The 72,089-nt window shown below is 46.0% G+C and overlaps 2 protein-coding genes across 5 annotated transcripts; one reads left to right on the top strand and one right to left on the bottom strand.

Moving 5' to 3' along the window:
• Positions 1-33,270: 33,270 nt before the first annotated feature.
• On the top strand, positions 33,271-67,928 carry PELI1 (pellino E3 ubiquitin protein ligase 1). Of its 4 annotated transcripts, none has more exons than XM_069954725.1 (7): positions 33,271-33,547; positions 58,894-59,030; positions 60,047-60,176; positions 61,032-61,133; positions 61,297-61,494; positions 61,948-62,136; positions 63,936-67,928. In XM_069954725.1, exons 2-7 carry the CDS (start codon positions 58,960-58,962, stop codon positions 64,500-64,502), a joined length of 1,257 nt encoding a protein of 418 aa, XP_069810826.1. In that variant the 5' UTR covers positions 33,271-33,547; positions 58,894-58,959; the 3' UTR covers positions 64,503-67,928. The 4 variants fall into 4 exon arrangements, with proteins under 4 accessions (XP_069810826.1, XP_069810829.1, XP_069810828.1 ...); XM_069954728.1 differs by lacking the exon at positions 33,271-33,547 and adding an exon at positions 34,642-34,660; XM_069954727.1 differs by lacking the exon at positions 33,271-33,547 and adding an exon at positions 42,895-42,913.
• LOC138774503 (plectin-like) lies at positions 56,793-58,356 on the bottom strand. Its single transcript, XM_069955425.1, has 2 exons — positions 58,313-58,356; positions 56,793-58,194 (listed from the first exon to the last, which is right to left on the bottom strand). Exons 1-2 carry the CDS (start codon positions 58,354-58,356, stop codon positions 56,793-56,795), a joined length of 1,446 nt encoding a protein of 481 aa, XP_069811526.1.
• Positions 67,929-72,089: the final 4,161 nt, after the last annotated feature.

Genomic DNA, 72,089 nt, shown 5'->3' with positions numbered 1-72,089 from the left:
GCAAATGTACGGCAAATGTCACTAAAGGGTTTATCACAATCTTACCTCCCTCCTAACACAGTGGGTTCAAACTAAATCCCAAACACGTCCAAAATGTCTCCGATTAATTTATGGACACTTGGAATCCTAATAATCAGGGCCTGGGGTTGGGTGGTGTAATGGCGCTTACATGCCCTGGAACATGGATTTGTGAAGGTTAAAAAGCTTTGGTTATCTGTGAGAAATGCAGCTCTCCTTCTCTCCAGTAGATGGCAGTGTAAGGGAGAGGCTGGAGCAGGTTCACACTGAGGTTTTGTTTCATATGTAGATAATATCCTCTATAACTTATAAGGAAAATCCCAGGATGAATGACTGGCTGTGTGAAGAAAAAAAAAAAAACCCTGGCAATGTTTTTATGATAACAGTGACCAGAAGGATAGTAGAGGTAATAATAAATTAGTTCACGTAGAAATCAATGTATGCTATAATCAGATATTACATATTAGGTTGAAGTGTTGACTGTAGATTTAAAGGGGTTGTTCACAAAAAAAAAATATTTCTTTTAAACCATCTGGTGTAAGAAAGTGCCAGAGATTTGCAATTTACTTCTATTAAACAATCTCCGGTCTTCCAGTACTTATCAGCTGCTGTATGTTCTACAGTAAGTGGTGTATTCTCTCCAGTCTGACACAGCGCTCTTTGCTGCCACCTCTGTCCATGACAGGAGCTGTCCAGCGCAGCAGAAAACCTCTCCTGCTCTCCAGACTGGAGAGAATACACCACTCCCTGCAGGACATACAGCAGCTGATAAGTACTGGAAGACTGGATATTTTTTTAATAGAAATAAATTACAAATCTCTGGCACCAGTTGATCTGAAAGAAATTTTTTTTGTGAACAGCCCCTTTAAGGCATCAGCCGTCTTCTCCTTGCCAGACAACCCCTTTAAGTATGATGCTAAATACCACAGTGTAGAAGAGTCCATGTTCTATCGTATCCCGGTTACAGTATAGACAATCACTGAGACATATGGAAAGAATTTGGGATGTAATTGGGTTTTCTTTGCATTCTTTCACCCCATATGAATGATCACATACGTCGCATACAGTTTCCTGCTAACCACCTGCTAATGGACGGCAGATGGAGCCTCCTGGGATTCTGGCAGACACCATCTTCTTGGGAATTTCTATAGACTCATTTATTTAGTATGTTCTGGACCACAAAACATTTAGTAAATTATCACCCTCCTCATTTTTCTATGATAACCCCCAGCAATTCCACAAACTACATTATATTGTATAGAAACATGAAAATCATAGCAGATACAGTTTTAGGTGTATTTCAGTGAAACATAACTTTTCATATAAGGTGAGGGCAGTGAGGGCCCCTTGCTTGTGTCTTTTGAATCATAACTTCTGATAAGTTGCCGCCTATGGTGAGACTAACAATTTCTTTCATAATTTTTATTATCTATTCAGTCCCCTTCCCCCAGTTCTTAGCTGCTTCTTTCTGCTGAAGACACAAAAATCTGTGTTTGAGCTTTTCTCTCTGTCTCCTCCTCCTCCCCCCTCCCTTCTGAGACAGCTGATGTACACAAGTCCCTGGCTGACTGTATCTGCAACATTATAGCTTCTTTATAATGCTTGGAGGGTTAATCTGAGGTCAACTCACTGTGATTATTCCACCTGGAATTACATAGTTGCAGATAGGGACTTTCAGTTTTAGATTTTTCAGTTTTCAGCCGCACCTGATTTATTAAACTTAATACTTTAGGTGTAAAGTGTCCTGCATTACACAAACAGCACATTGATTTCAATAAGCACTCTGTAATGATAACTTTCCCCAGTGGTGGCGCTGCAGGAAAATTGAACACTTAAAGGGGTACTCCAGCGGGGGGGGGGCGGCACTTTTTTGCTGGGACCTCCCCGGTTCCAGCGGCGGGTCCCGTATCACGGCGCTCTGGTCCCCGGCCGCTTCCTGGAGTCTGACGCGGGTCCGAGGCGATACGTCTCAGATCCGCTTAGCCAGTCAGTGACAGAGGCGGGATCTGAGCGGACTTGAAACGGATCCCGTCATCTTCACTGACTGGCTGAGCGGACCTGAGATGTCACGTCTCGGGCCCGCGTCAGACACCTGGAAGCGGCCGGGAACCGGGGACCGGAGCACCGTGATACAGGACTCGCCGCTAGAACCGGGGAGGTGAGTGGACGTCTTTTCCCTCAACCACCCCCTCCCCGGTCCCAGCAAAAAAGTGCCCCCCCCCCCCCGCTGGAGCACCTCTTTAAAGGGAACTAATCACACTGAAAATCGTCCTAATGATAAGGAAACGTGCTGGCACATCACCCGGCACGCTTCCCAAATATCCCCTTGTACCCTCCAAGCCCCCCTCTATTAGACCGCCCAGGACAGTGACTAGATACGTGTAGGACTGTGACTACTTGCCCGCAATTTACATACAGCATGGGACTTCATAAAAGTAAGAATACGGTCTAATAGAGGGGGGCACGAAGGGTACAGGGGGATGTTTGGGAAGCATGCTGGGTGATGTGCCAGCACCTTTCCTTTAGGGCAGGCATGTCCAAAGTCCGGCCGGGGGGCCATGTGCGGCCCGCGTTCCGAACTTTTACGGCCCCCCAGGTATCCAGCTTGCTATTATCTGCCTGTGTTATAAAGCATATAACATGTAGCATGTAAAATCGCACATGTTCACTTCATCAAATTTGGCACTCTTCGAAAAAAGTTTGGACATGCCTGCTTTAGGGCGACTTTTGGCGCAATTGGTTCCCTTTAAGCTACGTTCACACATTGCGGGAAATTGTCTGTGACCAGGGATCTGCAGCCATGGACAATTTTAGGGCCATTGAATCCTATAAGTCTATTTAGACGATCCGTGCCGGGAAAATATAGGGCATGTCATATTACACTGACGTTTTTCTTCTTCTTTTTTTTTTTTTTTTTTTTTTTTTTTTAAACCAGCCTTTTACTAGATGTGTGAAGAAATTTGGAATTCCTGAAATGATTTTCTTTAAAGTTTGTAATGATTTTCTGTGCAGGTCCAGGTTTCTCTACCTTCATATACACAGGGAGTTATATATATTTATATACAGAGGACGGCAGGGAAACCTTTGCCTATTTAGCCACATATAGAACGGTCACACAGCCGTGTACATATATATATATACATACATTGGTGCCTTGGATTACAAGCGTAATTTGTTCCAGGACGGCGCTTGTAATCCAAATCCACTCTTAAACCAAAGCAAATTTTCCCATAAGAAATCATAGAAATGCAGACAATTGGTTTCACACCCCAGAAATAATGATTTATTATTCTGAATAACATGTAAAACAGATAAAACAAACATTTAGAAACAGCAGAATCTGTGATATTATAACTTACTGTACAGTAATGGAGAGGATGGGAAACACAAGGGCGGACAGAGACTGCAGGGAGCAGGAAGGAATGAGCAGGGCAGATGTGGGCACATACATGCAGCGCTCTCTGTCCGGGGAGAGAGGGGTTACAACTATGAAGAGATTACCTCCACAGTCCTGTCCCCTGATGTGAGCCCCAGCCTGAAGTGGATCTGCTATGATTTGGAAGGTGAGGGAGACTTCCTGGGTCAGAGTACAGGGCTGTAGACCCCGCCGCCCCTCCCCCATTCGCGCTCCCACCCAGTACAGGGAGCTCTTAAACCAAAGCAATGCTCTTAAACCAAGTCACAATTTTGAAAAACTGTGAGCTCTTAAACCAAAACGCTCTTAAACCAAGTTACTCTTAAACCAAGGTACCACTGTATATATATATATAGTAGATTACCAGGAAAATCCAAAGACAAAGTAATAGGATTCGATTATTCCTATACAATGTACAATGAATGACTGCACCGCTGCATGGGATGCGACATATACGCTCTTGGCTCTGGCGGCCACAACCGTCTCCTGGAGAACTAATAGCAGATAGGATTAGGCCCGGGGTCAGGTTACAGGCCAGAGCCAGAACTTTCTGCCACATGAAAAGCTGCTGGCTTCTTGTACTTGATGGGAACATCTCAGAAATCAATGACAAGCATGTGAGTATACATAGATACAGTTCCCATAGCAGCGTAACAACACAAAGAGCGGCCTCCTAAACATAACCGGGACTAAAAATAGGGCCTACAGTCCCGGGCCATTAGCCGGGCTTTCATTATAGACCAGGAAGCCTTAATATAGGCCCCTATGAGTATTCCCATATACACTGGGAGAATGAGACCTAGGGCCCCTACTACACCAAGCGATTATCGGACGCACTTGGCTGATTACTGGCCGCTCTGGACCATAATCGTTTAGTATAATAGTGAATGGTAAAGGACCACGATCAGTCTACATGCACAATGTCCGCTGATCATTGTCTTTCAACAGGTTGAAAAATCCCGATCACCATAGCGACGGCCTGCTGGTTGTCATCCTGTGTGATAGTAGTGGGGGCAGCAGACTGTCGCTGACTTCAGTGGGTCACCCTATCTAAGAATCGTCCGGGCAGACCCCCGCACCGTCCCCCACCCCCCTCGTGCTCGCTGACAGGCCGGCACTCGCTTCCTCCTCTTCATTGTGCAGTGCAACATATAGCTATGTTCACACTACGGAAGAGACCAGCTGATCCGTGACCCGGCCAGGTCACGGAATGGCCTGTCTCTGCAAAGATCAGCCGGTACTAAAGCAAATCCCCATTGAAAACCTCCCCTGCTCTGGACAGTTCCTGACATGGACAGAGGTGGCAGCAGAGAGCACTGTGTCAGACTGGAGAGAATACACCACTTCCTGCAGGACATACAGCAACTGATAAGTACTGGGAGACTGGAGATTTTTTTAAATAGAAGTTAATTACAAATCTCTGGCACTTTCTGGCACCAGTTTATTCAACAGGAAAAAAAAATGTGAACTACTCCTTTAATGGCTATAATACAGTGATCTCTATGTGCACCCAGGCCTTAGGGATGATGTGGAGAATACATCCTCCAGGATCTGGTGTTTACCCTCCGGTCTGTCTACACGGTATAGGTAAGGTACACAGCCGGATCCTGGTTTACTAGCCATAGCTTGTGTGCACAAATTATCTGAAAGAAAACCTGACCACCTATGGGTACAGTATGAATCTACTAGTATAAATTATAAAAGAGTACCTGTCACCAAAAAAGGTTTTGACATGTCCCAGGAATTCTGGGAATGGGGACTATTCCCAGACTGTTGGGACTATTATCATTACACTACTTCCTGCAGGACATACAGCAGCTGATAAGTACTGGTAGACTGGAGATTTTTTAAATATAAGTAACTTACAAATCTATATAACTTTCTGACTCCATTTTCTTTCTCCAGAGTACCCCTTTAAGAGAACTGGGATGATAGTAATAAAAGGCAACTAAAAACAGTAAGAAGAAGGAGGCCCTCATCTCCAGGCTTCCTGCCAGTATACAGCGAACTCATCATATTTATGCTGAGAAGTAGATAAAATGCTAGACGCTTCATCATTAGTCATCGATATAACTATTTCACCTAACAATTTCCATGGAGATCCTCCATAATGGCTAATAGGAGCGGGTTAGAAAGCTAATTGTGGGTTGCTATATTATTGTGAGTAACTGGGCAGAAAATAGTCTCTATGGAATTGTGATGTATGTGGATACTAGAGAGATAGATAGATAGATAGATAGATAGATAGATAGATAGATAGATAGATAGATAGATAGGAGATAGATAGGAGATAGATAGATAGATAGATAGATAGATAGATAGATAGGAGATAGATAGATAGATAGATAGATAGATAGATAGATAGATAGATAGATAGATAGGAGATAGATAGATAGATAGATAGATAGATAAATAGATAGATAGATAATAGATAGATAGGAGATAGATAGATAGATAGATAGATAGATAGGAAATAGATAGGAGAGAGAGAGATAGATAGATAGATAGATAGATAGATAGATAGATAGATAGAAGATAGATAGATAGATAGATAGGAGATAGATAGATAGATAGATAGATAGATAGGAGATAGATAGATAGATAGATAGATAGATAATAGATAGATAGATAGGAGATAGATAGATAGATAGGAAATAGATAGGAGAGAGATAGATAGATAGATAGATAGATAGATAGATAGATAGGAGATAGATAGATAGATAGATAGATAGATAGATAGGAGATAGATAGATAGATAGATAATAGATAGATAGATAGATAGATAGATAGATAATAGATAGATAGATAGATAGATAGATAGATAGATAGGAGATAGATAGATAGATAGATAGATAGATAGATAGGAGATAGATAGATAGATAGATAGATAGATAGATAGATAATAGATAGATAGATAGATAGATAGATAGATAGGAGATAGATAGATAGATAGATAATAGATAGATAGATAGATAGATAGATAGATAGATAGATAGATAATAGATAGATAGATAGATAGATAGATAGATAGATAGATAGATAGGAGATAGATAGATAGATAGATAGATAGGAGATAGATAGGAGATAGATAGATAGGAGATAGATAGATAGATAGATAGATAGATAGATAGATAGATAGATAGATAGATAGGAGAGAGAGAGATAGATAGATAGATAGATAGATAGATAGATAGATAGATAGGAGATAGATAGGAGATAGATAGATAGGAGATAGATAGATAGATAGATAGATAGATAGATAGATAGATAGATAGGAGATAGATAGATAGATAGATAGATAGATAGATAGATAGGAGATAGATAGATAGATAGATAGATAGATAGATAATAGATAGATAGATAGGAGATAGATAGATAGGAAATAGATAGGAGAGAGCTAGATAGATAGATAGATAGATAGATAGATAGATAGATAGATAGATAGATAGATAGGAGATAGCTAGATAGATAGATAGATAGATAGGAGATAGATAGATAGATAGATAGATAGATAGATAGATAGATAGATAGGAGATAGATAGATAGATAGATAGATAGATAGATAGATAGATAGGAGATAGATAGATAGATAGATAGATAGGAGATAGATAGATAGATAGATAGATAGATAGATAGATAGATAATAGATAGATAGATAGATAGATAGATAGGAGATAGATAGATAGATAGATAGATAGATAGATAATAGATAGATAGATAGATAGATAGATAGATAGATAATAGATAGATAGATAGATAGATAGATAGATAGATAGATAGGAGATAGATAGATAGATAGATAGATAGATAGATAGATAGATAGGAGATAGATAGGAGATAGATAGATAGGAGATAGATAGATAGATAGATAGATAGATAGATAGATAGATAGATAGGAGATAGATAGATAGATAGATAGGAGATAGATAGATGATAGATAGATAGATAGATAGATAGATAGATAATACATAGATAGATAGATAGATAGATAGATAGATAGATAGATAGATAGGAGATAGATAGATAGATAGATAGATAGATAGATAGATAGATAGATAGGAGTATGCGACGTTTCGACAGTCTCTCACTGTCTTTTTCACAAATATGGAAAAATAAAACTGTTATAAGCGTCACAATAGGCCCATTTTATTAATAATTAATTGGAAAAAAAAAAGGATTTCATTAACAAAAAATATATATAACATTAGAGAATCAGTGTAACCTGCATATGGATGTGTTCGGACTGGCCTATAGAATAATAGTATCATGTCGCTGTTACCATATAGTGTATTACGTAGACACAGGAACCCCCCAAACGTTACCATATTGCATTCTTTTTTACGATTTCACCTATTTATATCTTCATAAATAATATATTTGGGATTCCGTCATACATGTTATGGTAGAAAGAAAGACGCCATTACACAGTACAACTATTCCTGTAAAAACTGAAAGTGCTGGAGCTCTTAGAAGGGGAGGAGGGAAAAACGAATACACTAAGATCACAATTTGCACGGTCCACTGGGTCATCTTGTGCCTGGTCCTGAAAGGGTTAAAGGGCCAGTTACACCTTGTTCCCCTGTGGACAGTGACCTGCCGGGCTGTTTGGGGTCCCTTGGGCTGTTGTCACGGTGGTCCGGAGTGGAGTAGTGACCCACCCAGACTATTGGCACTGTCACCCACAGAAAGGGGAGATGTCCCAAGGAGTGTGTGTATACTGTGTTGGTGCTTGACAAGGAATTACAGAGTCTCTTTATCATAAATAAAATCTGTTTACTCTGGAGATACTTGTACGCAGCAGGTCATACAGCTTTGCTTTGACATAAGACTTTAGACTTAAGGAACACACTTGATAGTTTTGGATCCAGATCTGTAGTGAGAGTATAGAAGGTAGTACAGTCGTGCCGACTGGGTTGTGTGCTAAGAGGTACTAGGAAGAAGCAGAGAGGAGGATGTTGTGAGAGTCCCAGCCCAAGTAGTACTGTGCTGTGCCAGGATGTTGGAAGAAGAAATAGAAGAAGACTTGAGAGAGCATATGCGGAGGGTTCCCTGCTGACACCTGTGCTGCAAGATAGAGTTCATAGGCTTCTAGCAACTTTGCTCTATCCGGATCAGTTCCTAACTTTGCTTTTGTGAATACTGTCCTGCACTGTGACTCTCTTTGTCCACTGCGTGGGTTGAGATGATCTTTGACTTGTCCTCTTTAGTGAAAGGTTTAATACTGCATATTGCTGAGTGAAGTTACTTGAAGAGAAACTGTAGGTTGCGTCCTGTCTCTACAAAGTCCAACAACAAAGAACCTCTACACTTCCTCTACCCACGTGACTTCCTATCTACAGCTCCCTGTAAGGTGTGCTGTGAATGGGTGAAGAGTGCATATAGAAGAAGTAAAGAAAGAGATTATAGGAAAGAAGAAAAAAGTACTCTCATTGGCCCACAGATCCAGGTGACATAAAAACAAGCAATAACTCTTTTAATCCTACAGCTGTGCAGCAACTAAGTACATATACTTACAATAGCGACATCTTGTGGCAAAACTTTAACACTACTACATCACCACTTACTTACAAAAAGTACAGGTTTTTGCGAAGGGTGTAACCAATAGCAACACCAGTGGTGGGACACCACATATAGATGGATAGATAGGAAATATAACAAATCAAGAGAACGCACAAAAACGGCCGACATTTTTAGTCCCCTTTATCTTGTTAAACCTTTATTATAGTATTTGGACGTCTTGAGGAATCTTGCAGCTTATCCCATAAACGTTTCCCGCACATTATAGCTCCCTATGCATTATAAGTCCCGGGGTAAATTACACGATTAGGAGTGAAGTCTAATCCTGACCGATCCAATCCCTTTCACAACCTTATGTTAGCAGTGAGCGTCCGTGCAGATGATGTAAGTAAGAGGCGGTGGGACGGACGTTGTTGGCTCTGGTGCTCTTGGCTGTTACTAAGTTACCCGCTGAGTCTCGGCTCCGGCTTATACAGCTCCTTCTGTGTATTAGCAGCAACTGCCAGATCTGACCCGCGAGCTGTAACCGCGCCATTATTATACAAAAAGATAAAGTAACAAAATGGCCCTAAAGTATCCGGTAATTGGCGTTGTGTACGGAGCCGTCACTGCTGGACGCACTGGGAGCGCTGCCGTCTATGGAAGACATTGTGCCGAGGTTTATGACCACAAGGTCGTATTGTAATGGGGGAATCTTATAGATCAGGTTCTTATGTGAGGAATAAAATACTGCTCCAATCAAAAATGCAATAAATGTCACAATGGTGGGGGAGGGTCTGGCAGCTGGGACCACCGTCAGTGCTGAAAAGACAAAAATAAGATTGATATTAACTTATCAGCTGCTGTATGTCCTGCAGGAAGTAATGTATTCTCTCCGGCCCTTCTCTAGCAGAAGTAGATGGTCCAGTGTGTACCCCGGAATACTATTGCTGCTATGTAGCCCAGGCCTACCATATATATATATATATATATATATATATATATATATATATCATGTAACATGTATCATTTTGCTTTGTTTTATCTTTATTATACCTGCACTCTCCCCATAGGCACAGCAAGGTCCCATATTATCTATATTACACAATATCTTGGTATGCGTGTATCTGGAGTTTGCCCTATAATTTCCCAGCCTGTGTTATACAGCGAGCCATCTCTCCCCCCTCCGCCAGGCCCAGATATTCTCCTGATCTGGGAGACGGCTCCTTCTCTCCCATTCTCTTCTATGATATCCATTTGGCGCTCTTCCATCTCGAGCTTTCTTACACTGTAGCCGAGACGCCATCATTTGGCAGCCGACACATCTAATAACTATCATTTGCATTATGCATTTAGCTGCTGAGAAGGAAACGTATCCTTTCTATGCTGCCCATGGGTGACTGTCTGGTCCTCCTCTACGCCCTGGAAATATACAAGGATTCGCACATTTTCCAGCTTCTTTTATAGTAACATCGATCCTGATATTCTCTGGAAATGGGGATCGATGTCATGTTGGCGACAACAAGAAGAACACATTAAAGATCAGCAAGTGACTTCAAAGAATTGTGAGTATCAGGATACAATACAACATGGCCCCGCTTCTCTTCATCATCTATGTCGCCAGTCTATGCGACCATATGCGCCCGTGTAGCCAAAACCAACCAATTTGACCAAACACAGTTTAAAAATCACCACATTACATCCATTTCCCAAATGTATACTTGTTTCCAGTACTTATCAACTGCCGCATGTCCTGCAGAAAGTGGTGTTTTTTTCCCAGTTTCTCTGCTGCCACCTCTGTCCATGTCAGGAACTGTCCCATAGAAAACCTCTCCTCCTCTGGACAGTTCCTGACATGGACAGAGGTGGCAGCAGAGAGCACTGTGTCAGACTGGACAAAATACACCACTTCCTGTGTGGTGTACCCCCAGTGTGATGTTATATCGGAGGATTGGCCAGTCACTTGTTGTAGTGTTACACCACTCCGGTGTACCCAGCTGTACCCTTGTCCCCTGTGGTCAGTGCCCTGCCGGGTTGCTACTGAGTCCCTTGGGATAGTGTAGTCACAGGTGGCCAGTGGTGTAGTGACCCTCCCGGATGATGGACCCGCCACCCACAGAAAGGGGAGAATGTCCCAAGGTTGCGGTGTGTGTGCTGTGTCAGTGGTGGCAAATAATCACAGAGTCTTTGGAAATTAGTTGAGACAGTTTACTATCTGTAAATGTGCAGCAGGTAATACAGATTCAACAGTAGGAGGTTCCTTTAGATAAAGTCTCTGAAACACACTTGACAAAGTTCCCAATAAAAACTTGACAATATAACGTCCAAATCTGTAGGATAAGTGCAGAAGCAGAGAGGAGGATGCCGTGAGAGTCTCAACCCATGTAGTACTGTGCTCTGGAGGATGAGGTAGAATACGAAGAAGAAGAAGAAGAAGAAGAAGAAGAACACCTGTGCCCGTGTATTGACCTTTACTTTAGTCTTCAAACCACCTTATGCCCACTAGACTCGGTTGAATCTTCCTAATGGGTGACACAGGCCCCAGACCTTGTTACCTGGGATAACTCCTGGCTAACTCCCACATTGTGAGACAGAGTTTATAGGCTACTGCAACTTTGCTCTATCCGGATCAGTTCCTAGCTCTTTGGCTCTGTTGTGGATACTGGCCTGCTCTGTGACTTCTCCTTGTCCACAGCGTGGGTTGAGGTTGTCTCTGGCTTGTCCTCTCCTAAAAGGCTTTAACAGTGCATTGTGCTTTGGAGTGTTACTCGTAAGAAAGTTGTGAGAGACTTGCTGTCTTGTGTCCTTTCCATGCGGAGTACTGACTAAGACTGACTTTGGGGGCAGAGGGCCAGGGCCGAGATTGGATCACTGTAGAGAGTTATCTGGCTCGTCTCCTTCCTCCACAATGTCCAGAACGGAAAACGACCTTGCTCCTCCTCCACTTATGTGACTTACTTCCTCTCTAGCGGGTAAGATGAGCTGTGAGTGGTTGAAAGAGTGCCACAGAAGAAGAAAGGAGGAAGAAGATAGGAAAACCGAAAACCAAACTCCTACTGGTCTACAAATTCTGGTGACACATAGAAAACAATAACCCTTTGCAATCCTTCAGCTGTGCAGCTTCCATATACACATAGATAATATAGCGACATCTAGTGGCGAACTTTGGTACTATTTTCATCACCATAATAACACAATAAGTACAGACTTTTGCGAAGGGTGTATACAACTGCAACAGCCGTGGTAGGACACCACACATGCAGGACATACAGCAGCTGATAAGTATGGGTAGGCTGGAGGTTTTTAAATAGTAAATTACAAATTATTATAATTTTCTGAACCAGTTGATTTGAAAAAATATATATACAGTATACATATATTTTCTCCGGAGCACCCCTTTAATCCATGGAGAATATTGTGTATATCTGTATCTGTAGATATTATGTAATCTTGGCCAGGGACTTATGCAGTTATTTTGTTACATAGAAAAAATAGTAAAAAAAATAAAATTGTCCCTGGAAAACCCCTTTAATAATATCAACCTGACAGAAGTCTAATAAATATTTGGGTTTGCTTTAAGTTCTATGGAAAGAACCTCCTTCCCACCTGATCGGATCAGACCGCTGTGTTATCCAAGGATACAGTGTTCTCCAGGAGAGTAAGCGTTCCCTTTCATACATATTCCTGTGTGAGTCCTTTTACCAATTGTCAGTTATAATATACAATGGTTATTATAGTCATATCGTGTGTGAGTCACCGAAATTACCAACTAGTAGCAGCGGCCCCGTGTATATGTATCTGGATTCTATATAGAAGGAGCCCATGCTGTGATACACATCAGGACACCTGAAACTTCATGTACTTTTGTTCTAGGCCGGAACATTTCGCTATGACATTAAGTTCTAAAACACCAGCCAGGAAGAATGGGAAAGTAATAATGAAAGCTTTAATTGTACAAGCTCTGCTTTAGAAGTTCAAAGAGGAACAATGGAGGAACTTAACAATGGAGGAAAGAAATAACTATGAGACACACAGATAAGTAATGCGGTTTGGAAGAAGAATTATTAGTTGTATGTAAGATGACTGATACTGACCAGATACATCGAGATGTAGTTGAGATGGGCTGTCCATATAATGTATGAGAGGACCCCCTGTCGGACCCCTGATGGCAGAGACGTACCGGTGCTCAAGCAGAAAATAGCATTGAGCGTGGGAACCCATCAGCGTTTTGAAAAAAGGAACCAATGGGAACCCAACACCGAGCAGGTACTGCAAAAAATAAAAAATTCAGTACCCGGGATGGTACATTTGCTTTAAATGTGTCTAATACTTCTGTTGTGGAAGAGTCCGGCAGTGGTGAAGGACCCATCTCTATATTCCGGACACATCCATGTTTGTATAAACGGATAAATGGAAATAAACGTTCGTTTCATGACATAAAATGATTGATGGATGATGAAAAAATAGCCAATAAAGATGGAAGGCGACTATAGGCTTAAAGGGGACCTGTCGTCACTTTTCTGTCTGAACCACGAGTCATCAGGGCGGTCCCCAGGAGCGTCTGCACTCTGTATCAGACTTGGTTGATCAATCTCGCCCTATCCCAAACGGAGAGAAATGGATGGAGATCGCACCAGGGTCTTACATGCACATTTCTGCATCTGAACTACAGAGGCAAGGCTCGGCCTGACCATGGGTCTCATGTCCCGAACTGACAGCTATACCTGCTGGGACTTAGTGGTAGCACTTGAAGGTAAAAGAAAGGTCTGAACCCAACTGGAGGTCCACCAAGGTGACTAATAGGTCTCTGGCTAAATGCAAATGCTAAATGCAAATGTATATACTTACCTGTCCTGGCTCCCTGTCCTGCTGCCTTCTGGTTGACAGGAGCCACGGACACCTTTTTCCGTTTTTATACCTAGTGTGAACATGGCCTATAGGTATAAAATTATTTTGGAATCTAAGAACTTATTGGTTTCGGAAAAATTACAAAAAATTTGAAACACACACACAAAAAAAGAGCCATCCAGCCTTGGGCCATTTCCCATGTTCTTCCTCCCTGTTCTTGTAGTCTGTGTTATTTAAACAAATGATATGAAAACATACAAGCTGATTGCTGATTCCTTTGTTCCCGCTTCGAGTCCTCGGAGCACAGTCACTGACTGGCTGCCATCCAAGTCTAGGATATCCTGCACCTCCACCATGTCCTATGCCGCTCCGCTTCCTTTACTGGTTTAACCTTTGCTAAATTGATTTAGAGCAATGCAGGATTACGTGTATACCGAGGCATACAGTCCGCATGTAGAAATCCAGTAAAAATTATAAAAGAAAAGAAAAAAAGGCTTGCCGTGACCTTTTATCCAAATCCTCTGATGTATCTGATCTGCGTATTATAGGTCAGATTGTCACTTTGTATCAGTATCGCAGTAATTTCTATAGTCAGGAATGGGCTTTGTATTCCCTATATATCCTTTATTGTCAAAAGGCCGCACAGGAGAGAAGGCTGCACAGGAGAGAAGGCCGCTAAGGAGAGAAGGCCGCACGGGAGAGAAGGCCGCACGGGAGAGAAGGCCGCACAGGAGAGAAGGTGGCACAGGAGAGAAGGCGGCACAGGAGAGAAGGTGGCACAGGAGAGAAGGCGGCACAGGAGAGAAGGCTGCACAGGAGAGAAGGCCGCTAAGGAGAGAAGGCGGCACAGGAGAGAAGGCCGCACAGGAGAGAAGGCGGCACAGGAGAGAAGGCTGCACAGGAGAGAAGGCCGCTAAGGAGAGAAGGCCGCTAAGGAGAGAAGGCGGCACAGGAGAGAAGGCCGCACGGGAGAGAAGGCCGCACAGGAGAGAAGGTGGCACAGGAGAGAAGGCGGCACAGGAGAGAAGGCCGCTAAGGAGAGAAGGCCGCTAAGGAGAGAAGGCGGCACAGGAGAGAAGGCGGCACAGGAGAGAAGGCTGCACAGGAGAGAAGGCCGCACGGGAGAGAAGGTGGCACAGGAGAGAAGGCGGCACAGAAGAGAAGGCAGCACAGGAGAGAAGGCCGCTAAGGAGAGAAGGCCGCTAAGGAGAGAAGGCGGCACAGGAGAGAAGGCTGCACAGGAGAGAAGGCTGCACAGGAGAGAAGGCCGCTAAGGAGAGAAGGCCGCTAAGGAGAGAAGGCGGCACAGGAGAAAAGGTGGCACAGGAGAGAAGGCCGCTAAGGAGAGAAGGCCGCACAGGAGAGAAGGCTGCACAGGAGAGAAGACCCGCACAGGAGAGAAGGCGGCACAGGAGAGAAGGTGGCACAGGAGAGAAGGCGGCACAGGAGAGAAGGCGGCATAGGAGAGAAGGCCGCACAGGGAGAAGGCCACACAGGAGAGAAGGCCGCACAGAAGAGAAGGCCGCAGGAGAAAAGACGACACAGGAGAGAAGGCTGCTCAGGAGAGAAGGCGGCACAGGAGAGAAGGCTGCACAGGAGAGAAGGCTGCACAGGAGAGAAGGCGGCACAGGAGAGAAGGCGGCACAGGAGAGAAGGCCACACAGGAGGGAAGGCCACACAGGAGAGAAGGCCGCACAGGGAGAAGGCCGCACAGGGAGAAGGCTGCACAAGAGAGAAGGCCGCACAGAAGAGAAGGCCGCAGGAGAAAAGACCACACAGGAGAGAAGGCTGCACAGGAGAGAAGGCGGCACAGGAGAGAAGGCCACACAGTAGAGAAGGACACACGGGTGAGATGGCAGCACGGTAGAGAAGGCTTCACAGTAGAGAAGGCCGCACAGGAGAGAAGGCCTCTAAGGAGAGAAGGCGGCACAGGAGAGAAGGCGGCACAGGAGAGAAGGCCGCACAGAAGAGAAGGACGAAACAGTAGAGAAGGCCACACAGGAGAGAAGGCCGCACAGGGAGAAGGCCACACAGGAGAGAAGGCCGCAGGAGAAAAGACCGCACAGGAGAGAAGGCGGCACAGGAGACAAGGCCACACAGAAGAGAAGGCTGCACAGGAGAGAAGGCTGCACAGGGAGAGAAGGCCGCACGGGAGAGAAGTCCGCACAGTAGAGAAGGCCGCACAGTAGAGAAGGCCGCACGGGAGAGAAGGCTTCACAGAAGAGAAGGCTGCAGGAGAGAAGGCCGCACAGGAGAGAAGGCTGCACAGGAGAGAAGGCTGCACAGGAGAGAAGGCCGCTCAGGAGAGAAGGCCGCACAGGAGAGAAAGCTGCACAGGAGAGAAGGACGCACAGTAGAGAAGGACGCACAGGAGAGAAGGACGCACAGGAGAGAAGGACGCACAGGAGAGAAGGCTGCCAGCCTCTTTGTGCTGAGGAGATCATGGACGCTATACAATGAACGGATCACTCACCATGTAGAGAACAGAGCAGGAAATACTGTGTTGTCTTTACCCCATGCAGCCTCTTTGCATTTCCTGCAACTTTTTTGTGGTTTCCTGGGTAATATATTTTTGTGGATATTTTAAAAAGGAAAGAATTTATTAGGATTGGTGTAAAAGTAAAAATGTGTTATATGTATTTTATTACATCTATTTTATATATTGATAAATCTCATTGTATTTGTATAGTAGGTGTCACCCGAGTTGTGTAGTGAAAGTGATTATTCAGACTTAGGGTCCATTACATGGAGAAATAATTATCACTCCATGTAATAAAGACAACGATCAGCCAATGACAACGATCAGCTGATCAATCAGTTTTCAATAAAATCCTCTAAATCTTACGATCCCTCTTCAGAGTTTTATGAAACAGTTTTTTATCCAAATCTCTATTCTTCGTCTCAACCATTTACAGGGAGGGATTCCTTCCAACAAGCTCTGATGCTGGAGGATCTGATACAACGCCGGGATTTCCTTCTTGTCCCCTTGGCTCCTGAAGACATCGAATACATTAGCAGTTTCCACCTGACCCTTTGACGATGAAGAAGAGTAGATTACAAGTTCTTTTTACCTTGACCGATATGTTTCCATAAGATTCACACAAAGAAGTAACTTTTAGTCTTGAGAGGAGATGATTGTCTTAATTGGTTGTGGAAGAATAATGGTCCTATTACAGTGGCCGATTATCGTGCAAAAAATCGTTATATCATTCAAATTTAAAGGATAATTGTTAGGTGTAATTGCAGGCAACGATCGAAAAATCGTTCGTTTGTCGTTGATCGGTGATTTAGATCTGAACCTAAAGTTATTGTTAATCATTCGCTGTAATTCCACATTCGTTTGCTCAAGTTCCGCATTTGTTCACTAATCGTTCAGTGTAATTGCACATTGTTTATTGTTTTGCTGGGATCAGAAGCAACAAACTATTATAGTAACAATCGCAATAATGATCGGAACTAACGACCATCGTTCTGTGTAATATGTTGAACGATTTCAGGTTATCATTGGTGATCGTTATTATCGTTAATTGTTAAAAATCGCTCAGTGTAATAGGACCCTAAGAGTGCGCACCCTACGGCCAGAGCCAGAAGCAGTAGTACGCAAGCACGGCAGCAAGAGGGAGCATGGGCCGCAAACACATGACGCAGCCATGCCTGCCTATGAGCTGTACCCTGGTGGCAGCAGACTGGCGGCATTACACTTTCGCATCACTACTTCTCCATGTGCGCTGACTCTTCCTGAGGCCATCTTTGACCTTGCAATAGAGCCTTGGAGAAACAATAGTATTGTCCAGTTAGGCTGCATTTTTAGCATTGTTATAATTCGGGTTGTTTTGCTGTCATGTCTCACAGCTAATTTCCCCATTTCTTAGTGATTGATGTTGCTGCTTAAACATCGGACCCTTCAGGACGTACCCAATGGCCAAGTCTGAGACGTCCTGAGTGACTCCTGGGAGAACGCTGTCCGGTTATGTATCACAGATCACTCAGCTCTCAGGAACAATTATGGAACAATGTAAGAAGAGATTGCTACATCCATTATTGTTCAGGCCGTGTGAAGACAAATGTCCAACAAGTCCAACCTGTTATTAGCGATAAATGCGCCGTGCCGATCTAATAGGAAGAAACACAAGGACTCCTAGTGAGACGTCCGACAATTTTATTGAAAGTTCTGATAGAGTTAATGGACTTTACTTCTATAAAGTGATTGGGGGGGGGGGCGTGCCGAATGCTCATGATTCTGGAATGGGGGCTGACGTGTTCAAGATCTGCAGTGCTGAAAGTTGTGCTGGGATTAGGGACCGTAAACACTTGGCGGGCGCGGGAAGCAAGTGCTGTTTCAAAAAAAGGACCGCACCACCAGGATCCCCTCACTAGCGCCAAATGGTTAAGGGGAAAAAAAGTGATGTACCTGATGTACGTTCACTTTAAAGCATGCCTGCCACTCCTAGGGAGATGTCACAAGCTCATATTGGCCGCAGTCTGAGTGTTCAGATCCCGGCATTTTCTTGGAATCTTAGTCATAAGAGGAATCTATAAGATATAAGAATAAGAGGAATCTATAAGATATAAGAATAAGAGGAATCTATAAGATATAAGAATAAGTGGAATCTATAAGATATAAGAATAAGAGGAATCTATAAGATATAAGAATAAGTGGAATCTATAAGATGTAAGAGGAATCTATAAGATATAAGAGGAATCTGTAAGATATAAGAATAAGTGGAATCTATAAGATGTAAGAACAAAGTGGATTCGAGATTCATAGAAGTAAATGAAGATTTCTCTCCAGGAACTCGTCTTGTACCGACCCCATGAATCTCTGCGTTTTCTTGACGTTGTGGAATGGTTTTACCATTAGGTCTATGAGCGTACTCCCATGCTTTTAATTCAGTTCATTTTGTGACATCACGACTCGTTTTGTATCTGGGAATCCTGGTGAAGTCTTTATGTTTTCTTGGCTTCTAGTATGTGATAATGCGTCTCTAGGGCTACAAGACTCAAGTTTTCAGTTTTAATTTTAGAGAGCGGCGGATTTCCTCTTCGATAGCAGTGAAGGCTCTCCACCACAATCCGCCTCCTAAAGATAGCACGGTGGCATTTGGTTCCCATAGAAAATTTCATACACAAATTGATGGTGAGTGATATCTGATATCTGTCATTCTGTAACTGAATCTAAGACGATGAGTGATATGGGATATGGACGCTTGTGTAACTTAACCCCCTCAGCTCTGAGTTACAGCGAGCTTTGATGTTCTCTATGATGACACAGAAAGCAAAGCCTGAGAAAACAAAGTGTAAAGTGGCCGTCCATGACCTCAGCTGGCCGCTCATTGTAAGCCCCCACGGGATGGATTAAAGCATATCAGTTGTGTTTTAAGTGACTAATTCCAGTATAAACTATATAACCATGTATAATAGCCTGGAGGGGGGTATACGGTATTATGATATTGTAAGCATGTGCTGAGAGTATGTGTAATGCAGTGTATACCACCTCATGTAACACCTTCCTCTGCTGCATTTACTAGGCCCCAATACCACTGTCCGAATGATAGCTCATCACTACAGCTATATCTATGGTACAGCCAACAAAAGTATAGGGCTAATGGGGACCATAGGTGTCTGCAACCCTCAAGATACTGTATCATTGTATGCGAAAGAGAAGTTAAAGTGTCTCTGTCCCTAGAGACATGCCGAAAGTTTTGATTGGTTGGGGTCTGGGTGTTAAGACCCCCACTGATTGTAATAGAAGGACTACTTCTGTTTCCTCTTATCGGCTTATGTTTTCCTATCTCTGCCTCGCTGCAGGGTCTTCATAGATCGTGATTAGAGATGAGTGAACCTGGAGCATGCTCGAGTCGATCCGAACCCGAACTTTCGGCATTTGATTAGCGGTGGCTGCTGAAGTTGGATAAAACCTTAGAGCTTTATCCAAGTTCTCAGCAGCCCCAGCTAATCAAATACCGAACGTTCAGGTTCGGATCGACTCGAACCCGAACCCGGTTCGCTCATCTCTAATCATGATGCACTAATGATTAGAAGGGTTTGAAACATCCAGATCCCAACCATCTAAATCTTTGACATGTCTCTAGGACAACACAAAAATTAGCGCCATTTTAAGCGGAATATGCGTAAAACAAAGTCCACTTGAAATTCCCCCGCCTATTCCTCTGTGTGAACATACCCTTAGTATTAGCCCAGGAGAGGCCAATGTACAGTGTAGTATATGTCCATCCCACATCTGAGGCCACCTTAGCGTGGTGGGATGGTACACACTATTTGATCTAATGGTATGCCAAGAGCCTCATTGTTGTCCATCTTTTCTATAACAATTCTAAATATCTATATTGGCCATTGCAGCTACATAGTGCTGTTGCATTTCTCTGTTTTTATGGCTCTGGGTTATGGCAATTTTTTTTTTTAAGTCAAAGTACAGTCATCTGTGTTTACATCTGGTCTAAGATCTACTTTTCACGAGAACTCCAGAATAATCACTTCCAAGTGTAAAAGGAGAAGAATATAGTAGTCTTCCCATTACTGCAGGATCTGGGCCCAGGACTGGTGCTCAGCCAAAGTGTCAGCCACAGCTCTGAGCCGGACTCGGGCAATAATGGCCAATGTAAGAGAAGAGGGAACACAAGGATACGGTACATTACACGAACACTTCCCGAGCTTTAGCATCTGAGCGCGATGACGATACTGCGCTGTTATTTCTGATTAGCGATCAGTACAGGACTAATCCCGGTGTTAGTAAATGGTTATTTATGTAACACCGGAGCAACAGTAACTCACCATATCATGTAATCACCTAGGAAATGAGTCACGTCAAATCTGTACCGTACATACTGTCTGCACTAGCTTGACTTATTATAATCTGTGTAACCAGAAGGATCACATGGAGGACAATGATAGGTTTATAGACAGGAATCCTATAGCTCAAGATGAAAAGAAAACTAAGAATGTTTTCCTAGGACATCAGTAACTACCTTGTTTATTTGTATGTCTTTTCTATCATAGAACAAGTAATGGCTCTGGAACTCCACCAATATTTGGTCATTCCATTTGGGTTATGATGACATTGATGGTTCTTATGAGATTAAATGTGTACACCGCTACAGCCATAGAATAAAAAACACCTGCCTTTTTGTGTAGGTCTATTGAGATATTAGAGAAGACCTCTGATGATGTCCTGTGGTATCTGCACCAGGATGTGAGATGCGGCCTCCATGGAGCCGACCTGGTTTATATCTATGGAGGCCACAGATGGTCAACAGGACTGGGATCTGGGATCTTGGAGGTTAAGTCAACACCTTGATCTCTGGGACTGAGCAAAGTGACCATGAGGAGCTCCCATCCACTAAAGATTAAACATAAAAATGGAGATTAAGCTGTAATACTAAACTATAAAGCATTGTTCATCCCCTGAATTCTTGAAGAGTTCTTAAGATCAACTAAAAAAAAACTAAACAGTAGAGAAACAGAAAATCCTTGTTACCAAGTTACTTTTATATAAATCCCCAAAAATAATTATCTGTTAATTATCAATCTAATAAGCTTTGATACTGAATTAGTAACACCCCCCCCTAAAAAATGTCAAAGGTCTCATGCACACGTTCCGTGAACACTCCCAGCGTAATGTATCATGTATGATGCCAGGAGCTCCGAAATGGCCAAAACGGCTGGGACAGTAAAATTTAAACTGTGTCGGAGTTCCTGGCATCATAATGATATATGATGCCAGGAGTTCCATATATATAAGCATGTACATGAAGCCTAAATAACAACATAAAGATTTAAAGGAATTCAAGCCTCTTTTGTAAACAGACATCAGCCCAGAGATAAACTTTTCACCAAAACTGTGGCTTCTCTGCACTACGGTGATTTACTGTTATAACCAGGGAACGCCTGGGCCAACCACAAACTTAAAGTGTTCTGTTACAACCATAATTACGCCATAGGAGCAATGAACCTAGGGGCTTTCAGAATCAACCGGTGGCGCAAAGGAACTTCACCCGGAGGCGGAGCAGGAGGAATAGTGTGGAGGGAAAAGTAAGTTCCAGCGCTAAAATATTGCCGTTTTATTGATGCAATATTAAAAATACATACAAACAAGGGGAAGACTCACCCATACACTAGACGCAATTACAGAAATTTTCCAAGAAAGCCGGGAAAACGCTGTGTTACATGGCAGCTATTCAAACCAACATCAAATGAAGTTGCAAATGGACGATCGAGGTCCAGGGGAGGAAGAGTCGGTGTCTCAGGGAAGCACAGTGTATATCTATTGCCTTAGGATATAAAGAATTACACCTTTAGGCTATGTTCACACAACGTATGTTTAGCATAAATCACGGTTGTTGCTGCAATTTGTAACAACGGCCGTCATTTATGCTAAACATACGTTGTATTGGAATGAATGGAATCCCGACCAGTCAGTTTTCTGCGGCTGCTATTTACTGAATAGCGGCTGCACAGAACATGTCAGTTCACAGAGTGGAGCGTGCGGCTCCGGTCGCAGGCTTCATTGTGTGCAATGGTGAATTGGGATACGAGTGCACTCAGGTGCACCCACATCCGAATTCACCAGAAATGAAGATCATCCAGCCCGTACTGCAGTAATGGCCAGGATGATCTCCAGTAACACCGGCCGTTCTGTGACCCGGCCAGGTCACAGAACAGCCGGTGTTATACGCCATGTGAACATGGTCTTAGACCTTATGCACACGTTCAGTGTTTTTCTGGCTCGTATATTTGTTCTGCTATCAACCTTCGCAATCTGCCAAAAAATACTGATTGTGCGTCCTTACCCGTAGCGCATCCGTAATCCGTATTTTTTTGCAGATCTGTTAAATCTGTACTGTAGTAGTTTAAATAAAATTGTGCAGGTTAAAAAACAGATGTAACCAGTTTGCCTATTGCAGAGACAGATGCCAAAAGGTTACAATTTGCAAAAAATAGCGGATCCTATTGATTTCTATTGGTGAATCCGTAAAAAAAAAACAAAAAAACGGATCTGCACTAGGACGTCTCCTTTTTTTTTGCGGATCAGTATGTGGACTCTTGCAGACACTATTACGGAACGTGTGAATGAGGCCTAAGGCTATGTTCCCACACAGTATTTTTAGTCAGTATTTTGCTCAGTATTTTTCAACCAAAAAGGGAGAGGATTGAAAACACAGAAAGGCTATGCTCACACACTGTTGAAATTTAAAACGGACGTTATTTGTCACGACGTCCATCCACTAAATTTCAACAGTGTGTGAACATAGCCTTTCTGTGTTTTCAATCCACTCCTGGTTTCGGTTGTAAAATTTTAAGCAAAATACAGTGTGTGAACATAGCCTGAATTGGAACTCCAAGCCATATAAACATAGGGCAGTTTACAGAGTGTTCCGGAGAAGCCCCCGGGCCTGCAGGCTCCATATGTTATCACTTGTCCTGGAATGTACGGAATACTGTAATACTGAAAACGATGTTACCTGCATAGATATCACCGCTGATCACCTGAGTGAGATCAGTCCTTACTCACATCCAGAAAGGTGAGCTACACGGAATAGCTGAGCTGTGATGCCGCACAGTCTACAACCATTATATAATCCCACTATTAACACCAGGTCCCGGCCTGCCCATTGTGAATCACACGTTTTACCGATGACTTCATCTGATTGAGAACAGGTCGGATAAGTCGGAGTCTTGGGTCTTGCTGTATTTTGCAGCATCTGGAAATACCTGACAATCCCGGCAGTGACTGAAGGAACTTCACCAGCACGCGCTGCGCTTTTCCTCGACACAAGATTCAGCGCTCTGACAAATGGCAAAAAATTCTGATTCATAAAAATGGAGCAAAAGCAGCAAAAGCCCAAAAACTGGGAACAGATACACGTCCGTCTCTAGGGTAGAAGATAGTCCCTGGCTCTCTGATAGGAATAGCTAGTGAGACCCACATATAAGAAAAGCGTCTTATGAGGGTGGTGGACGAAATAGAAGAGTATACAGAATGATGGAGAAAATGTACAATGGAATAAGTATATACAGTATAGTACCCAAATAATGAGGACCGGGCCAAACATAATGTGTTATCATATACTGAGTTCATGCTCCCATCTCATTCCTAGTCCCCAGCATGGCTCTCATCTCATTCCTAGTCCCCAGCATGGCTCCAATCTCATTCTATCTCCCCAGCATGGCTCCCATCTCATTCCTAGTCCCCAGCATGGCTCCCATCTCATTCCTAGTCCTTAGCATGGCTCCCATCTCATTCCTAGTCCCCAGCATGACTCCCATCTCATTCCTTGTCCCCCAGCATGGCTCCCATCTCATCCCTAGTCCCCAGCATGGCTCCCATCTTATTCCTAGTCCCCAGCATGGCTCCCATCTCATTCCTGCTCCCCAGCATGGCTCCCATCTCATTCCTAGTCCCCAGCATGGCTCCCATCTCATTCCTAGTCCCCAGCATGGCTTCCATCTCATTACTTGTCCCCAGCATGGCTCCCATCTCATTCCTTATCCCCAGCATGGCTCCCATCTCATTCCTTGTCCCCAGCATTGCTCCCATCTCATTCCTTGTCCCCAGCATTGCTCCCATCTCATTCCTTGTCCCCAGCATGGCTCCCATCTTATTCCTAGTCCCCAGCATGGCTCCCCATCTCATTCCTGCTCCCCAGCATGGCTCCCATCTCATTCTATCTCCCCAGCATGGCTCCCATCTCATTCCTGCTCCCCAGCATGGCTCCCATCTCATTCCTTGTCTCCAGCATGGCTCCCATCTCATTCCTGCTCCCCAGCATGGCTCCCATCTCATTCCTAGTCCCCAGCATGGCTCCCATCTCATTCCTAGTCCCCAGCATGGCTCCCATCTCATTCCTAGTCCCCAGCATGGATCCCATCTTATTCCTAGTCCCCAGCATGGCTCCCATCTTATTCCTAGTCCCCAGCATGGCTCCCCATCTCATTCCTAGTTCCCAGCATGGCTCCCATCTTATTCCTAGTCCCCAGCATGGCTCCCATCTCATTCCTAGTCCCCAGCATGGCCCCCATCTCATTCCTGCTCCCCATCATGGCTCCAATCTCATTCTATCTCCCCAGCATGGCTCCCATCTCATTCTATCTCCCCAGCATGGCTCCCAGTCTCATTCCTAGTTCCCAGCATGGCTCCCATCTCATCCCTAGTCCCCAGCATGGCTCCCATCTCATTCCTAGTCCCCAGCATGGCTCCCATCTCATTCCTTGTCCCCAGCATGGCTCCCATCTCATTCCTTGTCCCCAGCATGGCTCCCATCTCATTTCTTATCCCCAGCATGGCTCCCATCTCATTCCTAGTCTCCAGCATGGCTCCCATCTCATTCCTAGTCCCCAGCATGGCTCCCATCTCATTCCTTGTCCCCAGCATGGCTCCCATCTCATTCCTGCTCCCCAGCATGGCTCCCATCTCATTCCTTGTCCCCAGCATGGCTCCCATCTCATTCCTTGTCCCCAGCATGGCTCCCATCTCATTCCTTGTCCCCAGCATGGCTCCCATCTTATTCCTAGTCCCCAGCATGGCTCCCCATCTCATTCCTGCTCCCCAGCATGGCTCCCATCTCATTCCTAGTCCCCAGCATGGCTCCCATCTCATTCCTGCTCCCCAGCATGGCTCCCATCTCATTCTATCTCCCCAGCATGGCTCCCATCTCATTCCTGCTCCCCAGCATGGCTCCCATCTCATTCCTTGTCTCCAGCATGGCTCCCATCTCATTCCTAGTCCCCAGCATGGCTCCCATCTTATTCCTAGTCCCCAGCATGGCTCCCATCTTATTCCTAGTCCCCAGCATGGCTCCCATCTTATTCCTAGTCCCCAGCATGGCTCCCATCTTATTCCTAGTCCCCAGCATGGCTCCCATCTTATTCCTAGTCCCCAGCATGGCTCCCATCTCATTCCTAGTTCCCAGCATGGCTCCCATCTCATCCCTAGTCCCCAGCATGGCTCCCATCTCATTCCTAGTCCCCAGCATGGCTCCCATCTCATTCCTTATCCCCAGCATGGCTCCCATCTCTTTCCTTGTCCCCAGCATGGCTCCCATCTCATTCCTTGTCCCCAGCATGGCTCCCATCTCATTCCTTATCCCCAGCATGGCTCCCATCTCTTTCCTTGTCCCCAGCATGGCTCCCATCTCATTCCTAGTGCCCAGCATGGCTGCCATCTCACTCCTAGTCCCCAGCATGGCTCTCATCTCATTCCTAGTCCCCAGCATGGCTCCCATCTCATTCCTTGTCCCCAGCATGGCTCCCATCTCATTCCTGCTCCCCAGCATGGCTCCCATCTCATTCCTTGTCCCCAGCATGGCTCCCATCTCATTCCTTATCCCCAGCATGGCTCCCATCTCATTCCTTGTCCCCAGCATAGCTCCCATCTTATTCCTAGTCCCCAGCATAGCTCCCATCTTATTCCTGCTCCCCAGCATGTCTTCTCCCTGTGTCACAGAATTCCATAATACGGTACATGGTAATGGATTTTCATAAATGGGACAACTCCTTTAAATCAGTAACTACTGGGGTTCAGTTCATACCAGAATAAGACCAGGGGGTTATAACCATTTGGTTGTTTTATTTTAAAGGGCATGGGTGGAATACCCCTTTAATTGTGGCTATTAGCGCTGTAATCTGTACAATGCCCCCATGTGACTCAGGCTTTATGATATAGAAGCGTACAGATCTCCTCTTCTAGATTACAGGAGTCAGCAGGAAAATGTGAAGAGAAGCAAAGTGGGAGAAGTGACTGAAGAACAAATGTGAAAAGAGATGATTCACAAGGGATGGGGGATGTTACTATATCGGATCAGGGGGCGATTGTGTCTCTCGGTGACATCAGATCACTGGATGACATCTGTGGCTGCCGAAATACTGTACTTTGTTCCTGGAAATGAGATAATTCTCCCCCAATGGGATTACAGGGATTCTGTCTATAGGCGGCAGCCATGGATGTGGGGACCATTCTCTCATATACTGGAATTCTGACCAAGCAGAGTGAGGAATACATATTATAACTTTCTTTTGGGGTCAGTTGTGTGTTGAGCGGCATCAGTTGCACAGTGCAGAATTATTCTATTAACCCTGTCCATGTCAGACACAGAAGAAGTGACCGGACACACATAATACAATGCTTTTAGACCCTTAACGGGGATGTTTACCCAAAAAATGTTTTCTTTCAAATCAACTGGTCCAAGAAAGTGCCAAGGATTTGTAGTTTACGTCTATAAAAAAAATCTCAAGTCTTCCAGTACTTAACAGCTGCTGTATGTCCTGCAGAAGTGGTGTATTCTCTCTAGCCTGACACAGTGCTCTCTGCTGCCACCTCTGTCCATGTCAGGAACTGTCCAGAGCAGCAGCAAATCCCCATAGAAAACCTCTCCTGTTCTCCAGACTGGAAAGAATACAGCACTTCCTGTGGGACATACAGCAGTTGATAAGTACAGGAAGAGTTGAGATTTTTTAATAGAAGTAAATTTCAAATCTCTGACACTTTCTGGCACCAGTTGATTTGAAAAAAAAAAAAGTTTGATTTTTGTTTTTTTTTCTGAACTACCCCTTTAAGACCTTCTAATTTTCTCACACTTGGTTAATCTGCACTCAATACCCCATAGTGAGAGACCTGAAGAAAATGTATTTATTGCATGGACGTTGTTATTCACACCATTTGCTACGATTAGTTTTCTTTTGGTCATTTCTGACATGTTTCTCATCTTGATTGAAGTCACCTGCAGTAAATCAATGGGGCATGGTGAGGCCGTGTTCACACATGTCACTGTTTCATTGCCGTACTGCAGCGTTTTTACAGAAATTATTGCAGTACCACAATGAAATTGCAATGTGTGAACACAGCCTAAGGAAAGACACAGCCCTGGTATAATGTCTTACAGCTGACAAGAGACTCAGAGCCAGGATAGTGTGGAGGAGGAAAGAGCTGCCTGTAAAGATCAGAGACAGGATAGTGTGGAGGAGGAAAGAGCTGCCTGTAGAGCTCAGAGACAGGACTGTGTGGAGGAGGAAAGAGCTGCCTGTAGAGCTCAGAGACAGAACTGTGTGGGGGAGGAAAGAGCTGCCTGTAGAGCTCAGAGACAGGACTGTGTGGAGGAGGAAAGAGCTGCCTGTAGAGCTCAGAGACAGAACTGTGTGGAGGAGGAAAGGGCTGCCTGTAGAGCTCAGAGACAGAACTGTGTGGAGGAGGAAAGAGCTGCCTGTAGAGCTCAGAGACAGAACTGTGTGGAGGAGGAAAGAGCTGCCTGTAGAGCTCAGAGACAGGACTGTGTGGTGGAGGAAAGAGCTGCCTGTAGAGCTCAGAGACAGGACTGTGTGGAGGAGGAAAGAGCTGCCTGTAGAGCTCAGAGACAGAACTGTGTGGAGGAGGAAAGAGCTGCCTGTAGAGCTCAGAGACAGGACTGTGTGGTGGAGGAAAGAGCTGCCTGTAGAGCTCAGAGACAGGACTGTGTGGAGGAGGAAAGAGCTGCCTGTAGGGCTCAGAGACAGGACTGTGTGGAGGAGGAAAGAGCTGCCTGTAGAGCTCAGAGACAGAACTGTGTGGAGGAGGAAAGAGCTGCCTGTAGAGCTCAGAGACAGGAGTGTATGGAGGAAAGAGCTACCTGTAGAGATCAGAGACAGAACTGTGTGGAGGAGGAAAGAGCTGCCTGTAGAGCTCAGAGACAGAACTGTGTGGAGGAGGAAAGAGCTGCCTGTAGGGCTCAGAGACAGGACTGTGTGGAGGAGGAAAGAGCTGCCTGTAGAGATCAGAGACAGAACTGTGTGGAGGAGGAAGGAGCTGCCTGTAGAGCTCAGAGACAGGACTGTGTGGAGGAGGAAAGAGCTGCCTGTAGAGCTCAGAGACAGAACTGTGTGGAGGAGGAAAGAGACGCCTGTAGAGCTCAGAGACAGAACTGTGTGGAGGAGGAAAGAGCTGCCTGTAGAGCTCAGAGACAGGACTGTGTGGAGGAGGAAAGAGCTGCCTGTAGAGCTCAGAGACAGGACTGTGTGGAGGAGGAAAGAGCTGCCTGTAGAGCTCAGAGACAGGACTGTGTGGAGGAGGAAAGAGCTGCCTGTAGAGCTCAGAGACAGGACTGTGTGGAGGAGGAAAGATCTGCCTGTAGAGCTCAGAGACAGGACTGTGTGGAGGAGGAAAGAGTTGTCTAAAGAGCTATGTGTGTGTGTATGTATATATATACAGTATATATATATATATATATATATATATATATAGATATATATATATATATATATATATATATATATATATATATATATATATATACAGGGCCGCTTCTGCCATGAGTATTCTGCCTCAGGCGGCAAATTCTACGGTCCTGCGGGGGGCGGCATAATGTTCATAACAAAAATGACAGCAGCCCTGCAGCTGCTCACCTGTCCCGCAGAGACCCCAGAATCGGCCCTGTATATATATATATATATATATATATATATATATATACATGTTCTGGTAAAAAGTCGTTTTTATCACCTGTGGATTGGTATATGTGGGCGGGGCCTCGCGGCCTAAATGCAACATCGCTCCGCTCTATGCAGTGATGACGGCACGGATGGGGCGGTGGTAAGTGGTTCTAGGGGCGGAGCCATGTGGCACATAGGCCGCGAGGCCCCGCCCACATATACCAATCCACAGGTGATAAAAACGACTTTTTACCAGAACAAGCACCATGAAGTATAATATAAAATAAGTAATAAAAGCTGCAACATTTACCCTTTAATCTTATGGAGAGCAGTCAAAATGCAAATAGGGGCGACAGTGTCACTTTAAGGCCCAGGACAGCTATAATGTTAGTTGTATGGGCCTCAGTTATGACCTGTGTTTGTCCATTGGTCGTTAAGATGCTTATGTGCTCAGAGATTTGTCTGCCCACTGAGCCTGGATGGACTCAGAACTGGCCCTGTACTCGGACCCCTCTCTTGCCTGATCATTTGCTGCTTCCTAAGGGCCCTATTCCACCGCACGATTATCGTTCAGATTATCGTTAAATCGTTCAAATCTAAACGATAATCGTTCGTTTGAATAGTAGTTAACGACTAACGACTGAAAGAGAAATCGTTGATTGTTTAATAAGACCTGGACCTAGTTTTATCGTTGCTCGTTCACAAATCGTTCACATTGAATAAGAAGTCATTCGGTCGTTCGCAGTAGTGACGAACGCAATAGCGACGGCAAGACGAACGCAAGAACGATCATAAGAACGATTATCTTTATATGTAAATGGGCGAACAATTTCAGGTCTTTCGTAATAGCGGTCGTTTGGATCGTTTATCGTTAACGATTATGCAAACGATAATTGTCCGGTGGAATAGGGCCCTGAGAGTGTCCTCGTCTTGCTGGGCTGTCACCTACAGTGGGACCATTCCTAGGGGAAGCGGCCTTCAGGAGACTGGACCTGGATACAATAAGTATAGCTGTTATATAGCAGGAGACTGGACCTGGATACAGTAAGTATAGCTGTTATATAGCAGCCTTCAGGAGACTGGACCTGGATACAGTAAGTATAGCTGTTATATAGCTGCCTTCAGGAGACTGGACCTGGATACAGTAAGTATAGCTGTTATATAGCAGGAGACTGGACCTGGATACAGTAAGTATAGCTGTTATATAGCTGCCTTCAGGAGACTGGACCTGGATACAGTTAGTATAGCTGTTATATAGCTGCCTTCAGGAGACTGGACCTGGATACAGTAAGTATAGCTGTTATATAGCTGCCTTCAGGAGACTGGACCTGGATACAGTAAGTATAGCTGTTATATAGCTGTCTTCAGGAGACTGGACCTGGATACAGTAAGTACAGCTGTTATATAGCTGCCTTCAGGAGACTGGACCTGGATACAGTAAGTATAGCTGGTATATAGCGGCCTTCAGGAGACTGGACCTGTATACAGTAAGTATAGCTGGTATATAGCAGCCTTCAGGAGACTGGACCTGGATACAATAAGTATAGCTGTTATATAGCAGGAGACTGGACCTGGATACAGTAAGTATAGCTGTTATATAGCTGCCTTCAGGAGACTGGACCTGGATACAGTAAGTATAGCTGTTATATAGCTGCCTTCAGGAGACTGGACCTGGATACAGTAAGTATAGCTGTTATATAGCTGCCTTCAGGAGACTGGACCTGGATACAGTAAGTATAGCTGTTATATAGCAGCCTTCAGGAGACTGGACCTGGATACAGTAAGTATAGCTGTTATATAGCTGCCATCAGGAGACTGGACCTGGATACAGTAAGTATAGCTGTTATATAGCTGCCTTCAGGAGACTGGACCTGGATACAGTAAGTATAGCTGTTATATAGCAGCCTTCAGGAGACTGGACCTGGATTTCTGGTAAGTATAGCTATATTTTACAGCTTGATACCAAAAACAACAAAAACTAATGACTGTATATTGAAAACTTGCTCTTTTTTACATATACTGTTGATTTAGACTTTGACAGTTATAATGACAGGGACTCTAACAGTATGAGACTTAGGAAAGTATAATCTATACATGCCCGGGATCTGAGATTTTACCTTCTCTATTGTGACTTGTGCGGTTAGTTGGTTTGTTTTAGGAAGGAATGAAAACTCTGCACATCTTCATTACATCCACATTAGTCACAGAGTTTTTTAAATAAATAGAAATGGCTGGAAAAGCACAATGTAGAGGAGATTTCCTGCATTCTGGTAAAGGAAATGACACAGGAAGCCATAATAAATGTCTGTATGTACAGCGGAGTGAGCCAGAGCGGCAGCATTCCGGCCAAGTGTCACCTACAGCCAAGTGGGAATGTTCACATTATAGAGAATAGTTTCACTATATATATATATTATATATATATATATATATATATATATATATATATATATATATATATAATAAAATTTAAGGTGGACTCTTATTCTGTAGTGGCTATAATTAAGGTGGATTTATATTCTATTGTTAAGCTATTATCTTTAATCTTGTTGATGAACACAAAAGTCTTGGAGATGCTGGGATCCAACCTGTGGGACCTTGTATGCTGGTATAAATCTCTAGCATAGTGTTGCCCCTACTATCTGCCTTAAACGTCATTCACAGTATAAAAGTTCTGAGCAAAGCAGAATTGGATTTGGGGATTATAGAAAAGTTAACCCCTTTTTGACCTTTTAATGACAATATTCCATAGAATTACTATCTACGCTTACGCTAATCATTGAATTGCCAACATATATGTGGAGCGTGCTGCTCTCCCGTATACAGAGAGACAGGTGCTACAGCTGCAGAGAAGCCGCCACCCTGGGTGAAATACGGGAAGAGCCCAACAATATCACTGATTCATATACTGGAATCCTTTACGTATAGAGAACATACTGCTCATAAATCTCACCATGTACTATGTTAGCTATAAAAAACTCTGTGATGTAAAAGGAGTGAAAATGTTTTTATATAGCTGGGGGTGGTGCAAAAATAAGAAGAACAGATACTTACCTACCCCAATCCACCTGTAGCTGCCATTCTGCCATTACCTACCCCAATCCACCTGTAGCTGCCATTCTGACAGCTCCTGATCATCTCTTTTTCCGGGTTCCAGTGATGCATTGTCCCTGCAAGAACTGATCACTCAACCAGTCAGTGACTGAAGCAAGACAAGTGACTGTGAGCCATCGGAACAGAAAGTCTAAGTATTCTACTGCGCAACTGCACAACTGGGAAGTCTCGGGAGTCTGATAAACCCAGATAACAAGGCCTGGGGCTTGTATTAGCCACCTAGGACGGGTAGCCCACAACTAAGGGGCATAGGGCAGTCAGACTAGAAGTCATTTGTGAGTACAAGTATTCTCCATTATCTTCTATACACCTCTACTGTTCACTTTTACCTTGGACAAGGCCCCTCTGGCAATTCCTTTCCTCTCTCTCTCTCTCTCTCTCTCTCTCTGCTGCAAAGCACCTTCCTCCTTGAAGCACCTGGTCGTTACCTCGACTGCTACTATTAGTGATATCACTACATTATATATATCCTGGGGTGATCACACAGATGGGGGGGGGGGGTACTATTAGTGATATATATTATATATCCTGGGGTGATTACACAGATTGGGCCGGTGCTATTAGTGATATATATTATATATATCCTGGCGTGATTACACAGATTGGGCCGGTGCTATTAGTGATATATATTATATATATCCTGGCGTGATTACACAGATTGGGCCGGTGCTATTAGTGATATATGCTGCCCAGTCTTAAGACTTCATGTTATAGAAGGAGCTGAGCAGATTAATATATAGTTTAGTGGGAAAAGATAGAACATAACTTGTCATTTATTCATGTACATTTCTACTCATTCTTGGTTAGTCAAGTGGGTGGTCCTACTCAGCGACATGCTAAAATATAATTTGTGCTCTACTGTCCCTTTAAGTTAATCCCTGTGAACTACGTTTCCCATGATGCCTCCCTCCGTACGTGCGTGGTGACGTCTCCTGTAATGCGTCTCCCCTCTGTGTTTATGGCCGTGCGTGCTGACGTCACCGGGTAGCGATCCCTTCGCCTCCAGCAGTATCTCCGCCGTTGTCGCCTCCGCTGGTTCGTTCCTCGCAGCCGCCGGGAGTGGTGGTCGCTGTGCTCCGCCGGGCCGCCCCGTCCAGACCCGGGATCCGTGGAGGGTGACGCCCCGCTCTGTCTGTCAGCCGTCATTGTTATCAGCTCCATAGACACCGTCATCGTGACAGCAGCGCCGGCCCGTGACTGCTCATCCGGTGAGAGGAGCGCCCCCCGCAGCCCCAGCTCGCTGTAAGTAACCGGGAGGGGGGGCTGTGTGCCCGGGGGGAGACTGCGGGGCCCCGGGCTCCTGGCGGCCGCTCTCCGCTCCATTGTCCGCCCCGGGCTTTGTTCTCTGTGACTCCAGGAGGGGCAACACCGGCCCCGGTATATGTTACCTGTACGGGAGGGGCAGCACCGGCCCCGGTATATGTTACCTGTACGGGAGGGGCAACACCGGCCCCGGTATATGTTACCTGTACGGGAGGGGCGACACCGGCCCCGGTATATGTTACCTGTACGGGAGGGGCAGCACCGGCCCCGGTATATGTTACCTGTACGGGAGGGGCAGCAATACCGTCACCTGCACCACCGGTGTAATATCCTGCCCGTCCGGTATAATAGCCCGCCCGCCCGCCCGTCCGGTATAATAGCCCGCCCGCCCGCCCGTCCGGTATAATAACCCGCCCGCCCGTCCGGTATAATAACCCGCCAGCCCGCCCGTCCGGTATAATAACCCGCCAGCCCGCCCGTCCGGTATAATAACCCGCCAGCCCGCCCGTCCGGTATAATAACCCGCCAGCCCGCCCGTCCGGTATAATAACCCGCCAGCCCGCCCGTCCGGTATAATAACCCGCCAGCCCGCCCGTCCGGTATAATAACCCGCCAGCCCGCCCGTCCGGTATAATAACCCGCCAGCCCGCCCGTCCGGTATAATAACCCGCCAGCCCGCCCGTCCGGTATAATAACCCGCCAGCCCGCCCGTCCGGTATAATAACCCGCCAGCCCGCCCGTCCGGTATAATAACCCGCCAGCCCGCCCGTCCGGTATAATAACCCGCCAGCCCGCCCGTCCGGTATAATAACCCGCCAGCCCGCCCGTCCGGTATAATAGCCCGCCAGCCCGCCCGTCCGGTATAATAGCCCGCCAGCCCGCCCGTCCGGTATAATAGCCCGCCAGCCCGCCCGTCCGGTATAATAACCCGCCAGCCCGCCCGTCCGGTATAATAGCCCGCCAGCCCGCCCGTCCGGTATAATAGCCCGCCAGCCCGCCCGTCCGGTATAATAGCCCGCCAGCCCGCCCGTCCGGTATAATAGCCAGCCAGCCCGCCCGTCCGGTATAATAGCCAGCCAGCCCGCCCGTCCGGTATAATAGCCCGCCAGCCCGCCCATCTGTCCGTCCGGTATAATAGCCCGCCCGCCCGGTATAATAGCCTGCCTAATATTTTCACCTACCAACCTGCCTTCCTAGTATAATCACCTGCCTAGCTGGTATAATATCCTGCTTGGCATAGTCACCCATCCGCCTGGCATAGTCACCCATCCGCCTGGCATAGTCACCCATCCGCCTGGCATAGTCACCCATCCGCCTGGCATAGTCACCCATCCGCCTGGCATAGTCACCCATCCGCCTGGCATAGTCACCCATCCGCCTGGCATAGTCACCCATCCGCCTGGCATAGTCACCCATCCGCCTGGCATAGTCACCCATCCGCCTGGCATAGTCACCCATCCGCCTGGCATAGTCACCCATCCGCCTGGCATAGTCACCCATCTGCCTGGCATAGTCCATCCTATTTCCAGGCTGTTGGTGCCCAAGTGGTGGAGAATGTGGTACTGACCATCCGCTTTCCTTTGTTCCCGCTGGTTTAGGGCTGGAGGAGGAGGAGGAGGCCGCCGTACTGTGATCTCTGATGGCGGAGCATTGTGCTGCATCTTTATTTGTGTGATTCCCACTGTGCGGCACTACAGCTCCCAGCATGGCCGGACAGGTGTGAGCGCTGGAGGAAGGACGCCCCTGTGATGGCTGCTGATGTGCACCATACATGTGGCTGTCCAGCAGCTCAGTGTCCAGCTCTCAGTGCATGCTGGAAGTTGTAGTTTTACTTGTTTATGGTTCTTATATAGCAGTGATCCCCAATGTGTGGCACTACAACTCCCATCATGCCCTTACAGCCTGCTTGTTATGGTTCTTATATAGCAGTGATCCCCAATTGTGCGGCTCTTCAGCCATTACAGAACAGGCATGCAGAACTACAACTCTCATCATGCCTGGACACTCGGATATATGGCATTGGCTGCCCAAGTACAATGGGAGTTGTAGTAGTAGTATTCCAGCAGCTGGGTTGTGATACTTTGGGGATCACTGCTATATGGCATAGATTGGGGTCTGACGGTGAGGGGCTGGTCATTGCTGGTCAGGGCATGCTGGGAGTTGTAGTCTTATAACAATTGGGGGGGGGGGGGTCCACAGGTTGGGGATCTCTGCTGTATAGGCAGGGTTTGGGCTCTAACAGTGGGGGGCAGTATTGTTAGCTGACTGTGGCCACATGCAGGGTGAGTGCCGCCGTTCCTTTTCCCCCCAGGCTGTAGGTTTGGTCTTTAGTTAGCGGTGAGATGTGCTGTGTGTAACCTGCTGACACTGGCACACAAGGGGTTACACCGAGCCTTGCTGATTATTCCGAGTGTCCCACGCTGCCCCCTCCGGGTGGGGGGCTCTCATCTCACGTCTTACATCTGTCTTCCCTGGCAGGACCACAAGTCTTTGTCACGAAGGCGGCTGCCTTGGGATTCGGCTTTTTGGAGATTCTTCCCGGACCCCCTTCCCCCTCTTCGTTTTACCACCCGGCGCTTCCTCTCCCGCATACTTTGTGTTTATTATCATCGTTTGGTTTCTTTTTGTTTAGTGTTTGTTATTTAGTTCTATTTCCTGTTCTTCTTGTTTCCTTATTTTGATCTGTGAAGAATCTGACATGTGGTGCAATAGTCTGCAGAGTGCTTGTAACGTACTGACGTCTATGGGAGAGATCTATCTATCTATCTATCTATCTCCTATCTATCTATCTCCTATCTATCTATCTATCTATCTATCTATCTATCTCCTATCTATCTCCTATCTATCTATCTATCTCCTATCTCCTATCTATCTATCCTGTTGATCTTGTATACACAGTATCTCTCCATTCTCTCTGTCTCTTATACATCTGTATCTGTAGACATGTGAGGTCCCGGCATCTGTGCTCTGTGTGCCGCCATATGGTGCTTCATGCAGCGCTGACCTATAGAGAGATTGCTTCAATGGGGGAAGTAAATGACCCCCGCTATATGGCATCAGAGACAGACTAGGGGGCCTATTCCACAGAACCATAATCGGCCTGATTCGGCCAGTTATCGCTCCGTGGAATAGAGAGAACGGTCAGCCGATCGTGTCATCGGCTGATCGTTCATTTAGGTTCAGACCTAAAATCGTTGGTCGCCACCAGCGCATCACTATGGTGGAAAAGCTGTGCGCGGCAGCGACCGACGATTTCAGCAGCATCATACATTACCTGTCCGGTCTTCTCCTTCTTCCTCCAGGTCCCGCGCCGCCACAACAGCTTCGGAGCGGCTTGTCTGAGCTGACAGACCGTTAAGCCAATCGTTGGCCAGAACTGCCGCGGCCAGTGATTGGCTGAGCGGTCTGTCAGTTCAGACAGGCCGCTCCGAAGCTGCTGCGGCGCAGGACCTGGAGGAAGAAGAAGACCTGCAGCCCGGACAGGTAATGTATGAAACAAGGGCTGCAAGGACATCAGTAACTATGTCCCTGCAGCCCTCACTTAACGATCATCAGGGCTGTGGAATAGGCCCAGTAAACGAGGGCGGATCTAGCAGATTGGTCCTCGTTTATATTGTTGATCGGGCCGTGCTCGGACGTGGAATAGGACCCTGTAGACGCCATATCCATCAGAGCTTGTATAGACCTGTAACGCTGGGTTTACAAGTAGTGATAATTGGCCCGATCGTACGATTAACGATTTCAAGTTAACAATTTTCTTTTATAACGATCAGCGTTTAGATGGAACCATATATCGTACGGAAAAATAGTTTAACGTCTATCTCGCACATAGGTTAAATCGGTGACCGACTGTTCACACTGAACGATCTGCGAATTTTTTGCGAATGACCAATGACTATTTGTGAACATGTTCAAAAATCAAAATAAACGATTTCTCTCTCATCGCTTAATCGTTCGCTTCGTTTACATGTACGATTATCCTTCGAATTCGATCGTTATCGTGCAAATTCGCACAAAAATCGTTCCGTGTAAACGCAGCATAATACTCTCGCAGTCATGAGGCCCTATACTCTTACATGGCCTAAAAGTATAACTTAAAAAAACGTACTCGGCGTCCTATAGGCGGCGTCAGGGCTGGAGGCATGACTAAGAATGGCGCGCCCCAGTGGTTTGTGTCCGACCGCCATCTGTGTGCCCAGATCCTGTATATGTTACCAAGCTTCTATATAATATCTCATAGATGGCCGTCACCCCATAGCACCCGTCACCCTGTGGCAGATCCCCTGCGTGTATTGCGGCCGTCGCGCTCCATCTGTATTCTATTTGCTGTACTAGTTTCTCAGTCTCCGCCATTGTTCCTCCCGTGTTTGCTCCTCATTGTGTTCTAGGTTTATTTGCTTTCTGATATATTGTTAGTAACTTTGTGTCACATGATTAGTTACTCCCGACGTCTTGTATCTGAGTCCCTGGTGTCTCATGTCTCTGGCTGTAATATAGATTTCCCTCACCCCCTGGCCGTGACTCCGATGGTCCTCGGGCAGCCGTCCCTCCTATTTATCACACTGTACCTGGCTGATGGATCTGAAGGTCCCACATTATGGTTACACCAGCTATTGGCTCACTAAGGCCGGGTTTACACTGCATTTTTGCATTTTTTTTTCATCAGTTTTATGCAAAAAAAAAAAAAATAAGGATGAAAAAACTGATGCATTTGTTTACATCCTTTTTTCCATTGACATCCGTCATAAAAACGATCAAAACGCATCATTTTTTTTTTAAGCGTGCGCACAAATGTGGCCAGCCATATTTTTGTGTACATGAAAAAAAACTGATGTGATTTGATCGGTTTCTTCTTTAAAATTGTAGTCAGTGGAAAAACTGATCAAAACGGATGCACACCATTGAATTCCATTATTATAAAAAAAAAAAGGATCAAAATAAGTCGGACACAAAAATGAGGTTGACCACGTTTTTGTGTACGCTGGAAGAAACGGATCCGTTTTGATCCATCTTCTTTATCATGGGATTCAATGTAAAAACGGATCAAAATGGATGCACACACATGCATCCTTTTTTTTCCATCCATTTTTCATCTTTTTTTGCAAAAAAACTGATGAAAAAAATGGATTGTAAAAACGCAGTGTGAACTCGGCCTTGCGTTAAAGTGTTCTGGCTCAGTATAAAGGAATGGTGTATCCCTGATAACCTGAAGAGTGTCATTAGTGCAGGTGCCGGCTATTGATTGTTACAGCGTTTGCACATTTGGTGCCATCCCACCTGGTTGCACATAAAACAAAAGAAGTGCAAGTGATGTGTCAGAAGGCGCTGGAGGGCGATAGCTACGCCAGGAGCCCACAGGTTCAGCCCCATCCTCCAGGGTTCTGTGGATATGATGCTTCTCTGGTCCCTGGATTGCAGACACATGTGACCCCATAACAGCCTGGATTGGTGTCCCCCCCCCCCCCCCCATGGGGTAATGAGGGGTTGTGGCTCCGTTTTTATGGTCCCGGACTTTCCTGGACACATTTTATCACAATGTGAATTGTCCCGTAACCTCTATAACGTCTTCTCTATCTGGATGATGGGGAGTCTGCAGCAGCTTCATCAGGGGACGGGTTTCTTATTACTCTCCTAAATATCCATAGGAGAAAACTGGAGCAGAGCGGGGAAAGCTCGCCGACCCCATCACATTGGCGCAGGTTAGGTGATAGATTTGGCGCCTCCTGCCAGATACGTCCAACGTTTCTCTTCTCTTTGTGCCAATTCTTGACATGAATACATGGAGCGGGCTGGTAATGGTTATAAGACATTTTACAATTCCGCTTCTCCAGACGCTTTATGAACCTGCGAGGTGGGAAGAATTGTCGCACGTTCTTCTCGCTTTTATTTGGGAGCCATTTGTGCCAGAATTCTCTCTCGTTCTGCCACCATTAGTTATGGCTTCTTGTCGCAGGACAACGACTCCACATTGTCTGAACCTCATCACATCCCAGGCTCGGTGATCACATGGTTCTCCATGCTTTACACTGCAGCTCTGATTGTGTCTGCATTGACAGCCGGTGTATGAGACGGACGTCTGCAGTGAGATCTCCACCCATGGGAGATGCAGATCACCATAGATCAGCCGACCCCGAGCGTGCGGCATCGGGTTACCGGTGGCTGAGGAAGCTGGATGCATCTCTAGGGAGTTCTGGAGAAGGTGGATACGGCCACAGGCTGTCAGGAGGGAACGTGTGGCCATTGGCTGTATCCATGTGTTCCAGGACTCCCAAAAGATGCATCCAGCTTCTCTGCCACCGCTGATCACATGCTGCACGACCGGGTCTGGACGAATTCAAGTGTGCTGGAAGTTTAATCATCTCATCACAATAACTACTCTAAGCTATATATATGGTCTCACTGCTCTATACACCTATACGTATGGTCTCACTGCTCTATATACACCTATACGTATGGTCTCACTGCTCTATATACACCTATACGTATGGTCTCACTGCTCTATATACACCTATACGTATGGTCTCACTGCTCTATATACACCTATACGTATGGTCTCACTGCTCTGTATACACCTATACATATGGTCTCACTGCTCTATATACACCTACACGTATGGCCACACTGCTCTATATACACCTATACGTACGGTCTCACTGCTCTATATACACCTATACATATGGTCTCACTGCTCTGTATACACCTATACATATGGCCACACTGCTCTATATACACCTACACGTATGGCCACACTGCTCTATATGCACCTATACATATGGCCACACTGCTCTATATGCACCTATACATACGGCCACACTGCTCTATACACCTATACGTATGGCCACACTGCTCTATATGCACCTATACATATGGCCACACTGCTCTATATGCACCTATACATACGGCCACACTGCTCTATACACCTATACGTATAGTCTCACTGCTCTATATACACCTATACATATGGCCACACTGCTCTGTATACACCTATACGTATGGTCACACTGCTCTATATACACCTATACGTATGGTCACACTGCTCTATATGCACCTATACGTATGGTCTCACTGCTCTGTATACACCTACACGTATGGCCACACTGCTCTATATACACCTACACGTATGGCCACACTGCTCTATATACACCTACACGTATGGCCACACTGCTCTATATACACCTATACGTATGGCCACACTGCTCTATATACACCTATACATATGGTTTCACTGCTCTATACACCTACACGTATGGCCACACTGCTCTATATACACCTACACGTATGGCCACACTGCTCTATATGCACCTATACATATGGCCACACTGCTCTATATGCACCTATACATACGGCCACACTGCTCTATACACCTATACGTATGGCCACACTGCTCTATATGCACCTATACATATGGCCACACTGCTCTATATGCACCTATACATACGGCCACACTGCTCTATACACCTATACGTATGGTCTCACTGCTCTATATACACCTATACATATGGCCACACTGCTCTGTATACACCTATACGTATGGTCACACTGCTCTATATACACCTATACGTATGGTCACACTGCTCTATATGCACCTATACGTATGGTCTCACTGCTCTGTATACACCTACACGTATGGCCACACTGCTCTATATACACCTACACGTATGGCCACACTGCTCTATATACACCTATACATATGGCCACACTGCTCTATATACACCTATACATATGGCCACACTGCTCTATATACACCTATACATATGGTCTCACTGCTCTATATACACCTATACATATGGTCTCACTGCTCTATACACCTATACGTATGGCCACACTGCTCTATATACACCTATACATATGGCCACACTGCTCTATATACACCTATACATATGGCCACACTGCTCTATATACACCTATACATGGTCTCACTGCTCTATATACACCTATACATATGGTTTCACTGCTCTATACACCTATACGTATGGCCACACTGCTCTATATACACCTATACGTATGGCCACACTGCTCTATATACACCTATACGTATGGTCACACTGCTCTATATACACCTATACGTATGGTCTCACTGCTCTGTATACACCTATACGTATGGCCACACTGCTCTGTATACACCTACACGTATGGCCACACTGCTCTGTATACACCTACACGTATGGCCACACTGCTCTGTATACACCTACACGTATGGCCACACTGCTCTGTATACACCTACACGTATGGCCACACTGCTCTGTATACACCTACACGTATGGCCACACTGCTCTGTATACACCTACACGTATGGCCACACTGCTCTGTATACACCTACACGTATGGCCACACTGCTCTGTATACACCTACACGTATGGCCACACTGCTCTGTATACACCTACACGTATGGCCACACTGCTCTGTATACACCTACACGTATGGCCACACTGCTCTGTATACACCTACAGCTATGGTAAACATGATGAATTAGAGTAATTTAGAAAGTTGAGTTGAACATGTTTATTGTGATCAAGTTAACACAGGCTACATCTGTATAAATATGCTCATGCCCATCTATATACCTGTAATGTACATATGCTCATGCCCATCTATATACCTGTAATGTACATATGCTCATGCCCATCTATATACCTGTAATGTACATATGCTCATGCCCATCTATATACCTGTACTGTACATATGCTCATGCCCATCTATATACCTGTACTGTACATATGCTCATGCCCATCTATATACCTGTACTGTACATATGCTCATACCCATCTATATACCTGTACTGTACATATGCTCATGCCCATCTATATACCTGTACTGTACATATGCTCATGCCCATCTATATACATGTGGTCACATTGCTGTATATACACCTCCCTCTTTCTCTCTCTCTCGCTCTCTTTTTCTCTCTCTCTCTCTCTCTCGCTCGCTCTCTACCACTTGCCGCTGGACACTTGATCCTTTGTGTCAGGTGGATTTTCTCGCCCGGCCCTTCTTCCTCATATGACCTATACATTATATATACATAGAATTAAAGTTTTAACTCTTTCCTGACCGGAGTGACGGACACTTTACTGTGTGAATTATCGGCCCCACAGAGCAGGTTTTTTATTTTTTCTTAATAAAATATATATTATTCTTTTATAATGTTCAGAAAGTAACCATCCATGTTTGCTACCCATGGACCTAGTGTGGCCGATCACCGCCTCATATATAGCCGCTTGTATATATATTTGGGTAATTGTGTCCTTCCCTCATTATAGCTTGGGCTGTGTCTGGAGTCTGACTCACTACCTGACTATGAGGAGATGATCGTCACATGGGAAGCAAAAACCCTCTAAATGACAGGTACTCCTCCACCATGGTGTACACGGCCAATAAGTCACCCCGCGCCCCATCACACTGCTGCTATACATTGGGAGTATTCCCTGGTGAACCCCACTGTATAGCCGTACATCAGCCATTGGCCCCTATGACAGCGACCTCTGGGGGTTGTCAGCCTGTTGGGGGGGGGGGGGGGAGCTGTGGGTGAAATATGTTCTTATTAGACTTATGTTCCGGCACCCTTTTTTTTTTTTTTTTTTTTTTTATATTTTCATTATTGAGTAGTGTGCATTCATTTATCTACATTCTTACATTGAGTGTGACCAGGTTCCTATCAGGACGTCGCCTATCCATACGCCTTATATAAGGGAGGGGCCCTGCCTGGTAGCCGTACGTAAGCCGGGGTGGAGCCACCAGCTGATCAATGGCTTCTGGACAGGACAGAGCAGCTGTAGGGAAATCCCATTCTACAGAGTCCAGGCCTGAGTCCACTGGGATGGTGACAAGAAGAGCAGTCATAGGGACATACTTATTTTCTTCCCTGCTATAAGATTGGTTGGTACGTGTTATAGCGGGGGGGGGGGGGGGAGATTCATTATAACATACACTTATATAAGCATGGTAGATGTTTGGTACAAATATATAATAGAATGTAATATATTATTATATACTTGTTTATACTTATTTTTTCCCCTGAATAATGGAGCAACTTTACAAGGAAACCCAGAACTTTCTGTTCCATTGATCTCCTAATTTATGAGCTGTTACTTTACTACGCTGCGCTGTTCCCTCTTACGGTCTGACTGTAATGGATGTCGCTTGGCTCGGCTTCTAACATTACGGCCTCATCCAGAGGGTTTCTCTGTCCACATTGCTGACTGCATCCTATAATAACCTCTGGGATTGGTGCGGAGTGATGGGGTGAGGGCCCTGTGTATGTGTATATAGGATATAAGTATGTGTGTGTGTGTATATATATATATGCAAAAAAGGGGTCCGTGGAGCCTCAGTTACGAGTCTCAAAACACGGGAATAGCCAGATATCCCTCTCTCCAGAGAAGGAAGCCCATTGCCAAGGGGTGCCTCCTAGTGGGGAGAGCACCAAACCACCCTGATACGTAGTCCCTCAGGTCCTCACTCTGTTGCGAGCTTTGGGACCTAAATAGGGAAACACCAGGGTGGCCCCTGTGAGTCAAAGTCTAACTCTGTGGCGAGTATAAGGACATAAGACAAGGGTTACCAAGGCTAGGCATCCATCCACAGACTGCAGTTTCGGGGTATTTGCCCCTCGTCAGTGTGGAGCAGGATTCTGGCTACTGGGGCAATGATAAATAGACCAACAAAACACAACAATCACTGAACTCAGGGAGAACAGTGAAAAATTCCAATGGAGTACTCATTTACGAGTCTCCACTGATTGTCCCATACAAAATTAGACTTTGACTCACAGGGGCCACCCTGGTGTTTCCCTATTTAGGTCCCAAAGCTCGCAACAGAATGAGGACCTGAGGGACTATGTATCAGGGTGGTTTGGTGCTCTCCCCACTAGGAGGCACCCCTTGGCAATGGGCTTCCTTCTCTGGAGAGAGGGATATCTGGCTATTCCCGTGTTTTGAGACTCGTAACTGAGGCTCCACGGACCCCTTTTTTGCATATTCAAATTTTGTATGGGACAATCAATGGAGACTCGTAAATGAGTACTCCATTGGAATTTTTCACTGTTCTCCCTGAGTTCAGTGATTGTTGTGTTTTGTTTGTGTATATATATATATATATATATATATAATATATATATATATATATACACACCCTGCAGCCTGTCCTCCAGCTGTTCTCCCAGTGATCTCTATTCCAGAGTCCGGTGCACAATGATCTCCTGCAGAACGGATACGCAGTGTTAGGAAACGACACGGGGCGGCCTGCGGCGTGACGTAGATTGGGGTGTAATGTATTCGGTCGGCTCTATAACTCTGCGACCCTCTTCCTTCCTGGCCGATAGGACATTTCATTCTCCTTGGAGAAAACGTCTTTCCTGTCCATGAGAAGTTTCTTGTTCCTATTATTTGCGTTCCTGGTGTTGTATGGGAGATTACACATAGCAGAACCTTTATAGGACGCTGTCATCATCCTGCGCGGTACGACATGGGGACAGTCCTCTCTGATTTACTGGGAAACACCATCGTGTGTCAGAGATCACAGTATAAAAAACATCTGGCTCCCCTATATCTCTATAGCACACCCTCAGAAGAGAGGAGATCCTGCTCCCCTATATCTCTATAGCACACCCTCAGAAGAGAGGAGATCCTGCTCCCCTATATCTCTATAGCACACCCTCAGAAGAGAGGAGATCCTGCTCCCTTATATCTCTATAGCACACCCTCAGAAAGGAGGAGATCCTGCTCCCCTATATCTCTATAGCACACATACTCAGAAGGGAGGAGATCCTGCTCCCCTATATCTCTATAGCACACATACTCAGAAGGGAGGAGATCCTGCTCCCCTATATCTCTATAGCACACATACTCAGAAGGGAGGAGATCCTGCTCCCCTATATCTCTATAGCACACCCTCAGGAGAGGAGGTCCTGCTCCCCTATACCTCTATAGCACACCCTCAGAAGCAGCAGCAGCATGGAGGACATTATACATGAGTCTAGGCTGTGAATCTACCCCCCCCCCCCCAACCAGTTTTTCAGAATTAATAAGTTTGGGGGGGGGCTGATGTGTTGATAAAAATGGATTTTTCTCTGATTGATGAGAAGCAGCAACATCTGTGTCCTCTCTGCAGCTCTCTCCTCCCCATAGATCTCTATAGTTGCAGTTTTTTTTGTGACAGGAGGTAAAGTGGAAGTACCCTTGTGACCTCAGGGGAGAAAGTCCCAGAAACCATCCTGTCCAAGAGTCTGAGATATGCTGGAATTCATGTCCATTTCTTTTTTTTTATTTTTTTGCCTTTTCTCCCCATTAGGAGACTGCAAGTTGCTTCACCTCTTGGATGCGGCTACCAGTGCATGATGGGAGTTGTAGTTTTGTAACCGCTTAGAGGGGCAGAGGTTGGGGCTGTGGAGTGTTCCTTGAAGTAGCGTCCTGGCTGTAGAGCGCCTCCTGATCTGCAGCCCCCTTCTCTGGATCAGCGCCTTATTCTTTCACCTCCCTCTTAATCGCTCTCAGCGTCTTCCAAAATAACCGTGTGCGCTCAGGTTTTGTGTCCCCGCTCAGATCAGTGTTGCTCAGTAACTAGGTCAAAGAATCAGAAAGGGGCCTCCCCCTCAGATCAATTGTTCATATCTGGGGATTAGAGCGGCATTCTTAGCATGATTTGTATTGGCTTGTGTACATGGCTCCTCTCCAACATGAAATCCGTGTACAGATTTGTTCTAGGGACGCAGCAAATATTATTCCATGGAAACCAGGACTGTACATGGGCTCTCCTGATTTTGGCAGGAAAAGCACTTGTTAAAAAAAAAGCACACATTTTTAAAGAGCCGGGACATCGAAAAAATCTGACGTATCCATGTATTACTAATCCTAGTCATCACATGACTATTGTGGAAGAAATGGGGGGGGGGGGACGTCAGACGCATTCAGAGCGCAGCCTAATGGTGAGCTTACACAGACAGTCAGGAACAGACTATAAACAGAAAAGGGGTCATAAAGGAAAGACTGAGATTTTTCCTCTTTTCAGATCCATTCCTGGCTTTGGCTTCAAAAATCTGTCTGTGTAAACGCACCATTAGGGTATGTTCACACTGAGTAAAAGAGGTGGAATTCCGTGGCAGAATCTGGCCTACCTCAGTGTGACACTGCTTCTCTATGGGAGAGCGCGCACCCTCCGCTCCCGCCGCGCTCCGCTTACAGGAGTGACATGTCACTACCTTGAGCAGAGAGCAACAGAGCTAAGTGCACTCTATTATAGACAGGCTATGGGACACTGAGGCAGGCGGGATTCCACCTGTTTAGCTCAGTGTGAACATACCCTTACACTGGCCGATTGTTGAGTGATTGATCGCTTATAGGAACACTGGTCCATGTAAAGAGGCCGCAGCTATCTGCCAATCCTAGTTCATTGATCTCTTTACCAAATCCAGTGATCTGCCGGATCGCTGCTTATTTCGAGGTGCAGATTAGGTGAAAGAAAAGCTTCAGAAATCCATTGGTGCCAGTGCCTGTCTCTATGTATACCTTCTGTATAGTGTACATGGTGTCAGAGGAGTCGGCTGAGAACCCCATAGAAAGTAGCGCAGCTCTCAGACTCCATGACTGACCCCATGAAAGTCAGCACCATAGCAATGACTGTGCCTATACATCATATATGGGAAGCGTTCCAGCAGTGCTGTGCTCCCAGAGACGTAGGAGCTAGAAGAATCTGAGTCATTGCTATGGCACCAATAAGTCATTGTTATATATACTCATTACTACTCATATAAATAACCCACAGTCCTGGTGGCCCCGGTCCAGGGATTACACTCTGCTGTATCACACGTGAGTGTCTGGGCCAGGCTGATAGGAAGCTGAGGAAAGGACACAAGGGAGACTGAGTGGATGGGCGCAATAAGTTGTGTGTGTAATGTGTATATATATGTATATATGTATATATGTATGTATGTATGTGTGTGTGTATATATATGTGTGTGTGTGTGTATATATATATATATATATATATATATATATATATATATATATATATATATATATATATAAATATATTGATAAGGCCCAACCCCAGTGGATACCCGCAACTGCAAAGCGCTCCGAAACACCGTTAGGAGCACTGCGCCGCCCCCTGAGCAATGAGCTTAGTAGTATGGAAGCAGGACAGTGCTCCTAGTGGTGCTCCGGACCAAGGATTACACTGCCAACAGCATGGCAACGGCACAGAGGAGGAAGATAAGTGATAGATCATTCTCCTGCTTACACAGTAGAGGAGATCCAGCTCCCCTATATCTCTATACACTGCACACAGAGGAGATCTTCCTCCCCTATATCTTGTGCAGCAGCATGAAGGACATTACAGAACAGTAATGACCAGTCTAGGCTGTGAATGAAGGGGAGGTGAGAACTAGTACAGTAAGCTGGTGCAGATTTTTTGGCTGCCTCTATGTGCCTGAGTTTGTCCTCCATATCCTTTTATGGGCAGCATGTAACCTGATCTCTTTGTGATGGGGGGGGGGGGGCAGAAAAGGACCCAGATTCATGGGGAAAATGCATTCTCTCTTTTTCTCTTATAAGATATGTTAATGTTTTAAAGCTTTTCCTCTATCTCAGGGACCCCATAGAATTGGTTTCCCCCCATTCTTACATGTTATAGCCGATGGTACCATATTGCTGCTACGATCCATTTACACAACCTGTGACTCTAGCTGATGCAAAACTACAACTCCCATCATGCCCAGACAGCCATAGACCTGCACCCAGGAGTGTAGGGCAGCACCATGTTTTCTTTGGGCGCCTCCGGTGGTTTAGATTCCCCAGCATGATAGGAGTTGTAGTTTTGCAGTCTCTGGGTTGGGAGGGAAACACTACAAGACACCGGAGCGGTGAGGAAACACAAGCCGCAGCCTCTCGTCTCTGCTTAATCTGATTTAGACATGAAATGAATCCGGTGGCGACGGCGGCTCTGACAACCTTGTGCACCCGGTGAGTGTGCGGCGTCTCACATGTCAGCCATAGGCTGGTGTTCTCTGTGCTGTGTAGGAGGTGTGTGTGTGTGTGTGTGAGGAGCTGCTGGCACACTCGTGCATCCCTTTCACTTCCTTTTCTTCCTTTTGAAGCCACAGCTGAATGTGTGGAAGCTCCGGAGCGGTGACTCAGCCGGTCGGCTCTCCCATTGGTTGCAGGATGGTGTTTACCTGTTTTGCATCGCACCTTCCTACCCAGCGCTGAGTCAGCAGCCTCCCCAACCACTTAAGTGAAAGAAGGCAGGCAGGCAGTGTATTGTGCCTGCCAGCGGGGCAGCAGCAGGAGGAGGCTGCCACTCTCTGTCCTGGATTGTATTGCTCGCTGCTCTTCAGAGCGGATTCATTACCGGGAGCCGCGGAGGTGAGTGGATGTGTGCGCCGCCGGTCACCACTGAGGATTATAACCGGAGCGTCCGTGTAACCTGTACCTGATCGTCCGTCACATGTATCATGGTGTCGTCTGTTTCAGCTTGGCTGCCCCCTTTTTAAGCCATGTAAATGATCCTTTTATTGGGGGTCCCCATTGTTATGGAATAGAGGGGAGGCTGTAGAATAGATCAGGACCAGCCGCACCAGCTGCCGCCAGTATCCAAGTGTGAATTGTTGTGAGGGACTCCGCAAATTAGAGTTTTCTTTTATTGTATTCCCAAAGTCGCGTCATGGCGAGTGAGGTAACCTGTGTTTATAGTGTGTGTGTGTGTGTGTGTGTGTGTGTGTGTGTGTGTGTATCTATCTATCTAACCTGCAGTGTGAACAGAGTCATAGATGTGCGGCCAATTTCCCCCCTTTTTCATATAATATATATATCTAAGTATCTATGTATCTAAGCTGATGGCGCTGGAAGCATTAGAGTCAGAGCTGGAGAGGAACAGCTGGGGGGCCACAAGTTGGGGGAGACAGCTGTACAGTATCTATCTATCTAGTACATAGCTAGTAAAGAAGTATAGTTATCTCTGGGATAGTTGGGTGACGGCCATCTTATAGGTTGTCACCCAGCTTTTCCGGGAGATGTGTCTATAGAGCAGCCTATCATCTAAGGCAGGGATGGGGGAACCTTCGGCCCTCCAACGGTTGCAAAACTACAATTCACATCATACCTGGACAGCCGAAGGTTCCCCATCCCAGATCTAAGGTATGTAATGAGGGTCGGGGTGCTGGGACAGATGGCCCCCCTCATTATATCACCTGACACACTATGGAGCTAAACTCGAGCAACCGTCTGCTCTCTGTATATGTTTACCTTCCTGTCGGTGATGTCCGTCGCCATAGCGTGTACGGGAGGAATCCCAGACGCCGTCCTCACCGCACCAGGAAGCTGTGGGTTGTATCTGTATACCTGGAGAGGTTGTATGATCCATCTTTATCTCTGATAAGATATATATGGGGGAGGGGATGCCAGACCGCACAGCAGTCATTACTGAGTGTACTATCATTGTGTTATAGTACTGGGAGTATATATACCATTAAGGACGCCATTGTAGTGCGGTGCTGCTAATGTCAGTCATGTGGTCAGAACAGCGGACGTGTAAGTGTGAACAAGGCTATAGAGTAAGGGTCCTATTACACTGAGCGATTTTTAACGATTAACGACTAACAATAAACGATCACAAACTAGATTGTTTATCGCTAACCTGAAATCGTTTCCCATATTACACAGACCAATAATCGTTAGTTACGATCGTTACTATGATGGTTATTGCGATCGTTACTATGATGGTTATTGCGATCGTTACTATGATGGTTATTGCGATCGTTACTATGATGGTTATTGCGATCGTTACTATGATCGTTTATTCCTTGTGAACCCAGAAAAACAATGAACAATGTGCAATTACACTGAACGATTAGTGAAAAAACGCGGAACTTGAGCGAACGAATGTGGAATTACAGCGAAGGATTAACGATAATTTTAGGTTCAGATCTAAATAAACGATCAACGACTTACGAACGATTTTTCGATCATTGCCTGCAATTACACAGAACGATTATCATGTAAATTCGAGTGATTTAACGATTTTTCGCACGATAATCGTCCCTTGTAATAGGGCCCTAAGGACTGTCAATAGTATACGCTATAGAACAGCTTCTTAGAGGAGCACTTCTATGAGAGGCGGCCTGACATCTCTCTCCTGATTCCCCCCCCCCCATGTACACATGGAAGGGGAGAGGAAAGAAAGCCGCTGTCAGACACCTCCGGAGCATGAGGATCACATGGATGGGGAGAGGAAAGAAAGCCGCTGCCAGACACCTCCGGAGCATGAGGATCACATGGATGGGGAGAGGAAAGAAAGCCGCTGCCAGACACCTCCGGAGCATGAGGATCACATGGATGGGGAGAGGAAAGAAAGCTGCTGCCAGACACCTCCGGAGCATGAGGATCCGCCATGGAAATCCAGCATGTGCGGCTGCTCACCCCTATACACAATAGATTGTTGGGGATATTACAATGTATGTTACCAATTTAAAGGGATAATTCACAAAAAATCTACTTCTTCCAGTACTTATCAAGTGCTGTATGTCCTGGACGATTCTTTCTAGTCAGACACAGTTGTGATTTGAAAGAATAATTTTTTGGTAAACCGCCCATAATTTTTTCTCCCCTTGCGATTATACTGGTGATCGTGTATTCAGTCCCCATGATGGCTGCTCCCTCTCACTGCCATAGATGGCGGATCCTCTTATCGCGTCAAAGGGAAAACTTGGACAGGCAGCGGGATCCAGGTGTGTCAGGGCTGGTGCCGTCCAGTCCTTATGGCCTGTGTGATGTAACAGCATGTATATGGCGGGGGCAGGCATGGTTGTATATTTGTGTGGCCTCTGGCCGCTCGCGGTGGGACGCTGCTGCAGTAACTCGGCTCTGTTATGTGGGCACACAGCTGACTCTCCACTCCTGCACGTGTGGGCTCATCTCTTTTGATGCCAGCTGCTTTAAATATCCATCTTATTAACATCTTAAATGTTCCAGACAGCCCACACACCGCTCCGAGCTGCGGCAGCGTAATGTGGAGCACGACAGTGTAATGTGGAGGATGACGGCTTCATCAGGGGTCAGCCTCCATACACGGGGGAGAGATATGGGGGCTCCGCTTATATGGGGCCCTCTGCCTTACAGCTGACCCTCCAGTCTAGGATGATGGAGGAAAACATTGCATGCTGGGATATTCTGACGGTACCAGAGAGCTGCTCATAGCTCCCATTGTTCTTCAGTCCTCGCCAGCTTTGGCTGTCTCGGCATGATGGGACTTGTAGTCTTTCACAGCTGGAAGGCTGAAGGTTCTGCATCCCTGAGCTGAGTGTCCTGTGTGAATGAGCGTTAATGGAGTCCATGGCGGTTGGAGCGTTCGCCTCCTGATGGGTAATAGTGAGGACTATGTGCGGTCCCCGGATAATCTCATCATGGCCACCATTCACACTCACAGCACATGGAGGTTATATTCTAGCGCCGTCCTCTACCACCTCCTTCCTAATCTGTTTTTGCTTTCTGGCGTCTTGATGATCTTGGATTATATAATCCCTGCGGACAGATCTCCGATCTTCTGCTGTAATCCTCATTGTTGTGAACACGTCAGGCGTCCCGTCCATCCTGTCTGGATTATCAGGTCTATCCATATAGATGGCTTATAACCATATAGTAGCCTATATCCACCGTATAGATGATAATTCCACGTTGCTCTCTGCTGCTCCCTCTGGCCATGTCATGAACTGTCCAGAGCAGCAGCAAATCCCCATAAAAAACCTCTCCTGCTCTGGACAGTTCCTGACATGGACCAAGGTGGCAGCAGAGAGCACTGTGTCTGACTGGAGAGAATACACCACTTCCTGCAGGACATACAGCAGCTGATAAGTATTGGAAAACTGGAGATTTTTTTAATAAAAGTTAATTACAAATCTCTAGCACTTTCTGGTACCAGTTCATTTGAAAGATTTAACATTTTGATATCTTTCTTGGTATCGGTTAGGGGCATTACATCCTGGCACCTACCACCTTAGGAGTACACTGGACATCTGCAACAGGATGCCTGTTCCACCATCGGGACGCTATTGATAAGTATTGCTGGTTTTCAGACACATGTATACTTTGTGCTTTTGTGCTATTGAGCATTTAATAATCCAGTGATAGTAGGATGCAGCTATCAGCTGCCTGACTGGGCTAATTGCAAACAGTATACTGTATCTTAGCATGCCTGTCACATTCATTTTTTGCTATATCCTGGCATTTGGGTACTGACTCCCAAGAGTCGTATTGGTGGTATTCACTTGCTGTAATACTTAGGATTTCTATTGTCCTGATTACTAGTACTGGCATCATCCCATGTGCATTCTGAGACACACATGTGTCACTGAGTTACTCCTCAGCATCATCCAGCAATCCACCGGAGGTGGTGCAGGTGGTTTTGCGCTGTATATCTATTGCACTACATTTTCTTTTGTTGTTATTGTTTGTTGTACACCACTATATCCCTGATGATCCTGTTATTATTTGTACAGGTGAAACGCGTTGGATTCTTTTTTGTATATTGGTTTGGTGTGGTACCCCATTTTGTGTGATTCACATTTTGTGTTTGTTTGTGTCTTGTCCTGCACTTAGAGGAGGGAAGGGAACGTCATCGTGGTTGGGGCCACCCTTTTAAGGAGGTGGGTCACCCCAAAAGGTAGGGAAAGTATCACAATCTAGGAGTGGACAGAGTGCACCTTGTCCTCTTGTGTGTTTCCCTTTTAATACGTTCCGTTGTCTATTCATTCACACTGTTATTTTCCTAAGTGCGGTGATTTTGATTCAGATTGGTGATTCTATATATTTGAGCTATATATACTTTTCTTTTTTATTCTTATCTTGATTAAAAGCTATGTTTTAGTTCCTAAGTGCTTACTTTGTTATGAATTAAATTTGTTGCTTTATAGTAGCACAGGAGTGTGTATATCGGCGTGGAGGACGTTACCCCCTCCTATATCTAATTGGGTTTTCTGTGGAATTTGGTATCGGTTACTGTCAGATTGTTTTTTTGCTGTTTGTCCAGAAATTTCCATCCAGTTTCTACCGCTTCCTCCACTCCATTCCTCTGTATGAGCCTGAGCAGGCCGGTTATCGGGCCCAGTGATCAGCTGATCGCATACATCATACAAAGTTCCATCTCCTGTGAGCGCCAGGCAGACCTTCATACACCGTGCCACCTCTGTGAGTGCCAGGCAGACCCCCGTATAGTGCCACCTCTGTGAGCGGCTCCGGCAGACCCCCATACACAGTGCCCCCTCTGTGAGTGCCAGGCAGACCCCCATACACAGTGCCACCTCTGAGCGCCAGGCAGACCCTGTATACAGTGTCACCCCTGCGAGCACCATGCAGACCTCCATACACAGTGCCACCTCTGTGAGCATCTCCGGCAGACCCCCATGCACAGTGCCACCTCTGAGCGCCAGGCAGACCTCCATACACAGTGCCACCCTTGGGAGCAGCTCCGTCAGACCCCTATACACAGTGCCACCCCTGTGAGCGCCAGGCAGACCCCCCTACACAGTGCCACCTCTGCGAGCGCCAGGCAGACCTCCATACACAGTGCCACCTCTGCGAGCACCAGGCAGACCTCCATACACAGTGCCACCCTTGGGAGCAGCTCCGTCAGACCCCTATACACAGTGCCACCCCTGTGAGCGCCAGGCAGACCCCCCTACACAGTGCCACCTCTGCGAGCACCAGGCAGACCTCCATACACAGTGCCACCTCTGCGAGCACCAGGCAGACCTCCATACACAGTGCCACCTCTGCGAGCACCAGGCAGACCTCCATACACAGTGCCACCCCTGTGAGCGCCAGGCAGACCCCCCTACACAGTGCCACCTCTGCGAGCACCAGGCAGACCTCCATACACAGTGCCACCTCTGCGAGCACCAGGCAGACCTCCATACACAGTGCCACCTCTGCGAGCACCAGGCAGACCTCCATACACAGTGCCACCTCTGCGAGCACCAGGCAGACCTCCATACACAGTGCCACCTCTGCGAGCACCAGGCAGACCTCCATACACAGTGCCACCTCTGTGAGCACCAGGCAGACCTTCATACACAGTGCCACCCCTGTGAGCGCCAGGCAGACAGCCGCTGCAGGATGAGTTTTACCTTCGAGGAATGACTGCAGCGTCTCTTACCTTAGGTTGTACCCGTCGTAACCGAAGGGAAGACCAACTAACAAGTGCCGCCTCGCTCTGTGCCAGCTATTGGCCGGGATATAGAGGCTGCTCTGTGCATTGTGGTGGAGGATTAATCACAGCATTGTCTGACCCAGGATCCGGCCCATCTGGCATCTTCTTATTCATGGCGGCTCCTTACACCTGGCTCCTCAGCTACTTACCCGTCAGCTTCAGATAAAAGGAGTCTGATACAGATGCAGTATACAGAATATACAGCGTAGTCACATGCCGAGGTCGGGAAGACGCAGACTGCATTCTTCCTCATACGTTTAATGTGTACATATACACACGCATACAGATACACATGAACATATATATATGCCCATACCCCACCGCTCAGTGTATGAGGCCACTTTAAATGAATTGCTGCCTACCCAGGGGCGGGCCCTCTAAATACAGGGACACCTAACGTTAGATGGAAGTCCCTGCTCCTGTACATATACAGCTGGTATAGCATGCTAGTATAGCATGTGTGAAGGGAATTTTCTAGAAGTATAGGTGTTAGTAGTGCACATGGTCACCTGTCATCTACATACATCTGCGGTGACGCACCCTGCCGCCAAGGCTGAAATCGTACCCTTCAGTCACATGACCCTGTACACGGGTGTGACCGCTCAATGACACGTCACCCGTCCTGTATGTAAATTGCCCCCGGGTTTGTGCTGCACAGAATGTATAATAAAAAGTTCTCCGTCACTACTTTACTATGTTTACACTCCCAGACATCCCAATAAAAAGACCAGATCATCTCCGAATCATCAGCTCTTATGGGGTGACCCAGGGCAGTACCTAACACAAGTGATCCAAGGCAGGCCAACCAGGAAGTAGCGTCGGGGAGCAAAGGCCTGAGCTGTCTGGTGCCATCCCACAGGAGACGACTATGAGACAAACCTGTGAGGGTGCTCCGTGTTGGTCACCATATGGTGCTGCCACTGGCCGCTATGGCCGCCTGATGGGGTTCATGGACAGTTCTTCTCTCCACAGGGATGTTGGGAAGCTAATGGTTCTCTGTTCTGGTTCTGAATTAATGGCGCAGGTGTGTGTGTGTGTGTGTGTGTGTGTATATATGTGTGTGTGTGTGTATATATATATATATATATATATATATATATATATATATATATATATATATATATATATATATATATATATATATATATATATATAATTTATTGTTGCGTACATCACATTCTTCGTTCATTTTCACGAATGTGTCACTTGTAATGCAGAGTCTGGTCTCAATCCTTCACAGACGTGTATACCGATGATAACTCCTACCCCGCCATGGCTCTTTGTGCCACCGACTTCTTTTGATTTATTGCAACCAACTAAGTTTCTGTCTCCCGTGTCGCGCCCCTAGTTACTGTTGCTATGTTCTGGAAGTTGGTTTGACAGAGCAGCAAGGTTATATGAGCCCAGAGTAATGCATCGCTGTCCTTCTGATTAACCTCATACTTTTTAGGGTCACCTAATGCCAATGGTCACCAGAGAAGGTAGGAAAAATGGTGCACAGCCAAACTGTCAGGCTATAGGCGGGGCCTGTGGGGGGTATAGGCGGAGCCTGGTGGGGGTATAGGCGGGGCCTGGTGGAGTACAGCTGTGTATAAGTGACTGAGGTCAGTATCAAGCCTGGGCCTGTCGCCTATAGCAGCCAATAAGAGCTCACTTCTCATTTCTCTCACTGCTGTGATTGGTGACAATAGGAAGGTCCTCTGCTCTTGTTGCCTGATGAACTCTCAGATTTTTTTTCTTTTTCTCTGCCGTCTTGAATGTATGTTTAGATTTTTATTTTCTTGGGGTATGTTGGTCTTTTTTTTTTTTCTTTGTCTGTTTTCATTCCCAGACATTTTTTAGGCTATGGCCTAAAAAAAACATTTTGCAGATTTGACCTTATTTGGCATGTGTATGTCCCAAAATAAAGGTAAATCGCAGGAAAACAGCCCCCATCTCCACTCAGCCTTAGCCAGCTCTGATCAGTCCGCTCCTGAGTGTGCACTCAGCCTTAGCTCTGATCAGTCTTCTCCTGAGCGTGCACTCGGCCTTAGCTCTGATCAGTCTGCTCCTGAGCGTGCACTCTGCTCTGATCAGTCTGCTCCTGAGCGTGCACTCTGCTCTGATCAGTCTGCTCCTGAGCGTGCACTCTGCTCTGATCAGTCTGCTCCTGAGCGTGCACTCTGCTCTGATCAGTCTGCTCCTGAGCGTGCACTCTGCTCTGATCAGTCTGCTCCTGAGCGTGCACTCTGCTCTGATCAGTCTGCTCCTGAGCGTGCACTCTGCTCTGATCAGTCTGCTCCTGAGCGTGCACTCTGCTCTGATCAGTCTGCTCCTGAGCGTGCACTCTGCTCTGATCAGTCTGCTCCTGAGCGTGCACTCTGCTCTGATCAGTCTGCTCCTGAGCGTGCACTCTGCTCTGATCAGTCTGCTCCTGAGCGTGCACTCTGCTCTGATCAGTCTGCTCCTGAGCGTGCACTCTGCTCTGATCAGTCTGCTCCTGAGCGTGCACTCTGCTCTGATCAGTCTGCTCCTGAGCGTGCACTCTGCTCTGATCAGTCTGCTCCTGAGCGTGCACTCTGCTCTGATCAGTCTGCTCCTGAGCGTGCACTCTGCTCTGATCAGTCTGCTCCTGAGCGTGCACTCTGCTCTGATCAGTCTGCTCCTGAGCGTGCACTCTGCTCTGATCAGTCTGCTCCTGAGCGTGCACTCTGCTCTGATCAGTCTGCTCCTGAGCGTGCACTCTGCTCTGATCAGTCTGCTCCTGAGCGTGCACTCTGCTCTGATCAGTCTGCTCCTGAGCGTGCACTCTGCTCTGATCAGTCTGCTCCTGAGCGTGCACTCTGCTCTGATCAGTCTGCTCCTGAGCGTGCACTCTGCTCTGATCAGTCTGCTCCTGAGCGTGCACTCTGCTCTGATCAGTCTGCTCCTGAGCGTGCACTCTGCTCTGATCAGTCTGCTCCTGAGCGTGCACTCTGCTCTGATCAGTCTGCTCCTGAGCGTGCACTCTGCTCTGATCAGTCTGCTCCTGAGCGTGCACTCTGCTCTGATCAGTCTGCTCCTGAGCGTGCACTCTGCTCTGATCAGTCTGCTCCTGAGCGTGCACTCTGCTCTGATCAGTCTGCTCCTGAGCGTGCACTCTGCTCTGATCAGTCTGCTCCTGAGCGTGCACTCTGCTCTGATCAGTCTGCTCCTGAGCGTGCACTCTGCTCTGATCAGTCTGCTCCTGAGCGTGCACTCTGCTCTGATCAGTCTGCTCCTGAGCGTGCACTCTGCTCTGATCAGTCTGCTCCTGAGCGTGCACTCTGCTCTGATCAGTCTGCTCCTGAGCGTGCACTCTGCTCTGATCAGTCTGCTCCTGAGCGTGCACTCTGCTCTGATCAGTCTGCTCCTGAGCGTGCACTCTGCTCTGATCAGTCTGCTCCTGAGCGTGCACTCTGCTCTGATCAGTCCTGAGGACATAGCAGAAGACTTCACCTTCTCTACAACTTCTTTTCTCTTATTAATTGAAGATCTGACACCGTCCTCAATGTAATTTTCTGGCCACATTTATAATTCATGTCGCGTTACAAAGTGAAGCCGTCACCCGGGCCGAACGTCTGATAGAACTTCATGTGCAATTCTCTCACTGACGTAAAATGTGATGAATTATATTATGAATTATATTGCTTCTGTGCATTTATTTAAAGTTACAGTCACAATATCCTACAACCCCCCCCCCCATCCTTGTGTAACCTTGTCCAGATATAAATAACCGGGAGTCTCTACTGTCCAGTGTCATGTAGATATAGATATATTAAATATAATATAAATATAATATATTTTTTTTTCTTTATAACCGGCGGTCTCCTGTCTAGTGTCGTGTGTGTGTGTGTGTGTGTATATATATATATATATATATATATATATATATATATATATATATATATATATATATATATATATATATATATATATATATTAGTCATGTAGCTATGGGACAGAATGCTGTGGGAGGTGATATGGCTTTGTGCAGTCCCAGTTGTGAGACAGGTCTCAAGTCTCCAGTACATGGGGCATCCCAGTGTGTTGTATCATTTTGGAGCGGACACAAGTCTATTGTTACGTTGCTGTACCGTCCTCCTAATCTACGTGTTTTTCTTTTCTTGCAGACAAGATAATGAAAAGAGTGCACCAAATCTCTTGATAAGTCTGGGGTATAAGTAACGGCCACGCTCATGTTTTCTCCTGATCAAGAAAACCACCCTGCAAAAGCACCTGTAAAGTATGGGGAGCTCATTGTACTGGGGTGAGTCTCTTAGTAGTATCTGTGTATGATGTGCTCTATCTTACCACAGTCACAGTCTCTCTTAGTCCTTTGGTTTTAGCTGTTAGTTCAAGGGGAAGTTCAGCAAATAAATATAAAAATAGTTTCACATCAACTAGTGCCAGAGATTTTTAGTTCACTTGCATAAAAAAAAAAAAATCTCAAGTCCTCCAGCATTTATCAGCTGCTGTATGTCCTGCAGGAAGTGGTCTATTCTCTCTAGTCTGACACAGTGCTCTCTGCTGCCACCTCTGTCCATGTCAGGAACTGTCCAGAGCAGCAGCAAATCTCCATAGAAAACCTCTCCTGCTCTCCAGACTGGAAAGAATACACCACTTCATGCAGGACATACAGCAGCTGATAAGTACTGGAAGACTGGAGAATTTTTTAATAGAAGTAAGTTACAAATTTCTGGCACCAGTTGATTTGAGAGTTGTTGTGTTATTTTTTTTTTTCTGAACTATCTCTTTAATTGCAGCTGTTACAAGGCAGAAATGGGGAGATCCAGACCCAGTCAGACTGCAAGACAACAGCAGGGACATTGTCTCTGTCTCGCAGCAGCGTTTCAAAGTGTCCTTGTCTTTATAAAAAATTAAAAAACCTTTTGGCATGTTGGTTGGGGTCTGAATGTTCAGAACCTCCACAAATCTGTAAGATACAGCTGGGTGAAGAGCACAGTTGAGCACTTCTCTCCCTTGCTCCTTGCAGTCACCATCTCGCTGCATGAGATGAGTTCCATTATAAGTCTACGAAGATTATCTCATGCAGCAGGACTGAGATTGCAGGAAGCCGAGGAGAGAAGCACTTAGCTGTGCTCTTCTTCCTGCTAAGTCTACTGATCAGAGGAGATCTGAACCCTCGCATCCCAAACAAATGACAGGAGGACTGTGAGGCATGGAGCACCCCTCGTGACATTGAAGACCTCCGGTTACACAGTAAGATTTTGCCCTTTGTGTTACATGTTATTTATTTTGCTTCTTATTCTCAAACTACTGTAGATACAATGGCTCTCTACCAAATGGGGACAGGGGCCGGAGGAAAAGCAGGTTCGCTTTGCTGAAAAGACTGAAGGCAAATGGGGTGAAGCCAAGTACTGTTCACATTGCCTGTACGCCGCAGGCAGCAAAGGTAACTATCAAACCACCCCTCACCCCACGCCTTCACACGATCCCATGCAAACAGTGCAGCCCCTTTTATTGTCTCCGGAGGCACCAGTCATAGCCGAGCGTCTGGGAGGTCTGGACGCTGCAAGATACTTGTCTGCTGAGACCTTCTAAGCGAAAAGAATAGAACTAGAGTTTGTTTTCCACAATTCTCTGTTCCTTATAAGAAAGCGTTCTGAATGGAGAATCGTCTAATGTGTTATATAGGGGGATTAGAGTCCTCTTATATTGTATGGATTGTAATTGTTATCATGTCTGTCCAGCGTTAACAATCAACAATGTTGGTTCTCCTCTGACATAAAACAATGAAAAGTGATAGTATTGTGTGTACAGCCTGATATATATAGTTACTGTACCATATACTCATTCTGCTAAACACTGACAGGGAGACGAATCGTGGGCATAGCTGGGGGAGTGATAGGGTATCTTGGGTGCAAGAGGGTGTCCTGGCAGGGCTTGTGCCCCAGTTTAGGAGGAGGGAGCGGGCAGGGCATGTGCCCCAGGTGAGGAGAGGGGGGTGGCGGGCAGGGCATGTGCCCCAGGTGAGGAGAGGGGGGAGGCGGGCAGGGCATGTGCCCCAGGTGAGGAGAGGGGGGAGGCGGGCAGGGCATGTGCCCCAGGTGAGGTGAGATGTCGGGGATTATGCCCTAGGTGACCTGGCCAATAAGCCACACTGCCTTGTCCATTTTGTCACTGCCAAGTATTTAGAAAATTGAGTAACTCTGCAAACGGCCTCTTTGCTCTTGGTAAGGAGAAGCCTTTTAACTGTTAATGTACATGAAATATCTGGATATATGATGGTGTCCTCTATTTCTTCTAGGCAATAAGTAACAAGGACCAGCACAGCATATCTTACACTTTGTCACGGGCCCAAACTGTGGTGGTAGAGTACACGCATGATAGCAACACTGATATGTTTCAGGTAAGCCTCTTCTTATATATATATCTGTATATGTACCTGTATAGAAGGCCGAGAGGCGGCTGTACGGAACGCCATATATTCTTCTGCAGGAATCCTACCATTATCCTTGTTGTCCCATCTGCCACCTTATCTGACTCCTGTCTCTGCTGTTCTGGATTTTTAGATCGGAAGGTCGACAGAAAGCCCTATTGATTTTGTGGTAACCGACACTGTTCCCGGAAGCCAGAGTAACACCGATACACAGTCCGTACAGAGCACCATCTCCAGATTCGCATGCAGAATCATATGTGAGAGAAACCCTCCATTCACCGCCAGGATATATGCCGCAGGCTTCGACTCGTCTAAGAATATTTTTCTTGGGGTAAAGATAAAACCGTGTTTAAAGGGGTACTACGGGCGGGAGGGCTTTTTTCACTATGGTCGGGGAGGGGTGGATGAAAGCAACGGCGTCCACTTACCTCTCTGGTTGTAGCACTGGGTCCTGCATCGCGATGCTCCGGTCCTCGTCCATTTCCTGGTCTACAACAACGTTTCAAACCATTCAGCTGCAGAGGTGGGGTCCCCCTGAATGTCCGAGCTGGCTTGAAACGTCATTGTAGACCAGGAAGCAGCTGGGGACTGGAGACCGGAGTGGCTCGATGCAGGACCCAGCCCTGGAACCCAGGAGGTAAGTGGACTCCGTTGCTTTCATCCACCCCCTCCTCGGCCATAGTGAAAAAAGCCCTCCCGCCCGCGGTACCCCTTTAATGCTGGACTTGCTTCCTCTATAGTGAATCAGGCTTGATTGCTCTTGGCTTTCCTCCCCTTTTAATAGGAGAAAGCTGCCAAGTGGAAGACTGTGGATGGACAGATGGATGGGTTAACAACAAATGGAGTCCTTGTTATGCATCCACGCCACGGTTTCACCGAGGACTCGAAGCCAGGGGTCTGGAGAGAGATATCCGTGTGCGGCAACGTGTTTAGCTTGAGAGAAACCCGCTCGGCCCAACAGAGAGGAAAGATGGTAGGTGCAGCCGGGTGGTCGGGGTCCTTGTTAGGCACCATACACACCCTCATGGGCCTGATCTTTAATCACTTTTTTTTAGGATTGTTAGATAGGGTCTAGTAGCTTCTCACGCCATAATTATATTTATAGCCCTTTTCAAGTGAGCTTCATCTTGTCAGGCTGAGAACATGCTGTTCCTCTATGAATCCTGGATGATGATGATTCATCTTAACATGTTTTCCTTTATATAACTGGGCTGTTCTGTGACAGATTGAGTTGCCTGGCATTTAAAGTGGCTTCTGTTAACCATTTGGCTGCTGTATCTGATATCCGTATTTGCTGCATTGTTATAGGAACCTGTTGGGGCTGGTGGTTACATTGTTTTGTGGGTTTGGTATCTCAGCCGGTCATTGGAGCTTCCTGCGATCCCGGGAATAACCCTCAGCTGTTATATTATAGGTTACACCCATAATACAAGATCTGTACATGTGCGCCATTGATGATCCTGGTGTTGTCCTATATGGCTATGACCAGCACCCCCACTATAGCTGTACCCCTACCTGGTTGGTGCTATTATACTTGTCACATACAGAGTTATTGTGTGGGTGAATATTTCTGATATTAAGCTTTTCATTGTGCTGGGGATGAGGATGACGTTACCCACCACATCTAGTTTACTTCCTCCTAGCAATTTACATAGAGCAATAAATCAGTCCAGCACTGTGTAACCCCTATATGTTAGTGAGTCATTGATATCTAAAGTGCTGAGTCAGAATAACCAGGTACCTAAGCAGTTTGACCATCGCAGGTTACAGATATGGGTGCTGAGGGCCCTATTACACGGCCTGATACTGATGAGCAAGCGAGCATCAACCTGTCAATGTTCGCTTGCTCCTCGTTACCTGCTCACTGTCTGTGAGTGGGGGGGAGGCGGGGGAGCAGTGAGAGAGGCAGCCCAGATGAGCCTTAGGGCCCTATTCCACCTTACTATTATCGTTCAGATTATCGTTAAATCGTTCAAATCTAAACGATAATCGTTCGGTTGAAATGCAGTTAACGATTAACTAACAAACGAGAAATCGTTATTCGCTTTATAGGACCTAGACCTATTTTTATCGTTCCTCGTTCGCAAATCGTTCGCATGGAATAAGACGTCATTCGCAGTAGATACGAACGTAATAGCGAAGAAAAAAACAATCATAAGTAACGATTATTGTTCCATGGAAATGTGTGAACGTTTTCAGGTCTTTCGCAATAGCGGTCGTTTGAGATCGTTAATTGTTAACGATTATGCGAACGATAATCGTCCCGTGGAAGAGAGCGCCAGTCTGCTATTGTTATGCATATTGGTTGATCATTGCCTTTTTTACATGACCTATTATCAGCCAGAATCCCCCACTTAAGGCCGCTAATTATTTGGTGCAATAGGGCCCTAATAACTACCGCTATACATCTCTCCAAAACAAAGATTGGGTTGGAGTTTGGAGCTGTGTATGGTGCCCGACTCTGATGGCGGCTTATTTCCTAGAGAATAGACTGATTTGCCAGATGAGAAAGCCAACATGCCCAATCCTTCTCTGGACCATTGTTGGGGGAGATACAGAAGGCCGCCATACCCCTTGGATAGATGGCTAGTCTTACCGATATTGTCCTTATTGAGTATAGCCAGCTCTTGGGACTCCTTATAATGTTAAGGGCCCTATTAAGGTAAATGGGTTATCATGTAAGGACAGTGTCTCTATACATTATCCCAAAAACAAATGTGTCCTGAATTTTTTTATTTTTAAAAGTAACCATAATCCTCTAACGTTTTACAGGTGGAAAATGAAAGCAACGAACTTCAGGACGGATCCCTCATCGACCTGTGCGGAGCCACCTTGTTATGGCGTACTGCCGAAGGGCTCTCCAGAACTCCAACCGTGAAACACTTGGAAGCCCTGAGACAAGAAATCAACGCAGCCAGACCTCAGTGCCCCGTCGGCTTTAACACACTGGCCTTTCCCAGCATGAAAAGAAAGGACGTGGTGGATGAGAAACAACCTTGGGTCTATCTGAACTGTGGACACGTGCATGGCTACCACAACTGGGGAAATAAAGAAGAGCGGGACGGGAAAGACCGGGAATGTCCAATGTGTCGCTCGGTGGGCCCATACGTTCCTCTATGGCTAGGGTGTGAAGCCGGGTTTTACGTGGATGCCGGCCCTCCCACTCATGCCTTCAGCCCCTGTGGACACGTGTGCTCAGAAAAAACAACTTCCTACTGGTCCCAGATTCCTCTTCCCCACGGTACTCACACTTTCCACGCTGCCTGTCCCTTCTGTGCACACCAGCTTTCAGGAGAACAAGGATACATCAGACTCATTTTCCAAGGACCTCTAGACTAAAGTGGCTGCTTTTTTTTTTTTTTTTCCCCTTCTGTCAGGGCTTGCACTGAACACATAAGCCAAGATGGGTTTAGTTTGCTTTTTCAGTGGACTTCTCCGACTTACTAGGACCTCCGCAAGGTTGCATCGGAAAACGGCAGAAGGATGGGAGAACCAATGAAGAGAATGGGGGGAAAAAAAAACTAAAACTTTTCTGTGCAACCAGACATTTCAAAGGGGATTATGCAGATCTGATACAATTGCCTTCATTACTCTTTCTGAATGACCCGCCTCAGTATTTAAATTATTTTCTGGAAACTGGGGAGAATACCGTCAGCTCAAACTACATTAGTTTACAGTCCACTCGCATTGTAAGATATAGCATAGGACAATTTTGTATTTAACTTTTAGTATGGAAAAATTCCCAGCGACTCGATAGAATCGTCCTTCTTATCGACTTTCCCCGTGTACTTTGGATGCTTAAAGTAGCCCAGGGACAACGCGAATAAGGACAGCGGTTTCTTTCTTTTTTGGTGTGGCGCTACGGGACGGGCACATCTCACCATCCGATCACCAGAGGAGTCTGAGGGATCTGTAAATATGCAGCTCATTGATGTCCTCCATGTTTGTAGTCTGATCAGACGCTAGGCAGTTTGCAACATTTCAGGGTTTTATTTATCGTAAGTTTTATTCATATTTTTTATTCCTGAAGTATTTGTGACATTACGTGTTTTTGTCCCTTTTAATTTTTTTGAGCCATTTATCGGGGGTTTTACCATGGCGAGAACCTTTGTACACTCGGATATTTGTCGGGGACATTAAATCTTACTGTCTTTTTATGTTCATCCTCTTGCTATTAACCCTATAAGTTCTGTATTCCAGCGGCAGAGCGTAGAGTAGGTTTTTGTTTGCTTTCTGCATGATTCTACGATTGTGGCATAGCATTAGCTTTACAACATCCGGAGAGGTGACAACGTAAGGCTTTTTATCGGTGAAGTGTTTGGGATCTTGATCAGTAGTGCACACAAGCAAACCGCTTTTTAGTTATTTTGCCAGCATGTGTTTTTTTTTTACTTTTTTTTTTTTTTTTTTTTTTTTTTTTTGCACACACTCAGGAAATACTAACTACATGGCTAGCTACAATATTATCTAGAACAGAGGGTATATGGGGATCCAGTTTAGGTTTGTCGTGTCTGTTCTGACATAAGTCAACAAAGAGCCTGAAATCTCCCTAAGGAGAGCGTCTTCAGCTGACCATACCCATTAGTACAGGCACCATGATGTCTGGGGCCTCACTGGTATCCACCCTCTGTGGGAGAATGAATGGACTGTTGCAAACAGTCACCTCCCCTATATGAATTGATGTATGTTTGGCTGAGTCGCATCGGTGTATACCCACCCTAGGGATGGCAGCCATTTTTAATTGACGTTTATCAATGGCCAATCCACCAAGGAAGCACTTAGTTATGTACGGCGAGCACAGCAGGTGTAAGTGCACTGGGTTGTAAAGGAAATGCTCATCCATGATTGTTCTAATCTAAATTCGTTTAAAATTCTAGGCTAGTTTCTTTTAAAGGAACATGGCAGTAATATTGGTGACCCCATTCATAGCGCAGAAACACATGACTCCAGGAATCCTCAGATAAATATACTAGCTGGATAGTCACATAATGGCTTAAAAAAAAAATTATATAATCAGTCATTTAAAGGGGAACTATCAGCAGGTTAGCCGAATCTAACGTGCTGATATGTCCCTATTGCACAGGAGATGCCAAGGAGGAAGATATGTCTCTTACCCTCCTCCTCTGTGCCATTAGTAGTTTGCTCCACGTTCCAGTAAGACCATTAGGAGCACTGCCCCCCCCATAGCACTGATCCACCCCTGGCCGGCCTGCTCCTTTCTAATTATAATCAATGGAGCGGGACGGATCAGTGCTGTGGGGGTGGGCAATGCTCCTAATGGTTGCAGCGTACCGTGGAGCAAACTATTAATTGCACCGAAATGGCGCCGAGGAGGAAGGTAAGAGACATGCTATAAGAGACATACCATCATCCTCAGCATCTTCTGTGCAATAGATGCATATCAGCAGGTTAGATTTGTCTAACCTGCTGATAGTTCCCTTTAACTATTACATGGTGCCAACTTAAAATAACTATATACCGTATATACGTCATGATTAGATTCCCTGCTTAGTTGTAGATTGAAGACTGAACACTCTGCAGCCAGTTCTAATGGAAGCGTGCCGTATATGCCCATAGAGTTTAGTCAGAAGTTGGCCAATGAGGCCATCACCAACGCTGTCGGCAGCAGCTTATTCCTCCTGTTCCCTAAGAACACATGAACGTTTTGGCTGTGCCGAACCCTCGTGTGCATAAAGATTGGGAGAGATGATTGTAGACAGAAATTCAGAAATTAGCACTAAATTTGCAACAAATAAATAGTTAGAGGGTGGATGTTTATGGACCTCCAGCGTTGTCCTCCAATCAAATCTGCAGAGAGCACCGCACTGGGTGGTCGGGTTGCCTTGGCAACTATACAAGTTCCACGCACAAGCCCTTTTACTAACTAATAGGACTTCCACACGGAACTTGCTTGACGTCACATGATTGCTGCGGTAACTCCACTGCCCGGCGTGCTCTGCATCTCTCTGCACCAAACCTTGCAGAGCAGGCAAGAGACTAGGTCCACATCTATAGGATGCATAAATGGCTGCCGCCTCTCCGTCCACACGGCCGGCCGCGTTCAAGCTTACCGCACCCGCAGCTGCTTTCTGTTAAGAAATGTAAATATCCTGGAGAATTTTTATATATATATATATGTAGAGTCCTTACTGTAAGATTGAGTTTTATTTCATTTACGCATAATTTATTTACCTTGAAGGAGAGACGGACGCGGAGAGGTTAATTTGCATCTCCATGTTTTACGTTTTTACGGGCATTGGGGTTGGATCGGGTTAATGGGAATCATCCACGATTTTACAAAAACTTTATTTAAAACAAAAAAAGAGGGGGGAAAAAAGGATAAAATTGTCTTACTATGCATTTACTTACTGCATAAAAAAGATTGTGATTGTAGTTGTCTATAAATTCATTTCTCTTGCTTTTCGTGGCGGCTGTGGCGACCTTTTTGGATCTGAATGTTTAAATTATGCAATTTGGGGTCAGCGTTTGGTATTCTGCCTTCTGTTTTGCGGTTGACACCTGCAGCCTGTACATTGGTGAATGTGTATCCACGGACAGGAGAGGTATCAGGAATATCCTCTGTATTAGGTGGAGCACTCCTTTATAAAGCATTCCTTCTACGAGAACTCTAGAGCTAAGCCATAAGTGGTGCCCTTTGTGCAGACGAGCATACTGTGTATGAAACCTCCATCTACGATATCTATGGGGCAGTTACTGAGAAACCTTAAGTATCTTTGCATATTAAATGAATTATGTGAAACTTGACATTTCTCTTTCTAAGCGTCCACTTTTATGAAAGTCTTTAAAGGTTTTAAGCATGCCCATTCACACAACCGTAGGTGTGTACAGGGCCTTGATGCCTCCTCCCCCCCCCCCCCCCCCCCCCCCAAAAAAAAAAAAAAGCCTAGGCCTTAACGCAGACTGAGATTGCTGCACAGAAACACCAGTAGAATTCAATGGGATCCGAAAACTGCAGATGGGGACCAATTTATTATTAAGTTCACTTTTTCACTTTTGCAGATCAGCAAAAATTACTGATAGAATTTTGCAGATTGGGAATGAACAATTGTGGCTTTAAAGTGTACCTGTTGTTTAAATATTTTCGCAGAAATCAATAGTCCAGGCGATTTTAAGAAACTTTGTAATTGGGTTTTTTAGCCCAAAAATGCTTTTTTATCATGAAAAATCAGTTTGAAGCTGAGCAACCAAAACAGGACAACAAAGAGTTTATTTACAGCTACATCTCCTCTGACGTCAGCACTTACCTCTCTGACCTCTAAATACCGGCTTTCACACAGCTCCCACTGTGTAATCCTTTGTTCTCTACTCTCTGCTGGCGTAGAGAGGAGGAGGGGGGGGGGACCTGGGGAAAGTCTTTTTGAATGCAGATAATGGCAGATTTGCCTAATAAACCCAATTACAGAGTTTCTTAAAATTGCCTGGACTATTGATTTCTGCAATACCAAAAAAAGACAGTGACACTTTAGTATATTTTTTAGTCCGCAAAATTTAATGTGTTAATAGACCCTTAAGTAAATATGGTAACAGAGAACTGGAAGGGTGGCTGTCCAATACCGTACTTGGCCGTGTAATAGGTTTACAGGTATTATTGGGCCCCCATCGGCCCGTGTAATACTACCCTAATGCTGGGTTTACACGGAGCGTTTATCGGGCGAATTTTCGCAATAATGATTCGAACGATAATCGTACGTGTAAACGCGGCGAACGATTGAAAAATCGTTCATTTTGATCTTTTAACAGGTTCATAAATTGTCATTCGCCGATCATTCCGTGTAAACAGTCGTCGCGCAATAGTCCCGCCGACCGCAGCCCCCAACCCCCCCGCTCATCCGCAGCCCCCAGCGTCGGCTCAATCGCCACCCCTGCCGCCCCGATCGCCACCCCCATCCGCCACCACCCCCACCTGCCGCCGCTCCTATCGCCCCCACCGCCGCGGCCAAGAACATACGTTACCTGCTCCGCGCAGCAGGTCTTCGGACATCCCCGGCTCCCCTCTTCAGCGCACTGATTGGCTGAAGAGATGAGCTGGGAATTTCAAACGGCTCCGTTTGAAATTCCCAGCTCATCTCTTCAGCCAATCAGTGTGCTGAAGAGGGGAGCTGGGGATGTCTGAAGACCTGCTGCGCAGAGCAGGTAACATAGGTTTTTGGCCGGAGCGGGGGGGCGATTGGAGTGGCGCAGGGGGCTGTGGAGGGGTGGGCTGCGGGCGTATGATCGCAAAACGATTTTTCCGTATGATATATCGTATCGTCTAAACGCTGATCGTTATAAAAAAAAAATCGTTTCTTCGAAATCGTTAATCGTACGATCGGGCCAATAATCGCCTCGTGTAAACATAGCATAAGTCTCCCACCATCTTCTGGACCATGGCCGATCCCTCCAAGATTTTCCTGTGTAATTGAATGTCATCAAAAAAAGTGGCCATTTGTTAAACGTGGTCCTTTTACACGGGACGATTGATCGTTCGTTTTTGCACGATAACGGTCGAATTCGAACGATAATTGTACGTGTAAACGCAGCGAACGATCAAACGAGGAGCAAAAAAATCGTTTATTTTGATCTTTCAACATGTTCTTAAATCATCGTTGATCGTTCGCAAAAAATTCGCAGATTGTTCCGTGTAAAGATTATTTCAGCGATTTCACCTATGTGTGAGATAGGCTTAAACGATCGCATAGCTAATTTTCCGTACGATGTATCGTTCCGTCTAAATGCTGATTGTTATAAAAAAACATCGTTCATTCAAAATCGTTAATTGTGCGATCGGGCGAATTATCGCACCGTGTAAAAGTACTATAACTCTGCGTACAAGTAGGATGGAATAGGGTGCACAGGTGGATCATTGATTACCGAGTCCGGCTCCGTGGATTGAGAAGAGAAAAAAAAACAAGCCAATAACTTTAGCAGGTAATATTTCTCAGGAAGTTTCGAGAAGGTAAAGAAGCTGTGATCCTGCGGATGGAGCAGATGATGCAGGAAGTGAATCCCTGAACATGGGGTCCGTACCCTGAGTGAATTCTGGGGGGCCCCTGGGGGAGGGGGATCTGGAAGAGAGAATGATCGGTTCATGTTAGTCGTTACCTTGAGTTGAAAAAGAAAACTTTTGCACTAAGTTGGCGTCCACAGTATCAGAAATCCTCGCAGCTCTGGGACGGTTTCTCATACAGGTAAAGCAAAATGGTTGAAAATTGTTAATAAAGTTTGTTTAGAAAGTTACAGAATTTTGTATTTGGGAACCAAATGAACTGTGCAATATCACTGTCCGGGAGTCCTGGTATCTCGGAATATACCGCCGCCATACGTGTATACACCTGCACCCGGCTTGAGATTGAAGTCCAGTGTCACCGGATCACTCAGCCGGGCCGTGACTTTTCTGCTGAAGAGGCCGGGAACGTAACATGACATACCCGATTTCCAGCTGAAGATGACCCGGGAGTGGCGCATTGGAGCCACGGGACGGGTGAGCACAGTTGTTTATTATTTTCCTGCCCCCACCAGTCTGCCTGCAGTTTGTGCACTGACCCCCTCCATGTTCTGTATGATTGATGTACAGGGCTTGGCTTCCAGCACTGAGCCCTATGTCAGTTGGAAGGAGGGGGCATGCATGCTGTGGCTCGGCAACACCTTCTTGACACTTGAGCCCTGAGCATGATCCACAGTGGAAAAAAATGTCTGGAGGTTTTTTTTAGCTCGACAAACTTTTTCTTTTTTCAAAGGGGGATCAGAAAAGGCGTTACCTGTCGCACTCCTCGCTTATAGTATACTTCCCAAGATGAGCGGGGGTAGGTACAAGCATTGTGTGATGTTTGATGGCTGCCCTATATTACGGTGACATCCTGCAGCTATTGGACACTGTGCTGGTGCTGTTTTGCTCCCATGTGATGCTGTACCATCCCCCGCACTCATCTCCAAGGGTAAAAACGTGGAGAGCCGGGGAGAGGACTTCTTATAATATAAAGTAACACAAAGTGATCTTGGATTGGATTTCATAACCAAATAGTGAAGCAATGAACCATTAAATAAGTAGTTCACAATCTTAAGTGTTCAGTACTTATCAGCTGCTGTATGTCCTGCAGGAAGTGGTATATTCTCTCCAATCTGACACAGTGCTCTCTGCTGCCACCTCTGTCCATGTCAGGAACTGTCCAGAGCAGGAGAGGTTTTCTATGGGGATTTGCTGCTGCTCTGGACAGTTCCTGACATGGAAAGAGGTGGCAGCACTGTGTCAGACTGGAAAGAATACACCGCTTCCTGCAGGACATACAGCCGCTGATAAGTACTGGAAGACTGGAGATTTTGAAAGAAAAAAAGATTTTTGCTTGATAAGCTTTTTTAACTGAAAAATTGCTTCGAAGTCTACGGAAATCGGTCTTAGCCAAATACATTGTGTGAAACAACAGCCATTGTTTGCATTGACTTTAATGCAGATCATTGTATTATGAAAAGCCTTAGCGCGTCAGATTTGCTGGGTTGTGAATACATTTATATGGTAAAATAAAAAGGGCAAATAAAACACGTCCTGCAAAACGAAGCAAATACAAACATTCCAGGTGAGGAGGAAGACGACAGCTTCCAGGTGAGGAGGAAGACGACGGCTTCCAGGTGAGGAGGAAGACGACAGCTTCCAGGTGAGGAGGAAGACGACAGCTTCCAGGTGAGGAGGCGGTTGTACAACGTTTCCGCCTCTCGTGAGACCATCAAAGCTTTTATTAAAAACAGTAAGAGAGTCTGGATTCCCTGTGTAGACAGTCCTGTCCTGCTGAGAAGCAGAAGAACCAGTTTAGTCCTCCAGGTGATGTGGGCCGAGGCTTCTCATACCTCATGACCACAGAGTCTATACGGATTGATAGAACCGGTTAGACGGCAGTTTTTTTGTAATTTTCTTTCCAGCTATCATATCTCAAG

This window comes from Dendropsophus ebraccatus, chromosome 15 (assembly GCF_027789765.1).
Source record: "Dendropsophus ebraccatus isolate aDenEbr1 chromosome 15, aDenEbr1.pat, whole genome shotgun sequence".
In the NCBI taxonomy this organism is placed as follows: Eukaryota; Metazoa; Chordata; class Amphibia; order Anura; family Hylidae; genus Dendropsophus; species Dendropsophus ebraccatus.
Note: the sequence above shows the minus strand (reverse complement) of the source record. Positions and strands in the feature narration are given on the sequence as shown.

What these genes read in the sequence shown, in the direction of transcription:
- LOC138774503 (XM_069955425.1), bottom strand. Translation starts at nt 58,356, where the DNA reads ATGAAGTTCTATCAGACGTTCGGCCCGGGTGACGGCTTCACTTT. An exon ending in CCGGGTGACGGCTTCACTTT is followed by an intron (nt 58,195 to 58,312) that starts GTAACGCGACAT and finishes CTATGTCCTCAG; the next exon opens with GACTGATCAGAGCAGAGTGC.
- PELI1 (XM_069954725.1), top strand. Translation starts at nt 58,960, where the DNA reads ATGTTTTCTCCTGATCAAGAAAACCACCCTGCAAAAGCACCTGTAAAG. An exon ending in GGGGAGCTCATTGTACTGGG is followed by an intron (nt 59,031 to 60,046) that starts GTGAGTCTCTTA and finishes AAACTACTGTAG; the next exon opens with ATACAATGGCTCTCTACCAA. An exon ending in GCAACACTGATATGTTTCAG is followed by an intron (nt 61,134 to 61,296) that starts GTAAGCCTCTTC and finishes CTGGATTTTTAG; the next exon opens with ATCGGAAGGTCGACAGAAAG.